Source organism: Mytilus edulis, chromosome 7 (genome assembly GCF_963676685.1).
Source record: "Mytilus edulis chromosome 7, xbMytEdul2.2, whole genome shotgun sequence".
Taxonomy (NCBI): domain Eukaryota; kingdom Metazoa; phylum Mollusca; class Bivalvia; order Mytilida; family Mytilidae; genus Mytilus; species Mytilus edulis.
In genome coordinates this window covers 81,813,995-81,886,083 of record NC_092350.1, presented here as the reverse complement: position 1 = coordinate 81,886,083, position 72,089 = coordinate 81,813,995, and the positions used below count along the sequence as shown (strand labels likewise).

The 72,089-nt window shown below is 32.1% G+C and overlaps 3 protein-coding genes and 1 long non-coding RNA gene across 4 annotated transcripts; 1 reads left to right on the top strand and 3 right to left on the bottom strand.

Moving 5' to 3' along the window:
- Window positions 1–36,102: 36,102 nt before the first annotated feature.
- LOC139529644 (uncharacterized) lies at window positions 36,103–38,082 on the bottom strand. The gene is made up of 2 exons (XM_071325505.1): window positions 37,570–38,082; window positions 36,103–36,567 (listed from the first exon to the last, which is right to left on the bottom strand). The coding sequence occupies exons 1-2, from the start codon at window positions 37,994–37,996 to the stop codon at window positions 36,107–36,109; spliced, it is 888 nt and encodes a 295-aa protein (XP_071181606.1). The 5' UTR covers window positions 37,997–38,082; the 3' UTR covers window positions 36,103–36,106.
- A 983-nt stretch (window positions 38,083–39,065) lies between these two features.
- LOC139482397 (collagen alpha-2(VIII) chain-like) lies at window positions 39,066–43,366 on the bottom strand. The gene is made up of 3 exons (XM_071266299.1): window positions 43,026–43,366; window positions 41,770–41,973; window positions 39,066–39,376 (listed from the first exon to the last, which is right to left on the bottom strand). Exons 1-3 carry the CDS (start codon window positions 43,306–43,308, stop codon window positions 39,111–39,113), a joined length of 753 nt encoding a protein of 250 aa, XP_071122400.1. The 5' UTR covers window positions 43,309–43,366; the 3' UTR covers window positions 39,066–39,110.
- A 1,981-nt stretch (window positions 43,367–45,347) lies between these two features.
- Window positions 45,348–47,094, bottom strand: LOC139482395 (uncharacterized). Its single transcript, XM_071266293.1, has 2 exons — window positions 46,771–47,094; window positions 45,348–46,155 (listed from the first exon to the last, which is right to left on the bottom strand). Exons 1-2 carry the CDS (start codon window positions 47,090–47,092, stop codon window positions 45,692–45,694), a joined length of 786 nt encoding a protein of 261 aa, XP_071122394.1. The 5' UTR covers window positions 47,093–47,094; the 3' UTR covers window positions 45,348–45,691.
- A 14,909-nt stretch (window positions 47,095–62,003) lies between these two features.
- On the top strand, window positions 62,004–69,768 carry LOC139529643 (uncharacterized). Its single transcript, XR_011665849.1, has 2 exons — window positions 62,004–62,087; window positions 68,979–69,768. It is a non-coding gene; the product is annotated as an uncharacterized lncRNA (long non-coding RNA).
- The last annotated feature ends 2,321 nt before the right edge of the window (window positions 69,769–72,089 follow it).

The window sequence follows — 72,089 nt, the reverse complement described above, 5'->3', positions numbered from 1 at the left end:
CCGTATCATTTATATAGAATTGTATTCCTCTCATTGACTTATACCAAATACCAGTTTCTTAGTTAAAATTAATTGGTTTTAAAACTGCTATTCATCAAAATATAAAGTGTCACCCGGGGTGTCAGATTTTGCGTCGCAAGGGGTAGAGGCTTGTCATAAAAAAAAGAATACATTTTCTTATAAATCGATCTCTATCTGATACTTTTTAATTCAAACACACCTACAAAAATAGAAACATAAATGTAACAGAAATGCAACCCAGAAAAACACAGGTTACATCATATTTTTCAAATTTTATTCAATTCCGGTTCGTTTAGAGATATGTATATAGTCAGAGTAAACCTTCAAAGTAGATATGATATGATAGATGTGTAACAGAAAACGGATAGTTCTAGCTGGGCGATTACGAACGAAATAACTGTCTTGAATCATTTGTTCTTGTAAACCTGTTCCGTTGTATATTGTGTACAAGTCGTTGTTTTCTCATTGACAATTGTAGTATCATCGTCTTCAGGATTACTTGAAGTTGTGTTGTCATTCGCTGAAAAAGATGCTGGAGAGTGTTTCATTGGAGAGAGTGTTCTAATTCTTTTAGGAGTAATGGATTTTTGCGGCGTGCACGAGTGCTTTTTAGATGAACCTGCTGATGAACTATGATGCATTTTGGCTGGTGGAGGCTTTGGGCATATCTTATATTGAGGACTATTTTGTGATGTTTTGGTTTATTGAGCCATAGCCTTGACTTTTTTTTACCATGATTGTGACTGAAAAGGAAAAGAAATCGTTTACCAGCTTGAAAACTAAATATTTTAAGCCATTTTTTTTACTATGAATGAAATCAAAAGCACATGTTTTGTAAGACCAAAAGCAGGCAAAAATGAAAAACCCTTATTTTGTCATGGTAAAGTAGATGTGAATGAAATCAAAAGCATATATTTTATTAGACCAAAAACAGGCAAAATGAAAAATCCTTGTTTTGTCATGGTAAAGTAGATGTGTTTGAAATAAAATGTATCATATGAAGACTAATTTACAAGCAAATATGTATTTTTTCATGACAAGCCTCTACCCCTTGCGACGCAAAATCTGACACCCCGAGCGACACTTTATATTTTGATGAATAACAGTTTTAAAACCAATTAATTTTAACTAAGAAACTGGTATTTGGTATAAGTCAATGAGAGGAATACAATTCTATATAAATGATACGGGGGATGGCTGTGTAAAGTAGTTTTTTATACCGAAATTTGCATATAAAGCCTCAAAATCTGCAACACGGAAAACTAGGGCGAGGTGTTTGAGAAAACTGAGCACTGAAAACGACTGCTTCTGCTTTCAGGAAATAGATTATATTGTGGTTCCTTCCGTGCAATACATTATATGGTACTGAGAGTTCTAGAAATAAGAAATTTTGATGCTTGAACTTACCTTCTTACTTTTTCGTCGCTTCAAAATTGCCACCCCATGTCAAACATAGCCGACACCCCGCATGTGGCGTTCTACACGGTGTATATAGTTATTTCATATCTCGAGTTTCATATTTTAGCTGTTTATTACTATGTGTTTATCTATACTAATACTAATACTTGTGCTACTCTTAATGTATGATGTAGTTATCATTATTATAGGATAATCATAACTTTTCAAGCTATTTTTGAATAACAATCATTGAACATATGTTACGTATGTGTTTATTTTAATTCTTACAAATCCTCACTGTCAATGAGTCATTTCTGACTTGTTTATTCTTATGACAGTTGCGAAATATATTTGTAAATATTGCATTATTATCGAAAAATGATATCGGCATACACTTGATATATTTTTAATCTATATATTAGTATTAACACGTATTTTACCTATTTATGTTGGTTGCAAAAACAAAGACATTTTTGTATATCATCGTCATAATTTATCCTATGAAAAATAGATATGGATAAAGATTACTTGAATTTATTTATACATCAGAATGCTTAAATTATAGTTACCACGGTATTTTTAACTAGCATCTTTTTTTTTCCAAAAGTACTTTCACTACTATGTAGGTGTAAACTTGATGTCAATTTTTCCATGATACAGCATTGATTTTGTATCCTAAAACAAGTTAATGTAATATCTGTCATTAAGCTGTAGAAATAGTACTACAGTTTAACCTACTTATTTTTCTAGAGTTCTTTTCTTTTATTACCGTGCAATATGTTGTTGACCTAGTTTTGATAGTTTCCGTTTGTCATGATGTTGTTTATCTCTCTCCTACTGGTATATATACACGGACCGTCTGAGAAAAAAAATCATCAATATATGTTGTATTGGACGTCTATAACAAAATTCTTCTATATATGTTAAAAAGGACGTATTCCGAACTCGGAGAAAATTCTAAACTGAAAATTCCTAAGCAAATGTCAAAGTAAAAAACACAAACACATCAAACGAATGGTTTACAACTCATATTCCTGACTTGGTACTGGCATTTTATTATGTCGAAAATTCGTCTTTTGTAAATTTATACTTAGCCACTTATATCTTGCTTTTACGTTCTAAATAAAGGCAACAGTAGTATACCGCTGTTCAAAAGTCATAAATCGATTGAGAGAAAACAAATCCTAGTTACAAACTAAACACGTCTTTACAACAGCCGTTAAACTAAATTTATCCCTTTGTCGGACGCAATTGTTCTTGTTTTATTTCTATCTTCATCTCATGTTTTTTTTAGCAAGATATCATAATATAATGTACTACGTATTTCACTCTGAAAATATTTATTTCTTTATACATGCCCATATTTGGGAATGATCAAAGACACGAAACAGAGAAAAAGACCAAAGACAGCGAGAAAAAGATAGATGTAAAATAGAAAACAAAATATATTTAGAATATTACAAAAGAACACATTAAATAACAACAGACTATGAATAAGTATGATAGTACCATTACAAGAAAGAGATATGATAAACACATAATTTTTCCATCAGCTTAGTTGAGGTCTAGAGCTGGCATGTCAGTAGTAGAAGCCTTTTGTTGATTTATGTATCTGACATTGTAACTTTTCTTAGTTTCTTGTGTTACCTATTCTGACATCAGACTCGGACTTCTTTTAAACGGAGTTTTACTGTGCGTATTGCTATATGTTTCTTCACTCTACCTTCTCTAGAGGTATTGAGGGGAGTGGGCGGATTGAAATCACACATACATGTTTAACCCTGCCGCCTGTCCCAAATCAGGAGCTTTGGACTTGTTAGTCTTGTATGTTTTTCATTTTTATTTTATTTATTTGTTTTAGGGTTTATTACGACTACCGTTTTTCCTTAGTACTACACAATTTAATTAGGGGCCAACTGATGAACATCTTCGGGTCCGGAATTTTTTCGCTGCGTTGAAGACACATTGGTGGCCTTCGGCTTTGGTCTGATCTTTGGACGTTTTTTTTTCTCGCGCGTCTGGCGTATATACAAAATTTAGTCCTGGTATCTATGAAGAGTTTATCTATGACATATCCCCATTTCCATTCTGAATTTTGTTGAAATATTTAACAATGTTACACACACTTTACCGAAGTCAAATAATAACAATGCAGATTTTATTTTGTGTTAGAATATACGTTGTACAAATTCACTACTTTTTATTCTTTATGTAAGCTTCAGGCGAAATCATTGAAACTCGATACATTAACTAGTTACAAAAAATATGTTTTAAAATATTGAGAATTAACAAAGTGGCCTGATTACAAATTTGTACATGTATGGTCTGTTTGCGTATAATAAGAATAATTTATCAGTGAAAATTATACATAAGTATGTATATCGTGCCTGTTTGAAGTACTGTTTCCTGAATGTAAAGAACCCTTGCATATTACAGACTGTAATGACACTGATCCAGTTATAGTGATACAAATGTATTTTCTCAGTTTGAGGGTAAATAATGTATTAACATAAAAATCTCTACTACTAAGAAGATCATATATTTAATACAAAGTAAGCAAAACGATAAAAAAAAATAAGGCTATGAATATATTTTAATTAAAAGATGAATCAATCTATGTTTTAGGTGCTCTATGTAAAAAATAATCGTTGAATTTTGTGTCTTTGTATTTGCATAAACAAGGTAATATTTTATCATAATTAACCGATAACCTATTTCGGGACAAACATCTATCATGCAAATGATAGTATAAAGAAATGCGTATTTTTTATACTCTTGTAGTCATTTTGTCAGTTTTCAATGCATTAGATAACCTTAGCTGTATTTGGTAAAGATTTTAGGACATTTTGGTCCTCAATGTTTTTCAACTTCGTTCTTTATTTTGCTTTTTCACTTTTTTTATTCGAGCGTCACTGGTGAATCTCTTGTAGACGATACGCGTGTCTGGCGCAAATACAAAATTTCTTTATATAAAAGTACATACTATGATACTTATAACGTAAAAAATATGTACTTTATTGTATATTTATATTTAGCAATTTACATCCTTCCTTTAGGATGTTAAACGGAATTTGCTTTCAACAAACATTGAAAGACCATTCAACTTTTGTTTGTGTCACCAACACTGTTGCTAATTTTAACCACACACTTGCATTGACTAAATTCTTTCTTCAAAAATATATATCAGTACACATTGGTAAAATGTACTCATGAACGTACTTCACACTAAAACATGAGTTAAATGATAGATTCGCATGTCAAAAAACGATCAGCGACATGCAGACTGAAAGAAAAAAAAGTTACAAAGAGAGAGATAAAAAATCCCGCAAGAAGAAAAGAAAGAAAAAGAATAAAAAATAGAACTGGTTGATTACCTAAAAAGAAGAAAGAATTACATCTTGCATTATTGTCTTTTTATTCAGTTTCATAAATGGTCATAATTGTATAAAAATTTCAAGCTATAATCTTGTGTAGTTTTTCTTTCCTTCCTATTAGGAATATATACAAGAATCTGGTGTTGCTGGCTTCGTTGCGTTTACTAGTTGGATATATTTCTGAGCAACACTATCGAACTTTTAACTGTTATATGTAGGTATCTTCCAGCCGTAGGTAGACACTATGGACCATAACTTTCAAAAAAAGGTGCCGTGTTTATATCTTTGTTTAACAGTCATCATTTGGAAAGATGCAATATCAATGGGTTTTATTGTACGTGACAATCTAGGAATTACAGGAATTACAATTTGTATGCGCATGCGACACTGGTACAACCCAATCCAATTATGTACCCTAACCATGTCAGGTTTTCTGAACCACGTATATTTATCTTTTTAAACTACAAGTGCTAGAAGCATTTTAAGTATGTAATTAATTTCCATATTCACTTTTAGATAGACAATTTAGAGTGCAATGATTTATATGCAACTGACAACAACAGTGTTAATACCAATTTTACTTAATTGTTTTTTATACTAGGCCATAAAAGTTAACCCTATTTTGATAACTCTGACTTAATTTATAATTTTAGAAAAAAATTAATCATAATGGGATAATTAATTTTTCAAATTTATTGTAAATAAAGTAATGATAATGTTAAAGCAGGGAATCTTGAGGAAATTTTGCCAATAACACAGTTGAAGCAGACAATGAAACTTTCACATTTAGCTGCATTGTACAGAGCAATATTGATGCCATGTAATGTTTTACAGTGTTTTACGCACGTCATATACATTTCAGAATGTTAATCTTAAAGGAAATACATGTAAAGTTATTAAATGTAACTGTTTATTCTATTTTGATCGCAGTGTTGATAAACAATTTATCGGATTAACATAGTAAAAATAACCACATCTTTTGTTCTGTCTACAGGAACCTTTTGCGAGTTAGTATAATCAGATTTAAATACAAGTTGGTTAAAATTTTAACAGATTGTGTTTAACAGTGAGAAATCCATAAAAATACTGATTGACGTTTTTTTTCCATTATGACTGTTAATGTTTATTTACAACCACTGGGTCGATACCATTGCTGTTGGAGTTTTTATTCCCTGGGGTATCACCAACCCAGTAGTCGACTAGTACTTTTTTTTAACTCATGAATAGATTACCTTAGGTGTATTTGGCCAAACCTTTATGAATTTTTGGTCTTCAATTCTCTTCAACATCGTAATTTTTTTTTCATTCGATCGTCATTGATGAGTCTTGAGTAGACACAACGCGCATTTGGAATATACTCGTTGTCATCTGAAGAGCTGAAATGCTAGAACGGTCAATCAAAGCAAGATGGCGTCCATAAAATATGATTCACACGTTTGATAATGTTTTACTGTCGGTAAAGTGAGTATTTTGTTTTTGCTTAGATTTGAAAAGAGTATCTTAAAGAAGGCAAATTTACACTTCACAAACAAATTGAGATTAACTGGTATCAACAATGAGTAAAACCCATACTGCATTTATAACCTATATAGTTATGATTTTCTGTGTCATTTCATTTGTTTTTGAGAGATGTCTCATTTACAATCATACCACATGTTCTTGTTTTTATATTTTAACATTCAAACTTCTTTAAATAAGTGAAACATAGTTTTCTATTTTTAAATTATGTTTTAAGAAATGAATATAACTTACAAACTTGATGACAGATAATCAATCTATTGTATATTAAGCATTTATTATCGAGGAGAATGATAAATTAGACGACAGGTTTCAATTTTAACTAATTATATCTAAGAAGTTGTATGCATGTTTTTCATAAAAGGAAACAACACATATCTTTAATGAACGACTTTGTTTCTTTTTTCAGAGTTGAGAACTTAGTATTTTTTCAGCGAAAAAAAATCAATAAAAGGGGGTTGCTTGTTTAATCAAGTCAAAATACAGTTTTCAACCTAGATTCTTTCAAACTCACGGTAAGATTGTCTTTCAAACTTACGAGAAGATTGTCTTTCAATCTTACGGGAAGATTGTCTTTCAAACTTACGGGAAGATTGTCTTTCAGCTTACGGGAAGATTGTGCATAATTTTGGATATACAATCATAATAATACTGTAAGATTTTTTTACTCATTTATAACTTTGGTTTGTCCATTTTCCATGACACGAATAAAAAAATATTGTTTTTGTCTATGTGCTTATTTTGTATTATGTTTGCATGTATACAGCATACATTAATTTAATATATCGGGATATTGTTTGAATTATAACAAACATAAGTGTTATTTTCAATTTGATATTTTGAAACAGTGTCAAAAACTGAGAAGTATTTGTTTAACGTTTCCATTATTTACTTGATTTCTTCATCAAATGTCGTTCCATTTATTGTTACGAATTATCGGATTATGCTTAAAACTTATAAAAAAACAGATCAAAATAATTTAACTGAAATCACGTAATGTTTTACATATCTAAAGACGTATTAACTAACAAATACTAAATATAGCAAATTAGTTTGGATTTTTAGCTACGGACATTTTCATGAACTGCAAATCGTACTAAACAAAATAAAATAACAAAAAATATATCCAAGTCCAAGGAGAGTCCACTATCAAATAGCAAAATCAAAAGCTCAATCGCATCAAACAAATGTATAAAATAGGGGATTATACTTTGTGTATTCATTATTGTAGCTTGCTAGCTAAATCTCTCACTTGTATGACAGTCGACTATAATTATGCTATGTTTGATCAAAACATGTACAAAAGACATAGAAAGTAAAATGTAAAAAAAAAGTACAGTCTTGCATAGGGGTCCAGTCTTTTAACTGTGTCACCCAAATTCATAATTGATTTTCCTTCTTAAAAACAACTTCATCTTTCTTTATGCATTTTGTTTGTTATGCATTCAATTAGAAAGAATTATTAAATGGAAAATCAATTTCAAAATTATCAAACGTTAATGTTTGGTGTACTTTACAAAATTGGTAAAAGACCTTTCATGCTATACATTAGGTTATATTTGTTATTCAATATTAAACAAATGATATGTAAATGAGCCAATTTTATGACCGATTGGAAGTGTTTGTTTCGAGTCATTGACATTATTAGTTACGTAATACTTTTCTACTTTAAATTTTAACTCGGTCGAATAATATGTTTTATCAAGAACTTTTACTAATTGATCGGATTTTGATACATTTAACACAAAAGAAATTATTGGCACGTCAAAGGCGCAAAATACATTTTTTTGCGGTTCGTGTTGCTTTTTATTTCTGTTTCCTTAAGGAATGTTAAGTAGACTGTTCTCTAACTTTTTGTGTATGTATTTTCGTCATTGTATAGTCTGTCGATATGTTTCAGTTTCATAAGTAATGTTTGGTAGACTGTTCTCTAACAATTGTATATGTATTTTCGACATTGTGCCTGTCGATATCTCTCAGTTTTCTTAACATTGTTTTGTAGACTGTTCTCTAAATTTTTATGTATGTATTTTCGACGTTGTGTAATCAGTCGATGTCTTTCAAATCTTAGTTATGTTTCGTAGACTGTTTTATAACAATTGTGTTATCTGTTGATATATTTCAGTTTTCTATGAATTTTTTGGTGGCCTGTTTCGTGAATGTATTTTCATCATTGTGTAGTCTGTCGATATCTTTCAATTATCTAAGTAATGTTTTGCAGAGTGTTATCTAACTTTTCTAGTCTCGAAATATGCAGAGAACTATATATATATATATATAACGATGAAAGTGTGTAATCAAAGTAAATTACAAATATATTGTATACTCATAGGAACAATTGGTGTAAATATATAAAGGTTATGAATATCCGTCATCAATGGACACTTACCGTTTATTTTTTTTTCATACTAGAACACACCCGTGATATCGCGGGTCCGTGACTGAATTAAGGTATATAACTATGCGCAAGCCTTATTTTAGTATTAGTATTGTGATCTGATAAAGTCATGCCGATTATAAGATTTCACAGTTTTCTCTACTTTCAAATCTTTCTGTTGAACCCGTCGAACTGGAACTTATCAATTATTGGTAATAATAATTACTTGGAAAACAAAAGGCCCTGCAATGGAGTAGTTTTTAATCAACAGCATTGTCCTATATTAGTTATAAATAAAGTTAAATTCTTTGATTCGCTGTTTTACGTCATACCCGCTAACAAATTGAAAACTGTACCTTTACGCCTAATTTTTAGTCCAGTTTTTAAGTATTCGTATTGTTATCTTAGAAAGTCTTACTGATTAAAATACTACAATAGGTAACAATTTGACAATTTAGTAGTGTCAACCCTGTGATTATGACCCGTGTATATAGCATATATATCCTGAATACACCGTTTGGTGGAGCGCCTGTCAGATGCAGAACGTACAGATAAGGTAATAGGTAACAGGTGAATATACTATTGGTATCGGTATCGGACTCGACCCGGAACTTCTTAATTATTGGCAATATTAATTACGTGGAAAACAAAGGGGCCTGGAGTGGTGTAATTTTTAATCTACACCTTTGTACTATATTAGTTATATATAAAGTTGAATTCTTTGATTTGTCGTTTTAACGTGATGACGGGTGACAAATTGGACCTCGTTATTTTGGTATTATAGATATTTTGAAAGCCTGCTTAAGTCACTGAGGAGGGTGTACTCGACAACTGCATGATAGAAACATATATGTATATAAACGTTTTTTTTTTTTTTTTTTGTATGATGTATTGTAAAATTATTAAATTGATTTATGTATGCCTTCAACCCATATGGATAAAAATGTGCATTTATTCAATAAACTTATTATATATGATGAAAACCTTTACTAGTTGCCGACGCTTAATGTCATACTGTATACTGTATGTATTTTAATGTATACGAACATTTTTGACTGTAAGAATTCTGCGGCTAAAACGACTATCATTACTATTTCTACACACATCATCAAAAACACTTGTTGCTATTTAAAAATGTCTGGTCCCCTTACAACCCAAATCATACAGAACTTTTATATCTTTTCCGTCTTTAGAATATTGACTCCTTTTATGTTGTGTCATACCTTCATCGTTTATAGTTTGAGACTTTGAATATCTAGGACTCGAGCAACAATGAAGATGCTTTTATTGTTAAAACAACATTGCTCTATACATATACTGGTGGACTGTTAGTCTCCGAGGGTATCAACCTCCCAGTTAAGTCTGCACATTTACCCTGGTATGAAAAGACGGATAGTGTTCTGTTTAAATTTTCTGTCATATAATTTCGTAATTATTTTAATTAAGGCATATATCTCCCTCATTGAAAGCATTCCTCCTTGTCTGGGTTGGGCTTTAATTTTGGTGATATTTAATTTTTAGTTATTCCTTTGTACTAGTTTTGGACATTGAAATAGTTTGGCCTCGGACATTTATTTTTGTAATGCGCATATGGGAAAACAAAGGTATACAGTTCATTATATTGAATAACTGTTTCAATATGCAACTGTAAAAAAAATCCACCTGAAATTCAGTGATAGAATTTTCAGAAAATAATTCTGAAACAAAACATAATATTATCGTGCATTTGGTTTCCTATAAAAAAAAAATTGAAAGCTACGAGCTATTTAAACTGTCATGACGTTTGATAAACCAACAGGTTGTACAAATAATGCACAAGATAAATCGCACTGAATTCTAATAAAAATAGCTTTTGAAGTTCATGGTAAAGTTTAACAAATTACCGCCAAGCAAATAATTACAAAATTTTTTATACGTAAACTAACATATTTTATTGCTGACAAAATAAAGTTTTGAGGAATGAATTAAATGTAAAAAGATATATTGTAGACAAGCACTATGTGTGACCGACTATTTTAAAGTTAATGAGGATCAAGTTCACAGTTAAAAATAAATTATTAATTGTTATTTTGTCCAATAACTGGTACACTATTAGTACGAGACACACACTAGTTTTTGCGAGTGTCGTCGTAAAGTAGACTAAGCGTGTCATTTCCTTTCTATTTATTTTTATTTTTTTTATTTATTTTATTTCTTTCAAATTCATCAGATAAACTTTTTTTGGCTAGCAAGAAGCCTTGCTAGACACATTTTTTCTAAGTAATTATCAACCACAACTTAATATTGCTACGTCTTATTCCGGAGTAAGCGATAAAAGCGAATACCAGTTCTAAAGATTGAAATTCTGTTTGACCAGAACAAACAACCCCTTCCTAAACTGTGAAAATACGTTGCCACATGAAATCCAAATCTGTTTGAAACATGATAGACACTTTTCCTAATATTAAAATTCAACATAGGGTTCTATGTAGGAAGACAAATGTCCTTACTAGGGAGCATGCCTTTTTCATGTTCAATGTTTAGTTTATTTAAAACCACTGTGTCGATGTCATTGCTGGTGGAGTTTAATTCCCCGGGGGTATAATCACCGCAGTAATCAGCACGTTTGTCTTGACATGCATTATCATTAATATGGTTATTATTATAAATGAACCGTTTACAAAACTTTGAGTTTTTGAAAAAAACTAAGACTTTTCTACCTCTGACAGTAATAGGTTACCTTGGTTGCATTTGGCAAAACTTTTAGGAATTTTTTGGGTTCCCAATCACTCTTCAACTTCGTACATGATTTAGCCATTGAACTTTCTATGATTCGAGCGTCACAAATGAGTCTTTTTAGACGAAACGCACGTCTGGCGCAAATACATAATTTCAGTTCTGGTATATATATGATGAGTTTATTTACACGTTAGAAACACGTCATATTTGTTCACGAAGTATCATAGATTATACAATAGTACTAGTGTATAAGATAGACATTAGAGAAATCGATTGATTAGAATACTGTAATCATTTAAGTCGATATTCTGTTTATTTTTTTTAAACGCAAAACTGTTTTGATTTACATATTAGTTATCTAATGATATGTTATACCTCGAAATCTGATTACTGTTTTTGGTGTCTTGAAACTCAAACATTTTTTTTCAAAGAATATGACACCATATTTGGACTGGAATCAATGTCGGATTGATTCATACTACGGTTTCTATATTTAGTATTTTAAATTGTTTTTAAATCTATTGTCAGTCAACTCAGTTCGGGGTCATCATCTCAAAACAATGTTGATCTTCATTTAGAAAAACAGGAACCTCAATGGCACCACTGGCAATCACGGATTTAGTAAATAGATATATTGGTCTGGGAATTATATGTCCCTTATAAATGGGACGTGTTGGAGTGGTAGTCTTACTACCCCAAATTAATTTTTTATATAGATTAGACCGTTGGTTTTCCTGTTTGAATTGTTTTACACTAGTAATTTTGGGGCCCTTTATAGCTTGTTGTTTGGTGTTAGCCAATGCTCCGTGTCGAAGGCCGTACATTGACCTATAATGGTTTACTTTTATCAATTGTTATTTGGAAGGAGAGTTGTCTCATTGGCACTCAAACCGCATCTTCCTATATTTGTTCGTTTCTGCCATGAATCAAGATATATCTTTAAAATTGACGAAGAAGGCAGAGAGCAGTGATGTTTCTCGTTTGGTTGCTGTATATACTTGCCAAAAACTAAGCTGCAAGATAAAACACAGACTTAACTACATCCCTCAATAAAAATAACTGGACACGTGTGAGCATTCGAACTTTCAGGGGTAATTTAAATGTGTAATTTTGTTTGGTTACAGTTCATAATGCTTTCAGGCACGGAATAAAGTCAAAACCAAGAATGATTTCGTTATTTATAACTTAACAATTATAATTTTACAATTTTATGTAAAATCGTTAATGAAAATGTGGTACGATTTTTCCCGAACTCAATGGCTCTGTGTCAAACCACCTTGAAATTTATGAGACTAAGTATAAAAATAAAAACGTTATTTTATAGTTTTACTATTGATACCATCACCTTAAAATTTGCATGCCACCGTTGGTGTAATTAAATAATAATCTTCCGCGACACTAAAATGAGTAAATATGTAAATATCACTGCTTTTTATAATTATGTATGTGTCTGATATAATAGAACCTTGAACAGTTAAGTAAGTTAAATAAGTCTGAATAAAGATAACTATTTTATTACATCCGTTGGTATGTTGTTTTATATTATAAGAGTATGCATGTACAGCTCCAGACAACAGAACATGATATTCATTCCTGAGGATGGACTAAAATATATAAAAAGTAGAAAAGAGTTTTTTCTTGAAGTTATTATTACTTTGTTATTAATAAAGGCAACAGTAGTATACCGCTGTTCAAACTCATAAATCCATGGACAAAAAACAAAATCGGGGTAACAAACTAAAACTGAGGGAAGCTTATTAAAATTATGCAGCCCATTACAACTTTATCTTGGTCGATATCACTGATAATGGACTGTAAGTCACCGATGTTGTTATCGGGCAGGTACATAGGGATTTGCTATTGAAATGATTTATAAAAATACAAAAGAGTGACGTAAGATTATACCAGAGGGACATTCAAACTCATAGATTGAAAATGAACTGACAACGCTATGGTTAGAAATAAAAAGACTGACAAATAATAGTACAGAAGACACAACATAAAAAACTAAAGACTAAGCAACACAAACCCCACCAAACACTGGGGTTGATCTCAGGTGCTCCGGCTACAAGTTATTGTAATGGATGACCTAAATCGACACTAAATAACTTTAACGGTCACCATGATAAGTTGGTTAACTGATACGACATGGCAATTTACTATCGACATGTTTCCGCTGCCTTTAATAGAGATATTAATATATTGTCTGGTCAGTAATCTGTAAGAGGGACGAAAGATACCAAAGTAACAGTCAAACTCATAAATCGAAAATTAACTGACATCGCCATGGTTAAGAATGAAAAAGACAAAAAGACAAACAATAGTGCACATGACACAACAAAGAAAACTAAAAATAAGCAACACGAACCCCATCAAAAACTAGCCTAGGGGTGACCTCAGATGCTCCGGAAGGGTCAGCTGATCCTGCGGCTACAAGTTATGAATATGGAAGACTGAAATTGACACTAAATAACTTTAACGGTCACAATGATAAGTTGGTTAACCGATACAATAAGGTGACTCTCTTCTAATATGTTTCCGCTGTTTTAGAGCTTAAGATATCAATAAATCGCCTGATCGGTAATCTTAATGTGTGCTTTTTTTTCTTATTGTGTCATGTTTACAGATTTTATATTGTCATTGCGGGTGATAGATGCACAGCAGGTGACGATAGCGATATCCTTGTCGACGCATTCGGTCTAGCTCCTTATGGAGTTTGTTTGATTCCCTCAGATTGTTTGTTACCTTGATTTGTTTTTTTTTCTAATCGATTAACGAGATTGGAACATCGATAACCTACTGTCTCCTTAATTAATTTGTATTTTTCTTTGTTTATAAGTATACTGTATATCATGTATAATGTTCTAAGCCATTGGCTCATATGGGCGTGAAGTGATTTTCAATAATAATTTTAATTTTGTAGTAATAAAAATAACAGGTTTTAGTAAAACACCACCAAACGTTCAGCGACTCATTGAAAAGGACTTGGGAAACCCTAATAACCTATACAGAAACGCTTATTGGTTGTTCCTTTCTATTTCGTCTGATACCCTTTTTTGAGATGTTCATATGTGTACAAGTTTCAGTTTAGCAAATAAATGCCCGTTTCTGATATTTTTATAACTATCTTCATCTCCATGGTGTTGATTGAAAGGTATTTCAACAACTCAATTAAAACAAAAAGTAAACTAACTAGCTAAAAATGTAAAACAGTAGATTGAACATTTCGACGTAAAAAGTCTTAATAAAGGTTACTACATATGACATTCAGACTTCTTTTTTTGAGATGCATCATTATGTCCGAATGAAGATAACAGTAGTATAAATTTCTCTTTTTCACATGAACTGTTTGGCCTCGTTCTAAAACTGAATAATCCATTGTAATTTAGCGCATCAATAAACAATACTAGTGACTGTTGATAGCATCTGTATTAATAAAACTAGCTTCATACAGTTGACTTAGTCTATTGATAAATTTCTATATTTCTAAATGATATGACCATTGTATAATATTGTAAAAATTTTCATATAAAATGTAGACTTATTTTTATGATTATGATAAGTGCAGTGTCTGATAGAAACAAGACCTTGGAATGTGCTGTAAACCTTTATTAATCTTCCCTTTTATTATGTTTATACACATATTCTTTCATCTGTTATATACAAGTAAGCTTTTACTGATATACATTCTAAAACAAATATAAAAATCGTAATAGGATCTAATAGCAGATGTAAATTTTGTGTTTATTCATTTTTTGTTGTTGACCATTTCCGTGAAAGAACATTGTATTTTTGTGGATTAATTGAATTACCCAACGAACATCTATACAATCATTTGGAAGATCTAACTTCTGTAACACAGTTTCTAGCACCTGATAGAACACCTGTATACTTACATTTCTCATATCTATCCTTGAGCATAATTGACAGCTGTTTTGAGTTTTAACTCTTAACTTACTTTTTTTGTCGGCGACTTTGTTAATTTGTATGTTTATCTTTTATTTCTGTTATTAGTTGTCATTACAAGGAAAATATGAACAATTGTAATACAAGTGGTTGGTTGAGCTACCTACAAACTCGGGTTAACCTACTGTTCAACGGGAAAAGCATGTTCCAAATCAAAAAAGTTGTATTTGTTTTTGACTTTTACCATTAATTGATAGCGTTTGCATCTTTCAGTTTATATTGACGTCCCTTGTTTAAATTTGCCTACGTTTGCTTGTGTTACTGGTTAGTCACGAAACGTGCGTCTGACGTATTAGATTTTAAACCTGGCACCTTTTGTTAGCTATTATTCGTGTGTTTCTCTGTCCTTTATGTTATTCCATTTATTTGTATTATAGTCCTATCATGTAATGTTGTCATTTTAATGTTATATTTAACATTGTCATAAAAACGGAAAAACACAAAACTAGGTTCAACCCACCATTTTTTTTTTTTTTATCAAAATGACTTGTACCAAGTCCGGAAAATTGCCTTTGTTATATTATAGTTCGTTTCTGTGTGTGTTACATTTTAATGTTGTGTTTCTGTTGTGTGGTCTTTCTCCTCTTATATTTGATACATTTCCCTCAGTTTTAGTTTGTAACCCAGATTTGTTTTTTTCTCAATCGATTTATGAATTTCGAACAGCGGTATACCACTATTGCCTTTATGTATAATTTCTTTTTACAACTTAAGACTTGGCATGCAAGGAGGTCTCTAAATAACTATTTCTTTCTTAAAAAAAAGTGTGGCTTCGCCATTTTGGATATGTGGTATTGTAGAAATACAGCTAATTTTTTATGTTGCAATACCCCTCATTTTACATCATACGTAAAATTGCTATAAAAGCAAGAACATCAATTTTTCTAAGACCAACGTATGATTCATGGTTTAATAGGACTCAATTGTCAATAAAGAACGAGATCTCAGAGACATCTCAAATATACATACTTATATGACCACTGATATTGATGAACATCTATGTTACATGTCCATATATCTGAATAAAATTGAGAATGGAAATACGTTACATGTTAAAGAAGCAACAACTCTACGAAACTAATGGAATTTGATGCGACTGTCATACAAATGATAGGTTTAGCTAGCTATAACACATTTTTGTTTAATATACAATTTTCTACCTAAGAAAAAAGGCTTGTATCTACTATACTCAGAACAGTTGTTATCCATTCATCTGATGTGTTTGAGCTTTAGATTTTGCTATTTGATAAGGGACTCTCCTTTTTGAATTTTTCTCGGAGTTAAGTCTTTTGTACTGCATATTTCTTATAGTTTTACAAACCAGATCAACATAATAATGTTCTGTTCTTATTTGTTAATATTTGATTTCCTTGTCGTAATTTCTTTAACAATAAAACACCCTTCCTTTTTCTTCTTCTAGACATGTTCCCGTAACTACGGGATGTAAATCTTGGTTGCAGCGAAATGCACATTATGCGGTCAATCAATCAAACATGCCAAAGGTACTGTGAATTCATTAATATTCGTTGGATACTAATTTTCATGGATGTCGTGGGTACAGGAGAACCACGAATTCTAATATTCAACGAATTACAATTTTTCTAAAGGAATGGGTGCAGACTTTGCCAAAACCAAGAAATAAATATCCACGAATATGCAAATTTTCTTCAAACCACGAAAATTGGTACCCATGAAAATAAGTGAATCCACAGTATGCTATTTCATTAATACAATTTATGACATTGAAAATAATTTAAGACAAGAAAAAAAGCTTGTTAGAAAGAATATCTTCAATGCTTATAAACAAAAAAGCCATGCACAATGATTTGAGATTTACAACACTAACGTGTATACATATGAGTCTCTACAAAAAACAATATATTAATGTAGACGTAGTTCACTTTTCTTATTTGATAAGCAAACCATGGAATTTATTAAACGGTAGAAAAATAGACTGGTAATTTGAAATAGTATTAAGATTCTTTTCAAAAAAGAAAAAAAATGCATGTTCAGATATATTTCACCTATTTTAGCATGACTTCTTTCAATTCAGAGCCTTGAAAATATAAAGAATTATGCAATCATTTTATGTGCATGATACGTTGCTAATATACTTTTATCAAACTATCAAATTGTGTTGTACGTTGTAATTTAAGAAATAAAAACTAAAAATTTATAAAAACTTAGCAAAATAGAACAAGTTAGCAAAAACATACCCATAGAAAAGATTGAAAATTGGAGATCAAACCAATAAAAAAGAAACAAAGTATTACATGAATTGATAAAAGAAAAATACACGAATTGAGGAGAAATATCAAAATACACAATTCGAAGAAAGACAGAGAACGGCAGAAAATACAAAACAAAACAGGGAAAAAAACTACGGTTAAACGAAAAAGGAAACGCACTAAACTAGAAATTTACTCAAGTGCACAAAACATGCTTAAGGCCGCTCAACACAAACTTCGTCATATTATTCTCTTATAAAAAGGTAAGTGACAGCAAGAAAAATGTAGATTTAACATACTCGATCTCTGATCACCGCATACTTATTGAGTGTGAGACTCTCTACTGACCCATATGGCATTTTACTGAAATATACAACTTCCAAATACGGAAAACAGGGACAACATTATTCAATTTTTCGCAAAGCGTTATGTTAAAAATATCATGTAAGGATGTCACTTTTTTTTTAATGAAGTATGTCTTACAACTCGAACAGATTAAAAATTATGATAATTAGGACCTTGAAATAAAACATTTTTGCATGGCAAGACATAAACAAGTCATGTAATTTAAATAACAAGGCACTTATACTTTTTATTCGAGTAAATTAAAGTTCCTTATATGAAGTTGAATTGAAGGTTATTCAGTGTGTATGACAAATGCAAACAAGAATCACGATTCGACCAAAAAATGCAATGGCTGCTATAAGTTCTGCTTAAATCACGACATGTATTCCAAAGACGATAACATATAAAAATCTTTGAATTCCTTATTTTTATTGAAACTCGAAATGCCGCATGCTAGACAAAAAAACAAAGCAGTAAAAACTTTTTCGAAGCTCAACTCAGATAATCATTGTACCGACAATCACGAACCTTCGAGGTAATCTCTTTGCTACTAACCATCAACACCAAATGATAGAAAACAGTTGGTTCCTTTATTAAAGAGGTTGAGGAAAAAGGTAAAATCACAAGAATTCCGAGGAAAATTCAAAACGAAAAGTCCCTTATCAAATGGCAAAATCAAAGCTCAAACACATCAAACGAATGGACAATAAATGTCGTGTTTATGACCTTGTACAGACATTTCCTTATGAATACGGTGGATTTAACCTGGTTTCAAAGAAAGGAGACCAATATCATTATTGTCGAGTTATTTTTATGTTTCATCTCTGTATTTTGTATAACCAAAATTTTTTTTCTCACATAAAGAATATGAACTATTATATTTACTTTTATCAAGTTTGAGCGTATAATCATTACCAAGATAATGGTGGTTGGACCTTTTTTTTCTCCAGAAATGTATGGTTCAAGTAGATTTCTTTACAATTTAAACGGTATTTTTAAAGTCATGAATTCTTTTTTGTTGAATTTGTCGTTTTGAATGTTATCTTTATCTTTTTAATTTTAACATTGTCATGCATACATCTAATAGCTTATAATTCATTTATATATTTGTTAGTTTTTCTTTAAGGTTGCGCGTATAGATCATTGGTACCCTGTCTTGTAGTATTTTATGTATATTCATACAATCATAACACATGATACCAAGACAAATTTGTTCAAATTTCATTATGTTATTTTTTTAAATAGCATCTCATATACACGTCTAAACCTCTGTCAGTCATTGATCACAAAATTGACTATGTTAAGTTATGTTTTAAAAGAATACTTCATCAAATCATGCACTCGAATATTATAAGAGTAAAGATTAATTTTTTTTACATGTGCAAATCATTCAAACTTGCGTTTTTCACATTATACGTTTCAGTAGGTCTTTTTTTTTTTTTTTTTATAAATTTCCTGTTTACAAAACTTTCAATTTTTCGAAAACTAAGGATTTTCTTATCCCAGACATAGATTACCTTAGCCGTATTTGGCACAACTTTTTGGAATTTTGGATGTTCAATGCTCTTCAACTTTGAACTTTGGCTTTATGAATATTTTGATATGAACGCCACTGATGAGTCTTGTGTAGACGAAACGCGCATCTGGCGTTCTAAATCATAATCCTGGTACTTTTGATAACTATTATAAGATATAAACTGGTCTATTTATATTTGAAATTAAACGAATAACAATACAACAAAAAGGTATCGAAGACAACCATTGAAAAAGTTGCAATCATTGTGTGAGCCCTTATCACAACATAATATAAACTTTGAAAAATACTCTGTATCTTAGTGATTGGCAATCAGTCAGAAATAGTTTGACTCAATAGCTATAGATCAACACTAAGTACACACAATAATCGGACATCCCCTCAACGTATCGATGTAACAGTACTTGCAGGTACTAACAGCTGGATACGTATATTAAAACAAAGGTTTTCCACTGGTGACCATGGTATAAAATTTAGTGAAACAGTCATTTAGTCAACTATATGGCACAAGCGTTATTTTGTAATGTATAGTTAATAATACTAATATAAACTATTTAAATCCAATGGTAATGATACGTCATTCAGTTTTGCAAAATTAATCATATATAATCTTAATTTAAATAGATGATTTAAACGTTTTTGGTTCTTATGTAGGCGATAGGCGTTAACATTTGTAATATAAACTTGACTACAGTATAAACGACTTTTATATTCAGACTTATGAGACATAAAACAATATTTTAGGTAAAGGAGCAAAGAAAAGAATAAAAATACATCCGATAATACCCAATAAAAACAAAGCAACTGAAACAAATGATTAAAAACAAATCAAAAGAATCAAACGCAACAACATCAGTTTCTTTCAAAGTTTATATATTTTCTTTTGTTTTTAATGGCATTTTTTTTGGAGTGCGATTTGAGGTTTATTCGTATATAAAATTTACTGTCCTGAAAGAGGGTAAAAAAAAACAGAGTCAAACTCATACATTGAAAATAACCTAACCATGCCATGGCTAAAAAATTAAAAAAGAAAAACAGACAAATGATAGTACAAAAGACACAACATAGAAAACTAAAGACTAAGCAACACGAACCCCGCCAAAAACTGGGGGTGAATATTCACCAAACTTCGCTTTACTCAGTATACAATATAGATATATCTTCTTTTAACTTTGATGTTTCCATATGTTTTAACATAGGCATTCTAATCGAGATTTCAAGCAAAAACAATCAATCCCTGACATAAAGATGGATCAATATATAAGTAAAATTCAAATATAATGAACTGCGAGGAAAACTAAAAAAGGAAGGTCCTTTAAATGTCAGTTGTTTACATACATGATTTTGAATAGATAATAGAGTTTTCTGTCTATCAAGGATTTTCTAAATAGTGCAATTAAATTGTGTAAAAGAAAGATGACTTGTAATGTATCTTTAGGCATCACTGATGAGTCTTATGTAGACGAAACGTGCGTTTGGCGTACTAAATTATAATCCTGGTACCTTTGATTATTTATGGATGAGACCATCCATTATTGGTTAATATTTGATTCTATTTGAAATCATTTTAAATGGAAAAGCAGGGACAAAGTATCCTAATTACAATGACCAAACACCATAAAAGGTGCCAACATGTTTTGCTTTTTTTACAATTTGCAAAAACTTTAATTATTTTATATTATTTGATTCAATTTAAAGCCCATGTTTAAAAAAACTGTTTCTGATTTTAGTTTTCGAACGAATGGCAATTTTTCTATCGATTGGTTATCGTGAGTAAACTGTCCTAAAATTTGGACATTCTTTAAATCGGTCGATGTCCTTGTAGATGTAAATGATTAGTTTGTAAACTTTGTTAGTAAATTTATCAGATTACATTAAGGAGGTGTTCCTTCGATATCTTTATAACAGCGGTTTTGACAATTTAAATTGAAATGCATAATAAATGATTTTTAACACGCAGTTGTTATTGTTCCTTGCCATATTATAATTCTAAAACAACAAAACACATAGCACTCAGACAGATTTCAAAACCATAATAGTTATCCTGTATCATTTATTGAACCTATAGTCTTCCATGTTTGTTATGTTCAAGTCCTATTGTCATTTGATAAAGAAAGACGAAAGGTACTGACGAGATATTTTATTTCTTATCCCAGGCATAGATTACTTGGCACAACTTTTTGGAATTTTGGGTCCTCAATGCTCTTCTACTTTTTTCTTGTTTGGCTTTATAACTATTTTGATTTGAGCGTCACTGATGAGTTTTGTATAGACGAAACGCGCGTCTGGTGTATTATGATTATAATCCTGGTACCTTTGATAGCTATTTACTAATAAAACACAAAAAGTCGAAAACAAACTGACATTGCCATACAATTTCGAAAACGACCAAAATAGTAAAATATACCAAACACACCGTAAAAATTTAAATACTTAACTACATCAAAAGATGAGGATTATCGTTGATACTCCGGAAAAGTAATATATTTTGTATTTATATATAAGAGCATGCTAATAATTAGCATACGACTTATATGGACTATCCTCTATTTATCGAGGTTTTTTATGCAGCGCCTTCTTACGGTTTATCAAAAAGATTGCTACGTCTTTTCGTCGTCATCCATATATTTATACACATCATTGGATCAAGTATCAAACGTTCTGCATTATCTGTTTTCACTTTCAAACCTCACGGAAACATACATTCAACATACCATGAAACATTGTGAAATTGTTTTGTTATATGATGTCGATTCAAATCTGTATACTCAATAAGTTTACGGGACAACACATTGCTACTCAAAACCGAAACTTTGTATTGAGGGGAACACAGTTAACCCGATAACAAGGAACAGAATCAAACGAATATTGTGTTTTATTAAACATCTAGCTTGAATAAGTCTATGAAGATCTTTAGTTCTTACTTCCTTAGCTTCAGTTTTCATTGTTATCAGAAACTACGTTATTGAATGTGGGTGGTTTTTTTTTATATATTTTTTCAAATATATGAGATTGATTATGGAACGTTTTAGATTCAAAATAAAACGAGCCTTTTCTTTTTTCACCAGCTTTTACGTATTTATTGGTAAATTAAATGATTTTATAATTCTTTTTGTCTCATCTCCTTTCACTAGTAGCAGATCTGACTGTACATCTATCAAAGTAACCAAAACTGGGTAAAAAAAAAAAAAGGTTAAAATTTCACCTACATAATTATTTGTTTTACCTACATTGAAATAGATAAAACAGACATGTAACTGATAGACATGTTTTACAAAATCAGCCTTATTAACGCGGTAAAGGTGACTTTTTAAAACTAATTGCATGTTTACTTCTCTTCCAGAGAACCTTAGATCTTCTCAAATTGTTCGTGTTGCTATTTCTATATCATGTTTTGTATACTGTTGTTTTTCTTTAGATCTTTTTAATTTTTACCATGTCGTTGATAAATTTTTCCTCGATTTATAAGCATTAATGTCCTTTGGCATTTTCCGCGTCTTTATCATTTCAAATGGTAACACATTATGGGAATAATTCTTCTTCTTCTTCTTCTTCTTCTTCTTCTTCTTCTTCATTACATTATAATTATTATTTTTATAATTATTATTATTATTATTATTATTATTATTATTATTATAATAATTATTATTATTATTATTATTATTATTATTATTATTATTATTATTATTATTATTATTATTATTATTATTATTATTATTATTATTATTATTATTATTATTATTATTATAATGATTATTTTTATTATTTTTATTATTATTATTATTATTATCATTATTATTATTATTATTATTATTATTATTATTATTATTATTATTATTATTATTATTATTATTATTATTATTATTTTTTTTTTTTTTTTTTTTTACCACAATATAACTTTTTGGGGATTCAATTGACACAAAGTCACCTGAACTAAAAAAAACATAACAAACAAAGTAAGGTATGCATGTTTAAAACTCATTTATTATTTTTTTCATATTGTATTTTTGGATTATCCCCTGGTTTCAAATCAAACTAAAGATTCGATTCGAGAACAAACAAATCAATTGACAATATTTTACAATTGGTCAAAAGGCACACACATAATTATCAATTAAGAATGACGTATCAACTATTCATTCATGTTACAAAATACGATCGAAACAATGTATGATATATTTAAGTATTAATCTCAAGATCTCTCAAATGAACAAAGCTATTTATACTAAAGTTTGCTTTAATTTAATTTTTCGTAAATATTTTGCATGTTGCCAACACGTTATGATCAATTGATTCGAATATAATATATAAAAGAAGAAAATGTGGTATGATTGTCAATGAGTTAACTTTCCACAAGAGACAAAACGACACAGAAATCAACAACTATATGTCACCGAACAGCCTTAAAAAAGAGCAAAGCGCATACCGCATAGTCAGCTATAAAATGCCCCAAATGACAATTGAAAACAATTCAACGAGAAAACTAACGGCCTGATTTATGTACAAAAAATGAACAAAAAACAAATATGTAACAAATCAATAAACGACAACCACTGAATTACAGGCTCCAGACTTGAGACAGGCACACACATATAGAATTCGGCGGGGTTGAATATGTAAGGTGGATCCTCTTTATTTTAGAAATTAAACGCAATGAAATTTGCTTGCTCAATTAGGTTCAGATTTATAACGGTCATATAATCAAAATGAGGAAAACTGATGTATTGTTCATTACTAGTTGACGGTTAAAACTTTTAAATGGGACCACCATCTAGTTGCATAATACTTCGATCATTAACACTGTTGTCTCTCATTTATCCTATGTAAATATTGGTGACAATCCAGTTTTTAAGCTGAACAACATTATGCATGTTCTAGCAAACACTCAAAAGATTTATTTTAATTTATACTGCATGATGGTACATTTCCTTTGTGATGATTGGTACGTAGTTCAACCCTATTCCTTGTACAATTCAGATATTTATTGTTCTTTAATTGTAAAGTCGATTTAAATCTTTTGTTTCTCATACTATATTGAGTCACACGATCTATCTATATATATATGACTTGTATCTAAATGATCTAGATTCAAACAGGTTTAAATATACACCAGTAGGCGGAAAAGGGTTATATTCGTACGAAGTATATCACATAATAGGTGGTTACGTTCATTTCATCTCTTGATAGGTATAGATATAAACTTAAGTCACGTTCACAATCAGACATGAAATAAGAATATTCCAATTGTTGTGGGAGAAAATAGGGACTACACAATTACACGTACAATCACTTGCCATTGCATTGTCATTTTATTTTCGATCTATGAGTTTAACTGTCCCTCTGGTGTCTTAAGCCGCTCTTTAATTGATCATTTGAAGGAAATCTTCTCTATTGATGCCTTGCTGTACATTTTTAATGTATAAGATTTCCTAACTTTAAATCAAAAAAGATATGTTGGCCTCGAGTATCACTTAAAAGACATTTCTTGTCGAAATAAGCATCATGCATCTGGTGCAGCAAAAATGAAATTGCTCAATGAAAATGCTAAAAAAATGATTTGAATAAATCAAATTGCAAGTTATCATTCCGAAGGACCAAGACGATAACTCTACGAAGCATTTACATATTTTTAATACAGCATTCAACACATTGAATTAATAGTTTGAGGAAATTTGAAATGTAAAGCTGTCGCTGTATGAGATTGGAAAATTTATAGATTTGAAAGAAACATTTGTAATGTCAGACGTTTTAATGACACACGTAGAGGTCTTCGAATGAACAAAACATCTATGCGTCTCCTCCTCATCCGGATATGCTAAGCTTTGGATAGTACTGTGATTTTCCGATAGCCTGCTTTGAAATAAAGCTAATACCTGTTTTTTCTCATGTAAGATTTGATTTTTCATCGTGACCCATCTAGCTCAATATGTAGGCATGAAGTAGAATGTATACAAAATGGCATCTGATCACCTGGTTTCAAATACTCTTGGAAATAAGACCTCCAAGGAAATTGTTAGAGCCACAATATATATATCATTTTCAAATTATGAATGCATAACTCGTAACAAACTTACATCCCTCTTTTAAACTCTTGACTAAACCAGATGTTAAGCTATTATTATAAAAGCACACATAAGTATCAATATATTAAAGTTATTTAAGAAAAGATTGGACCTTGACGTTAACAATTTTACAGTACTTGACCTAAAAACCCAAGTCAGTGACAGTTGGGTAACAGATAAGTCTACAGACAAATGTCACTTAAGTAAAAGAATGCAAACATATTCTGAATAGAAAACTTATATGAATCAAAATGCAATTAGTTTTACAGATACAAGAGGGCAAAGTCCAACACTGTACGTAAGAACAAAAGGTAACATGACCTTACGGGTTATCAGATCTTCTTTAACTTTGCTGTTTGGTTCGTTTTATAACGAATAATATGTAGATTACACCAAGAACAAAATCCAAAGTTCAGTACTTAAATAGAATTTATGGATTAACATATTCAATCACACCAAATTCTGTATGCGCCTGTTTTAAGTTAGGAGCCTGTAATTCAGTGATTATTTCATTTCTTGATGTTTTTCATATTTGTCTTTTATTTTGCTTTTAAAACAGAGGCAGGGAGTGAACTTGACTTGAAAATAAATAGTTTGGTGCATTTATTTTGACCATAGTGCAGTGTGTTTTGTTTTCGGCTTTCTTTTTTTGTTTTATTTATTTATTTTCTTTTTTTGTTTTATTTATTTTCTTTTTTTTCTGATCTTATTACATAATTGAATCTTTCAAAATTACGCCAACATAGTTTCGTAAAACTGAAAACGTCGATATCTATTTCCCATCTGTGATTTATTATCCTACCCGATGTTTGCAATTTGACCGAATGTAAATTTACATGACCCTTTATAGGGGTAAATTCAATTAATAAATATACGTCATCAGGGACCGCCCATTTGGGCAAAGGTTTCTGTATAGCACTGAAGTCATGTAATCTTCTGATTGGTAGATAATGTTTGCAACAAATATTTTTTGATAAATGGATCAAAACTAGAGTTGAAAAAATAAAATAATAAATGCTGAATGTAATAAATTTGTTTACTACATGGTTGAAAAGAAATGGGGGTCAGTGAAGGGATTAAGTGCGAATCTACAGTGTTTGTAAACAAGGCCATGTGAATACCCCAAAAATGCCGCATGACCCTATGTTTTTATTGTTCCAAAAGATAGGGCTACATTTGTACTTTCGTGAATGATATATGAAATTTCTAATTTCTGAAGGTAAATCAGGTATAAATTTAATTCAAGACATAGATTAACATTCAAGTCAATAGGAGCTTTTTAATGAATTCACCCTATACATACAAAGCATAAAATGCATACACTATGTACACATCTGGTCTAGCTCCTTTTTGGAATTCCTGCAATTCCATCAGTTTTTGTTTGTACCTTGTTTTGTCGTTTCGTAATCGATTAACGAGATGTAAACATCAGTAAACTAATACTGTCTTATATTTGTACCGTATTTTACAACAAAAAAGAAATGTTCGAATCTTGAAGTACAACCACTATATTTAAAGACTTAAAACATAAACAGAAAGCCAACTATTAGACAAATAATATAACTCTTAAAAGTTATCATTCCGAATATAAAGTACGCAAGACATGCGTCTGATTGTCATGATACAGGTCTGTATAAATCAGTTGGTAGCGGTGAACGTTTGACTTGAAGAATTTTTTCAAAAAACGTTAAATCAGAAATTACAAAAGGATCGGATATTGAAGTAAAATCTGAAAGACAAGCTAAAATAGTTTATCAAGCATTCAAACGAAATATAGTGTACCTTATCGTTAATTGTGATGTATCGACATATCTCAAATATCATTTCTGACGTTTACTATAGCATACGTTTGGTGCCACATATGGAGCAAGATATGCTTACCCGTCTGGAGCACCTGAGATCACCACTAGTTTTTGGTGGGGTTCGTGTTGTTTATTCTTTAGTTTTCTATGTTGTGTCATGTGTACTATTGTTTTTCTGTTTGTCTTTTTCATTTTAGCCATGGCGTTGTCAGTTTGTTTTCGATTTATGAGTTTGACTGTCCCTCTTGTATCTTTCGTCCCCCCTTTTTTAACATATAAACAAATACAAATTATCACGATAACTATATCATAGCAGAATTTAATCAACTTTAAAAAAAGTTCTTCTAATGACACAAGCTTGAAGACATAACTCAATGTTTTTATTGAAATTATGATCATCAAGAATATGTTTGGTTTTTTATCATTACTCCTTCTTCTGTACACTCTTCTATCGACGTGGAAGTAGTAGGTGACACATTTCAATTTTTTTAGAAATCTATTGCATAAAAGTGGCAATCAGAACTAAATAAAATTCTACTGCTAGCATATCGGAAATTGTAAGTCACATATTAGAACTGTTTCAAACCAGTTCGCATTGGAAAAAATGAATAGAAGAAAAGACCCTTTCCATAACTTTTCTTTGCCAACAAAAGTCTCCCTTCAATTAACTAAATCTGAATCGAAATATGTACGTTGTAGGGCCAGTATATGACAACCATGGCAATGGTAGAGAGACATTGGAAGATTAGTCCAACCATGTGAGAGCAACCGAAGTCTTACAGCTCTCAATTGTATTGACACATAAGATTGTCTGGTAGTCCATTCATATCAGACATTGTTCTTACAAAGAATGAATGTTTTAATGTTCAGATTTGGAATTTCGAACTTGGGTAATATCTTTCTACATAAAAATAATTCACTCGTAAATGCCTCCTTATTTTAAGGTCCAATATGTATATATCATTTCTTATATCTATACCAAACCAATCCCAACTAAAAAATTTAATTCCAAACACGTCTTGCAGGATCTTAGTATTGACGACTGAAAGTCTAAACCTCTACGCTCGTTCTAGTTCTTATATGTCAAACACACAAGCCAAAAGAACTGTTTGAATCTAAAGCAGGGATTTATACATGTCATATTGTATTTTTTGCATAAATGAGATAAATAGTATATTTTTTTCTTATCTAGATGCAAAATACAAAAAAACACAGATTAATTTTACAGCTGTTTCCAAGATAATTTAATATATGAGCTGGCTTTGTAGGACATCAATTATTTTAACTAATTTCACTCTAATGGCTTTCTTTTCTGATCAGATTTATGACCAGAACAAATATTATTGATCAAAATTGATAAATGACCTATTGCACTTTATCATATGATTATGTAAACAAAAGTTGATTATCGATTTCAAGGTTTACAATTTTATTTGTGTCTATATTTTCAACACAATAAAACAGTGAATACATTATTGTACTGTGCTAACAGGATATTGTATATCGGTTTAAGTACATACTGAACTATATTTCTGCAGTTCACCGACCTTTATATAACATACTTATGAAAGCCGACAACAATTATTGTGAGAAAGAATCCTCATGTTCCGCGATGTACTTGTTAATGTACTGATACACATTATATACTAGTGTATGAATACAAAATGATATTGGTACAGGCTTTAAAACAAAATAATTGAACAATATTTATTTTGTATAATGTTTAATTATTCTACATTGTTCTATAAATACGCATGATTGTATTATTTTCTGTTTCAAAGTGTGCATTTATTCTTCATATATACTTTCAGGTCAAATGTGAATAAAATAAGCTGCACCACTGATACTCTTAATTGCGCAGACACTATAACATTGGTAATGTTGTTTCTAGTTACTTGTTATAGTACTATGTTTTGTGTTGATAAAAGAACTGAAACAAAACACTAAAATACCCCTTGACAAATTGTGTGCGTCCAATGCGCAATTCTCGATTTACCGATTTACCAGGAACACTTAAAGCCAAATATTTGAAAGCGAAAAAGGATGTTTAGATACCAAACACATGATGATTAAAAAGGGACCTAAAACTATTACCAAAATCAAAACATTAGTTTGGTAAATAAAATCTAAGCTTATAAACGTACCTCGAAAACCTGACAATTTAAGAATTATACGTTATTAATCATGTCAGTACCAAAGAACTGACTACTCAACAGATGATACACACGGGAATAATAGTCTACCAGAAGAGGTATTGACCCAGTTCTGTTAAAATACAAACAACACTTTTATTTATAAATTGTATGCACGAATGTAGAAGAATTTCGACTATATGCTTGAAAATACTGACTTTTTGTGACACTAGTTTGCATTAAAAACAAAATATAAAGTAATTTCAAGAGCACATTATCTTTATTTTGAAGTCTAAGTTCGATAACAAAATGTTCGCTTATCATGCTCATATTAGATAGGCAGTCTGCTTCTGTATTGTTTGGTCCAAGGAATTTATTCGTTTAAAAAGTGAACCGATATAGTTCAAAGTTTTGGACAGACTGTGTTGAATACAAACAGCATATCCAATATATTTTTATAAAGGTAAATGCAATTGACTTTAAATCACGTTTTAATCAATTCATTGCACTTTTATATCGGTTAATGTAAACATGGCAGTTAATTGAAGGTAAACGACCTGAACTTGTCATTTTATTTTTAGACGCAATTATTTTTCAGGTTAAATTACGCAATTGTTTAGTGAAGATACTGGATTAAGCATGATAGGGGAGGAAACTCAAATATTACAGCAAGTCTCGTAGCCTTGATATAATATTTTGTTTAAACTTGTATACTGTTATTTGAGATACAATTTTTTAAGGATCTCGAAGGTCATAAAGGCTACAAAATAACCAATACTGCCTTTCAGACAATTGTGTCCTGAAATAAGAAACTTATCTTCATCTTTAATAGGATCAAAACAAGAAATGTACGACTAAATATCGTCAATACTCTCGAGTCATACCTACATGTAAGTTCATTATTTTACAGATACTTCGATTTTATCCTGAGGGTCACTTACTACGTACTTAGGGGTAGGGATGAGTAACTTGATCAGCCATTTAATTTCAAGCTTTATATGATTAAGGCCAGATTTAAATGATATCATTGCTGAGTATGGGGTTGTATATGTCTAAGTTGATCATCCGTATCACGAAGGTACTGAAGTGACCTAAGTCTTCTTTGATCGGAATTGTTTAATGAGAAGAGTGTTTAAAAATAAAGCAATAACCTTACCACGCAACGGCTATTACGTATTGTTGCGTATTGGTTTTTTTTTCTACATTAGCTTGAGGTATAGGGGAAGGGTTGAGATATCAAAAACATGTTTATCCCCGCCACATCTTGGCGCCTGCTGTCCCGAGTCAGGAGCTCTTGGCCTTTGTTAGGCTTGTGTGATTTTAGTTTCTTGCGTTCATTTCGGTGTTAAGTATGACGTTCGTCATCACTGAACTAGTATACATTTTTGTTTAGAAGCTACATGAATCACGCCTCCAGATGCAGGAGTTTCTCGCTGCATTGAAGATCCGTTGATGTCCTTCGGCTGTTGTCTGATCTTTGGTTTGGTTGTTGTCTCTTTAACATATTCCCTATTTACATTTCAATTTTATGGTTTTGACATCGAGTGTGAAGGATACAATGTTTCCATATATGCATGTTCTTAATTTTCGCCTGTAAATGATTAAATTAAAGGTAAAATAGACAAGAACACATTCACATATATACTATTCGACTAGTACGACAGCGCGAAAATTCAGTTCTGACTAAGTGTAAAATTGAGATTATGTGTTGTCCTGTTATGATTTTTCTTCTAGAATGATTCAAAAAATTTTAATAACAAGTCACGTCAATATACGTGAGACTCGTTGAATTTGAGTATAAGGAGATACAGTCCAATATAGTGTAAACGGAATTATTTTTCGCAAAACGTTATCTAAACATCTTTGTTTGATGTGAGGACGTTTTTCTTTTGACTTAAGGTTACTAAATGATTTCAAAAGTCATTTCCCTCAACCTGGGTTTACCTCCTTAACGTCTTCAAAAAGGAAAACATATACATAGGATAATGCCTGTACCAAGTACGGAATATGCTTATTATTATCTTTCCTTTGAGTTTTTGATTTTGCCATTTTGTAAGGAACATGCCTTTTTGAATTTAGAATTTTGTCTTCAGTATTTCTGTAATTTTACTTTTTTTAGTTTGTAAAACGGAATTTGTTTTTTTACAATCAATTTATGACTTTTGAACCTCGGCATACAACTGCTGCTTTTATTTATTTTACCATAAAATTTAAGTATAGTTTATTGTCTATATACCACTGTTTGTTGTTATGTTTTCGTCTTTTCTTCATTTCTCATTTAAAAAAAAAAACAAGTCTTGTCAACAAGTTAAGACGACAACACCTTCCAATGACGTAATTTTATTCAAATGTTCGATAAATCCAATTTAAAGTTTCCATGCAGAAAAGGATGATCTAGACCAATCACTGCTATACAAATTTCCAACAATGGAACCGGTAGTTTGTGCAGTTCTTAGAAAGCAAGTATCACTTTGGTTCAAATAAACAACGACTATCGATGAAACGGATGGGTATGGAGTATCCGATAAACTGTCTGTGGCAGTAGCTCCAACAATGTTACTGTTTACAACCAACTGAACTGGGTACCCAACGACGGTAAAAGCAAAAACGTACATTCCATTTTCAGGAGCAATGAATGTTCCTGAGTGATTATTGTAGCCATTTCCAGAATTCGAAAGAACAGAATCAAAAATTATAGTATGATGGTGTCCAGGGTCTATTTCCGATTTTGAAAGGTATGCGTGAAATGCGATAATTGGTGGGAAATCCACGTTAGATCCGGACAGCAGTAATCTTCTATCTCACTTGAAATCTGAAAATGAAAAATAAACATATCAAGAATATGGAAGTGACAAGCAGAAGGATTACTAATATGACACTTCAAATTACATCCCAGCTCCATTGTCCTACCAGATCACCCCAGATGGAGTGTCCTTGCTCTGCATGCTTTCCTTAGTTCTGTAACATTTGGCGGGAATGTTAAATCCACAATAAACTTAGAAAATAGTTTTACGGAAAAGACTAACTCATAATATGTATTGAAAAAATCAAGTGCCTATATATACTGGGATTCGAACTGTAGACGTTTAGCATTCAACTCCACAAATCAAACCCCTACACCATGACGACTGCATACAAACTATTAGTAATTTAACATATTGAAAGAAAACAAGATAACTCGCCCCACTGGCAAATCGCCCCATACCAGATCGAACACCTTTCACCAACTCGCCCCACTTTTAAAATAAGCGCTCAACTCTAGAACTACCTATGTGAGGACTATCTCTGATTAGTTGGGTTGATTAGTGAGGTAAGTCGGGACTTAATTCATCGTGGGTTTTCTATTTTTCATAAGTGTGGATTTCGTGTTGGGCCGATAGTCAGTAGGGCGAGTTGGCATCGTTTCATATTTAAACATGTGTTTGGTGGTCGTTTTATATACATTTTTTTCTTATAATCTAGAACAGCTTCGGACTTGGTGTGTCAGTTTAAGATCCGGCCATCGGGGTGAACTTACACTGACACACCGCGTCCTCATGGGATAAATATTACTGAAAGAAATTTCAACCAATTTGAATGTACAACCCATCCTGATTAGCTATGGTACGATAAGATGCATTCTTTTTCTCAATCTGGGGGCTTTGTTAGTAGCTACTTATGAGTCGAAACTGCTTACCATTTTGAAGCTCACCCCTGAATTGTCGCTTTAATCGTTTTGTGCATTTTTTGAAATTATAAAGAAGGTCATTGCCCTTTTTCTTTTATCATGTTGTTTCGTTTATTTTTCGATTTTTCAATTCTTTTTTGTCCTATTTATAACTTTTCCAGTCTTGAGTTCACTAAAGGACTTTTCCCAAGTAACGTTGGTTGACCCACATATATGTATTATGACAAAATAGTTAAGATTCACATGTTTAAGATAGGTGCATGATAAGAACCGTTTTTGATCTGCATGCAGGTAGACAGACAGACAGACAGACACGCAGTATTTTTCTTTCATCGTTTCAAAGTTGATAATCCTTTTAAAGTCTCTTTTGGCTAGGGTGTTTTCTTCCTGTTTCTAAATTTACGGACGCCATCGTGAGTTGATTGACCTTTTTAGAATAACCGTTTCACATACGATATCGGATATGCTCCTTATGTCGTTACCACAATCCCCTTTACTTTTCACGAATTACACTATTTATCCTGATTCAGAGTAATTTCTCGCAATTTGATTGGCTGATATTATCTTAATAAATTTCAGTACAATTTTTTATCACGTCAATTGGAATTATCTCCCTTATTTATTACGTCAATTGGAATTATCTCCCTTATACCATTGACCTAATAAAAAAATAAAATTTCAGTTGCTTTACAGTTCTTATATTTTAAAGTTTTTACAGTTTCAGATTAAATATCTATTATATATTTGGTTGATAATGTCCTAAAAATGAATTTGAATATAATAATATGTAAAATAATAAAATCAGGATAAATTCGTTACACAGTGTTCAATTGTCCTGATACGGAATTTATCGGGTCAATAAAATTCATATCGGGTTTGGTTTCGCCTCACCCGATATGAACTTTATTGACCCGATAAATTTTCGTATTAGGACAATTGCACACTGTGTAACTAATAGTACCAGGTCTGTGATAATATTAGCAACTCGCCACATGTGGATCAGGATCTGCTTACCCTGCCAGAGCACCTGATCATGAGATCACCCGAAGTTGTTGGTAGTGTACGTGCTGCTGAGTCTGTAGTTGTCTATGTTGTATCTTGTGTTCTTTTATTTGTCTATTTGAATTTTACTTTTAGTCATGGCGTTGTCAGTTTTGTTTTCGGGTTTTGGTTTATGAGTATGCCTGTTCCTCTGATTTCTTTCGGCCCTCTTTTACAGTCTGCTAAAAAGATTGTTATTGTTAAACAGAGTAGCAGACATCTCCAAATGCTCAATGATGAATTCAGCATTACAACAGATAATCACATGAACTCTGCAAATTATCAATTATTTATTGAGAATTGATTTATACCCCGGTGTTTCTGATTTTCTAAGATTTATAGAAACGTGGTAACTGCAAATAAAAAATTATTTGTTTTACCTATAGTCAGAAAATTTGATTAGAAAGAGCTAAGTATTCTACAAGCACGAAAGTAGAAACCAACGAAATTAAATGATTTCACAATATAACCTTTCTGCAGTCGGTTTATTTCAACTCCCACTTCATGCTGTGGCGTCTCGACATTCATTTTATCCCGAGACGGTAAGATATGTCGAGACAGCAGTGTTCTAGTGGTATTGGACTCCGTGAAATCAAAAGAAGCCTTACAACTTTGCAATTGATTTTCTAAGCTATCAATTTTTATATTTTGAGTCCTAACGGTGTCTTTCAACACATCAAAATCTTTCTCAAATCCAAGGACCATGATATTCTGTGCTTCTACAAGCTTCTCAAGTCTAGAAATCCTATCATCACTACAAAAAACATAGTCAAAATTGATGCAGCAAATTGTGACTATCATGAAGATGACAACCATTTTTAGTTTCTCGTTAGATCACAATGACACTGATAACCTATAAAACTATGATAAAACATGTGCCTATCTGTAGGCGTTTAACATAATGTCAAAATAAAAGACGACGATGATAACTAAGGGATATTCAAACCTATAAGTCGAAAACAAACTGACAGTGTCATGGTAAAAAAACCTGTCAACGATGAAAAGACAAACAATAATACACAAAACAGAATATAGAAAACTAAATATAAAAAAGAAGATTTGGTATGATTGCCAATGAGACAACTGACCACAAGAGAGAAAAATGACACAGACATTAACAACTATAGGTCACCGTAAAGACTGAGCAACACAAACCATATTTTAAACTGAAATTATCTCCGGTGACCCGACGGAAAATTACACCCTGCTCTACATGTAGCAGCTGTCATGTTGATAATTAAATAATACTATCGATGATGAGTCTAATTAGGTAGCTTACATACACAGTACAGGGTGTTAGCTCCTGCAATTGTATCATACAAAGGTCATTATAATGCAACAACGTTTGTAACGTTCATTTTGATTGGATAACGTCACTTATCTACATGGCATCAATTGATGCTATGGAACGTACGCGCAAGCGCAGGCGGCATATGACAGTTTTTAAATACATGTTTTAACGTTGTTTTCTGTCAGTTTCATTAGAATGGAGATAACAATATTGTATTTTAAGCTCCGACGGCATCAATTGGGGATTTGATGGTCGTAAATACCCGTTTACTGTCTCCGCTAACGCGTCGCCAGTAAACTGAATTTTCTACCATCAAATTCCCAATTGATGCCGTCGGAGCTTAAAATACAATACAGTTATCTCCTAATTACCGAAATATAACCAGATTCTAGATTTTTTTTTCGATAAGAGAGCCAAATAAATCCAATGCTAAATATAAGGTAAAATTTCGAGTCAGTTGTTTCCCGCCATTTCAAAATGATTAAATACCTCAAAAAGGGTCAGCATTCCCAATATGAAAAATTAGCATTTTGTTCCTCAAATTATGTTTTCTGACTTATAGTATCAATTTTAAATGCCAGTGTTTTTTTTTAACTACAACCAATCATTAACTTCAGTTCACCTTAGTTTTATTATAATTTCCAACCAGAAAAGCATGTTCTAGACCAAACACTGCTGTACAGATCCCCAATGTCATAAGCCTGGAATGTTGAAGTTCGAATAAAGCAAGCATCGCCTTTTTTCAAACTAACAACAAGTGTAGTTGATGCAGCTGGGTAATGGGAATCTGAATAACTATCAGCTGCAACAGCACCAATAGCATTACCATTTACCACTAGTTCTGTCGGCATTTGATGTCCCCGCTGTACAACAATGGTATAAGAAAAAACGTAAAGCCCTTCAATTGGGACCAAAAACGTTCCTGTATATTTGTTGTATCCATTTCCGGAATTAGTAAGTTCATTATCGAAAACAATGATATGGTGATGCCCTGGGTCAACCTCACCGTGTGAAAGGTATGCGTAAAATGCGATCTTCTGTAATGCGTCGACAACTGGACTAGAAATTAACATTCGATCTTGCCTTCTTAATGCTGAAATGAAAAAAAGCAATGAAGTCTACTGTTTTAGATGTGAGTTTAATTTTTAAATAGATTAAACTATCAAGCTTCTTATAAATTCGCAATGGATGAACTCGAACATGTCATCAAAATGTAGAGACATAATTTACTAATGTGCCAATCAAATATGCCAAAAAATGGTAGATGAATTCATGTTTACAAATAAAACTATATGTTTATAACTGTATATAAAAGTACCTATAGAAAAGCGGTTCGAACGCATGAACTTTACAACGTGTTATTTGAATTTGTACAGCACTTAGTCGATACCTAAGTAGTTTATACTTCGGGGCTGACATGATCTATTAAACACCCGTCTAAAATTGTCAGTTAATAAATATTGAAATTTTTATAGAAACTAAGATTTCACCTCCCTCAGATACAATTCAGCTCAGAAGGATTTTTGGTAAATTGCTCTTCAAATGTGTTGGTTCGTACACATATTCAAATATTCGTTTACCGATGAAGGTGAATCCAGAAAAGCGCTTCGGACACATGACATTTATAGCGTGTTTTTACATTTTTTACAGCATTAGGTCGATCCCGCTGCTGTAGGATTATCAACTCCCAAGGGAATCACCATTCTTGAAGTTAACACTTCGGTAATGATATGATTTATAACAAACCTTTTTAATATTTCCGTTGACATTTTTGAAATGGTTAGAAATTAAGGGTTTAACTCCCTTTCGCATGGTTCGTCTTAAAAAAATAAAGGTGTTCTTTTTTGGTTACAAAGGTCTTCAATTGATCGTTTTTATATATTTTGCTTTCAACAATTCGGCTTTAAGTGTTCCGTCTGAAGGTCACCCTGAAAAGCACTTCGAACGGACATTGAAATTCATATGTTGCTTTTATCTTAAACAAAGCAATATATATATGTTATACTGTATAACTTGGTAACTTTGTTGTAGTTTCAAAAATTATTTAACTTATTAACTGCAGGATCCTTTTCAAAAATACCAATATCTGCCTTACCTGTTTCCTGATTTATTTCATTGTGGAATGTTTTGCCTAAGGTCGGTGTAGTTGTGGAATAACACGGATCACAAGTGGTATTTAAACGTAATGAGGAAATTCGTAATTGAGTTTCCAAATACTGAGTTTTCAACTGTTGTCTCCTTATTTCTTTCTTCATATTTCGCATTTCGGCACGATGTGTTTTAACATTCTCATTTAAAAACTTTAAATCTAAATTCTCTTTTTCCAATATCCTCATGTTGTTCTTCAAAACACCAATCTCGGCAACTTCATTCCTCAACGACAAAATCGCGGCATTTTGTGATTCCACCAATTTCTCCAGCCGGGAAATTCTGTTGTCATTAGCAAACTCTGCAGAAGATCTTATTGTACAAATAGAAAATAGCAGAAAAATTGCCGTTAACATTCCTACAATGGAAGCCATTTAAATTCAAAACCTTTTTTTCTTAGAACTGTGAACGTTTTGAATGCTTACACTATTAAAATTAAGGTATCAAAATCAAAATATACTTAAACGGTGTCACAAGTTAAAGTGACTATCTCTTGTGAGTGCTTATCTTCAATCACACCGTAGTGCACATTTAATTCAAGGTATATGGCTTGATAAGAGCCTGGATAAGTGTCCAATTTTATGCAAACATTTCATGGTTTGTACGATATCTGTATGTCTGTGCTCGATCAGGATGTTTTATAAGTAGCTGCTAGTTGAACCGAAACTGTTTACCATTGCTATGTTGATCCGTGTCTTATCGTCATGCTCGTTCTCCTAACTCTTTAAATTATAAATTAGAGTTTTACAAAAGAATTAATTTTTCGAAAAACTAAGGACTTTCTTATCCCAGGCATTTATATTACCTTAGCCTTATTTGGTACAACTTTTTGGAACTTTGGGTTCTTAATGCTCTTCAACTTTGTACTTCTTTGGCTTTGTAACTATTTTGATCAAAGCGTCACTGATAAGTCTTATGTAAACGAAACGTTCGTCTGGTTTATTAAATTATAACCCTGATACCTTTGATAACTATTGCTACCTTTTATTTTAGCAATGTCTTTCTAAGATATTTTAAATAGCAATTGTTATATCGCAAAGTTAAAAAAATTTCCCCTTTAGGACGTATATTATATTTTGTCTTTAGAACAGAGGATGACCTCCTGATATACATGTATATGTACAATGTGGCAGTTGTATTTATAAGCACTTATTTTGAATGGGCGCCTTGATGAAGTCTTTTTTTAGGTATGCATGCAAAAGCAATTGTACTTCTAACTTTTCGTTTTTTTTTTATTTTCTTGTTTTTTTTTACCAACATGTCAACTGATGCTCTAAGTTTTACTGAACTGATAGCGAGTAGTCATATATATTTTGTTTTGACATGTTTTATTCTAATGACGCTGTTTGAATTACTTTGTTTTAGTAGTTATGATCTAATCGTCTTTACTTTGTTTTATCTTCTTCAAAATGACATACCCTATCAACTATTAAAACAGACATCTTCTTTTAATATTGCCTTTTTATTCAAAAGTTATATTAATCCAAATCAAAGCTTCCATGCAGAAAATGATGATCTAGACCAATCACTGCTATACAAATTACCAACATTCCAACCGGTAGTTGTTGTCGTCCTTAGAAAGCATGCATCATTTTGGTTAAGATGAATAACCACTACGGTTGAAGATGATGGGTACAAAGTACTCGATAAACTATCACCAGCAGTAGCTCCAACAATGTTACTGTTTACAACCAGCTGAACTGGCATTCGGGTACCTTGGTACCCAACAACAGTAAAAGCAAAAACATACATTACTATGGTGGCCGGTTAAGGCCATTTCGCGTTTTCGCGTTTTCGCGTTTTCGCCCATCATATTATATAGGGCGAAAACGCGAAAACGCGAAATCGCGAAGTCGAAAACGCGAAAACGCGAAGTCGAAAACGCGAAAACGCGAAAACGCGAAGTCGAAAACGCGAAAACGCGAAGTCGAAAACGCGAAAACGCGAAATATTTTTTCTTTCCGATTTCGCGTTTTCGACTTCGCGTTTTCGCGTTTTCGACTTCGCCTTTTCGCGTTTTCGCGTTTTCGACTTCGCGATTTCGCGTTTTCGCCTTTTCGCGTTTTCGCCTTTTCGCGTTTTCGCGATTTCGCGTTTTCGCGATTTCGCGTTTTCGCGATTTCGCGTTTTCGCGATTTCGCGTTTTCGCGTTTTCGCGTTTTCGCGATTTCGCGTTTTCGCGTTTTCGCCTTTTCGCCTTTTCGCGATTTCGTGTTTTATATACCAATACATATTCTTAGTATTTGACTTTATTTCATAATCTATTTTGTTCAATTCAATATTTTATCATAAATATTTGTTGTTTTTTAAGGTGTTTCGGTTAAGGTTTAACTACCAAGGCTTTTCCTCATCAGGTATCCCAAGCCTCTAACTAATAAAATAATCAGTTTCAAAGTAAAGTTCAAAGCATCCATACGCACAGAATTTAAAAATTCTGCATACCGGGATACAAGTGAACAAACACTTCAACAGAGTTTACATATACAATGTATAATTTTTGAAATAGATTTAAACAAAATACAAATCAATTCATCTCTCAAATAGAGTAGAATTAATAAAATACATTTCATCTCTCAAATAGAGTTGAAGTTCATATATATTCATTTCATCTCTCAATTAGAGTTGAAATAATTATACAAACAAACAAAATAGTTTTGTCACAAAACAAATTTATACAAATAAATTACTATGAGTAATAGAAAACGATCTCTCAGAAAAAGGGATAAGAAAAAACGATTAATAAAATACAAAAGTAAACTCCGTATACATAATAATAACAAAGGCCATCTTAAACGCACAAAACACTTTCATGAAAATGTAAAAAAAGCTTTAAACTATATAGAAGTGTTTTCACGTGAGAATCTCACAAACTATGAAATATTAGTTCTTGCAAAGGGATTAAAATTTATTCCCAGTCCTGATGTAAAATACATTAAACAATTACGAACTAGGTAGAAAAATGCATAAAAGATACACTAAAAGAAATTGAAACTTTTAAAACAAAACTTCTCCAAAGGGGATACTCGGAAAAAGATATCAACCCCATTATAACAAATGCACTTCATAAGGAAAGAAAAGATTGTCTAAGGTACAAGCTTAAAAACAAAAGAGCAATGCCTCCATTTGTTTTAGCCACCAAATTTAATCCTTCCTTCAATGGACTAAATAAAGCAATTAAAAAACATTGGCACCTAATTGAACAAAATGATAGCACAAAAACCATGTTTCCAAAACCTCCGATCATAGCATATAAAAGACACAAAAACTTGAAGGATCTACTTACATCCTCCAAGTTATAGGATAAACCAAGTTATAGGATAAATCACAACATAAAAGACAATGGTTATATCAAATCATAAACTGATTTAATTTAGAATACAATACATCAATACAAAGTTACCAGGTGTCGTATCCCGGTATGCAGAATTTTTAAATTCTATGCGTATGGATGCTTTGAACTTTACTTTGAAACTGATTATTTTATTAGTTAGAGGCTTGGGATACCTGATGAGGAAAAGCCTTGGTAGTTAAACCTTAACCGAAACACCTTAAAAAACAACAAATATTTATGATAAAATATTGAATTGAACAAAATAGATTATGAAATAAAGTCAAATACTAAGAATATGTATTGGTATATAAAACACGAAATCGCGAAAAGGCGAAAACGCGAAATCGCGAAAACGCGAAAACGCGAAAACACGAAATCGCGAAAACGCGAAAACGCGAAAACGCGAAATCGCGAAAACGCGAAAACGCGAAAACGCGAAATCGCGAAAACGCGAAATCGCGAAAACGCGAAAACGCGAAAACGCGAAATCGCGAAAACGCGAAAAGGCGAAAACGCGAAAAGGCGAAAACGCGAAATCGCGAAGTCGAAAACGCGAAAACGCGAAAACGCGAAGTCGAAAACGCGAAAACGCGAAGTCGAAAACGCGAAATCGGAAAGAAAAAATATTTCGCGTTTTCGCGTTTTCGACTTCGCGTTTTCGCGTTTTCGACTTCGCGTTTTCGCGTTTTCGCGTTTTCGACTTCGCGTTTTCGCGTTTTCGACTTCGCGATTTCGCGTTTTCGCGTTTTCGCCCTATATAATATGATGGGCGAAAACGCGAAAACGCGAAAACGCGAAATGGCCTTAACCGGCCACCATACATTCCCCCTAACGGAGCAGTGAATGCTCCGGTGTTATTGCTATAGCCGTTCCCGGAATTTGCAAGAACAGAATCAAAGATTATGGTATGATGGTGTCCCGGGTCGATCTCTGTTTTGGAAAGGTATGCGTGAAATGCGATAATTGGTAATGAATCACCGTTAGTCCCGGACACCAGTAATCTTCTATTTCGGTCTAAATCTGAAAATAAAAATATATATATATATATATACTGTATAGAAGTTACATTTGTACGTATTGTGAAATATTATTATGAATTTCACAAAAATGCAAGAAATAAGAATAGTCTAAGTCTAACCTCATACTTCTTGTTCCAAAACTAAAGGCTGGGTCATTTCCTTTCGAATTTTCGTATTCCTACCTTTTAGTTTGAATGCTATTGTTTGAAATTTTCGAAAATTACTTTTCTAAACCAACATTTGACTTTTTACTTTTGGTTCTGATTGCACGCAAGCAGACAGTTTTTTCTCTTGTTGACATATTTAGGATATCTGCATGCTAGTTAAATATGAATGCCAAAAAATTAAAACAATATTTTCAAAATGATATGCATAGGACTGGAGGAATTTTCCATGAGTGAATTACAGTTTTGAAAATACAAAATATATATTCATTATTGGTTAAAGAAGTATTAAAAGAGTTTTTGTTATATTGGATTGAGATATATTGGTTATGCAAATGAAATACCTTAGCGGTTTAAATACTGGGATTTCGTTTAATTCATCTGCTATCATTTCATCGAAGGACGAACTCATCATTATAATTTATACATGTTGAGATTCGTTTATACTCGGAAGTTACTAATTTTCTTGGATTGTGTGGAATGTCGATAATAAATAATATATTAATTTTGTCGACAAAATACAGGTATTCAGTAAATCTTATAAAAAGTAAAATCACAAAAATACTTAGCTTATAGGAAAATCAATTCGGAAAGTCCATAATCACATGGCAAAAGCAAATAACAAAACACATCAAAAACGAATGGACAAGAACTGTCATATTCCTGACTTGGTACAGGCACTTTCAAATGTAAAAAATGGTGGATTAAACCTGGTTTTATAGCGCTAACCCTCTCACTTTGACGACAGGCTCATCAAGAAACAGCTGATACCCAGTATAAAATAAGAAGATATAGTAGCAAACCAATGAGACAACTGCCCAAAAGAGACCAATTGAGATAGAGAATACGACAGTCGAAACTAACGCAAATAAATGAAATCACAATATACCTTTCAGCAGTCTGTTGTTTGACACATCCACTTTATCTTTTTCCGCTTCCTGATTGTTGTCGTTAGGAGAAGTTAAGGTTTGATGAGACAGCAACGAACTAGTGTTATTGGAACGCTGGATATCAATACATGCCTTACAGCTGAGTAGTTTGTTTTCCAACCTGTCAATTTTGATATTCTGTGCTTCAACAAGTTTCTCAAGTCTAGAAATCCTATCATCACTACAAGAAACAGAGTCAAAGTTAATGCAGCAAATTGTGAACAATACAAAAATGACTACCATGTTTAGTTTCTCGTTAGATCACAAGAACACTTATAACCTATAAAATGATGATAAGACATATGCTTATCTGTAAGCGTTTATCATAATGTCAAAATAAAAGACGACGAAGATACTAAAGGGATATTCAAACTTATTAGTCGAAAACAAACTGACAATTTCATTGCAAAGAACCTGTCAACTATGAGTCTAATTATGTAAATCACACACGATGTACACAGTACAGGAAGGTAGCACCAAGAATTGTAACATAATGGACCACCAATTCATGTTGGCATCCTTCAAATGTTCTATGGGATAATAAGTCAACGCTGGCAAATGTTCGAATACACGTTAGTTTATATTATAACAAAATTAAAAAAAAGAACCATTTGAATGTATTTAAAATACGGACTGAGCAACAAAAAATGTTACAGATACGGTAACAAAATCAATAAAGAAAAAAGAGAGAGAGACAACAAGTTTTGCGATTAAAAAGCAATGCATTAACACATAAAAGAAACATAACATGCATGCGCTTTTTTCAGGATTTCTTGAATATCTTTGCTTAATTGTTTCAGGTGTTGACATCCATGTTTATTCAACATCAGACTATACGGTATGGGTTTTGTTGATCGCCGAACGATGACCTGTAATTATCTACATCTTGTTTATTTGGTCTAAAATAGATAGTTGTAAACGTGTTTACAATCCTTTAAAATTCATTTATGAACAGTAAATCACTTTTTCGTAATTTTTTTATAAAATTAAAATGGCTGTACCAAGTCAGGAATAGGACAGCTGTTTTCGATTGTTCCGTTTGTTGCTAAAGTATCACGTGTAATTTTGACTTCAAATTTACAAATTGTCCTTTTATGTCGGTATCTTTTATATACCTTTTTACTGATGAAGTGTAAATGAGTTCATGTAAGCGATTTGTCTAATGCAGGGTTAGTGTGATTGGTGTTTTTTTTTTAATCTTGTACAACTTAAGGGTCGGTTGAAAACAAAACTTTACGACAAAAGAGATGTTTTTATCTTCCCAATTGTGAACTTTCCATTGCTATGTAGCAACATTCAACAGCAGCGCCTGTATACGGAGTATTTCCTATTATGAGTTCCTTGGTAAAGAATCGTTGCTCAAAATAAAGCTATTAAATCAAGAGTTCCAAATGGTGAGGTTGAAATCATTCCTTCATTAATTATACATTCGTCATTACGAGTTGGTTGACCGTTATGGAATAACTGTTTCACATATGATATCGGAAATGTCGTAATTACAATACCCTTCCCTTCCCTTTTCACGAATGTGACCTACCGAATTAGACTATAAAACGGACTTGTATAATAACATAAGCAATACGACGGATGACACATGTGGAACAGGATTTGCTTACCCTTCCGGAGCACCTGAGGATCACCCATAGTTTTGGGTGGGGTTCGTCTTGCTTAGTCTTTAGTTTTCTATGTTGTGTCTTTTGTACTATTATTTGTCTGTTTGTCTTTTATTTTTAGCCATGGCGATGTCAGTTTATTTTCAATCTATGAGTTTGACTGTCCCTGTGGTATCTTTTGTCCCTCTTTTGTATTGTCTTCATTTTGGAATTATGTAATTTTTGCTCCTTATATGGTTACTTATCTCTCCCTAACCAATTATCCCCATACTTCAGAATTGGCATAAACATTTGCATATTTTTTTTACATAGCTACGGTAATCATTTGAAATTGAGAATTGTGTCTCCTTCTATCATAACTCTGATTCCAAGTCAGTGTTTGGCTATACTCATGGTTCCATTCAGTTTTATACGCGTTTTACTGAATGTATTAACTGAATACCAACTTATTTTAATAACTGTACATTAAAGATTGATACTTTCAGTTTTGAGTACGAAACAAATTGAACAAATGAAATGGTGTATAAGCGTTTGTGCAAAGATGTTCAACTTTCGTTATTTATTTTGTTAATTTCCGATTTTTTTTTTTTCATACTTGGAAATTTCCTTGAACAATTATTTATTGCTTGTCTCTGAAATCGAATGTAGTTTAAAAGGAGCAGACAATACTTATGATAACAATTCATTCGAATAAAGAAAGACAAAACAATATGTACAGAAAGGCGTTTCCTATAAAGAATGCCACGTGGGGAGCAGGACCTGCGCATTCCTTCAGAGCTCATGAGATCACATTCAGCTTTTGATGCGGTTCGTGTTACTTAGTCTTTAGTTTTCTATTTTGTCACTTGTGTTCAATTATTTGTCTATTTGTCTTTTCCTTTGTTAGCCATGGCGTTGTCAGTTTATATTTTCGATCCATGAGTTTGGCTGTCATTCTGGTACATTTTGCTCCTATTCTATAAAGAATGAAAACAAATCAGCTTCAAATACGACTAATTATCATATTTTCACTTTTATAGTTTCCAGCCAGAAAACGACGATCTAGACCAATCAACATGGCTATACAAACTTCCAACAATCCAGTCGGTATTTGGTGGCGTTCTTAGAAAACATGTATCACATTGGTTCAAATAAATTATGACAACGCTTGAAGCTGTTGATGTCGGAGTATCTGATAGACTATCAGCAGTAGTGGCTCCAATAATATTAGTGTTTACTACCAACTGAACTGGCATTCTGCTGCCTGCGACCCCAGCGACGGTAAAAGCAAAAACATACAGTCCCTTTTCTGGAGCAATAAATGCCCCAGTATGATTATTGTAGCCATTTCCAGAATTTGTAAGGATAGAATCAAAGATTATGGTATGATGGTGTCCAGGATCGGCCTCTGTTTTGGAAAGGTATGCGTGAAATGCTATAATTGGTGAGGAATCTCCGTTAGAACCGGACAGCAGTAATCTACTATTTCTGTTTAAATCTGAAAATAAATATCTATATTGTATGGAAGTTTTACGTATTGAGAAATCTTATTATAAATGATATTAACATAAATGCAAGAAACACGAATAGACTGACTCTAACCTCATGCTACTTTCCTTCATAACTAAATATAAAAAAGAAGATGTGGTATGATTTCCGATGAGACAACTATCCACAAAAGACCAAAATGACACAGATATTAAAGGCTGTCTCGTTTCCTTTCGAGTTTTCATGTATTTGGTTTTGATGTTATATTTGTAATTCTCATCGGATTTTGTATATTGCTTAGTCTGTTTCTGTGTATATTACATTTTAATGTTGTGTCGTTGTTCCCCTCTTATATTTAATGCGTTCCCTCAGTTTTAGTTTTTTACCCCAATTTTGTTTTTTGACCATAGATTTACGAGTTTTGAACAGCGATATACTACTGTTGCCTTTATTCCTACCTATTCTTTTGGAAGGATGTTGTTTGAAATTTTCGAATTGTACTTTTCTAATAACCCAGTTTGAAAATGTTACCCTTTTTACTTTTTGTAGTTGTTGACATTTTCAGGATATCTGTATGTGATATTGATATGAATGCCAACGTAAAAAAATGAAATCACAATATTACCTTTATGCAGTATGTTGTTTGGAACCCTCACTACATCTAATGGTGTGACCTGATTGTTTTCATTCCCAGATGTTACGGTTTGTCGAGACAGCGGTGCACCAGTATCGTTGGAACCGTTGAAACCACAAGACTTACAGCTTTTCAATTGATTTTCCAAGCTGTCAATTTTGATATTTTGAGTATGAAATGCTTTCTTTAAATCAAGAATCATGATATTCTGTGCTTCAACAACTTTCTCGAGCCTAGAAATCCTATCATCACTACAAAAAACAAAGTCAAAGTTCATGCAGCAAATTGTGAACAAAACAAAGACGTCTACCATGTTTAGTTTCTCGTTCGATCACAAGAACACTGATAACCTATACAATGATGATAAGAAATATGCATTAACTTAATGTCAGTACAAAAGAGAGGCGAAAATGATATGCATAATCATAAGTAGAAAACGAACAAAAATTGCCTTTGCAAAAAAAAGGGGGGGGGGGAACAAACAACAATACTGCAAACACAATTTGAAAAACAAAAGAATATATAGATTACAATACAATACAATATTTTTTATTGTCAATCAAGGTCAATAGAGAAAACAAACACAAAAGAAAAATTCAAACCGCAGATATGTATATATATATTTAATTTTATTTGTTTGAAAATAAATTAAAGTTTATATTATTGCAAAGTATATTAAAGTTGAATACACTAAAAATAAACTGGATGAGACAAAAAAAAAAAAAAACAAAAACTGATACAGACAAGGAAACTATTAATCCACAATTACATGACACTAACAAAACGTACTGGATGAAGTTTCATAAGAAAACCATACAACGCCCTGTATTAAAAATCAATTATTTTTAAATTGATCCTTGGTCAAGGTGGCATTGACTCAAATTACAAGACAAAGCACACACATCCTGATAAAGACACAGCATTGCGTGACTTTATATAAATATTAGTATTTGACATCAAAGCTTGTGATGCTATAATGTTTCCATCATTATGATGTATCTATAATACTAAAATTACGAGGTCCAATTTGTCAGCCGTCATCACGTAAAAACGACGAATCACAGAATTCAACTTTATATATAACTAATATAGTACAAAGGTGTAGATTAAAAATTACACCACTCCAGGCACTTTTGTTTTCCACGTAATTAATATTGCCAATAATTAAGAAGTTCCGGGTCGAGTCCGCTACCGATACCAATAGTATATTCACCTGTTACCTATTACCTTATCTGTACGTTCCACATCTGACAGGCGCACCACCAAACGTTGTATTCAGGATTAATATGCTATATACACGGGTCATAACCACAGGGTTGACACTACTAAATTGTCAAATTGTTACCTATTGTAGTATTTTAATCTGTAAGACTTTCTAAGATAACAATACGAATACTAAAAATCTGGACTAAAAATAAGGCGTATAGGTACAGTTTTCAATTTGGTAGTGGGCATGACGTAAAACAGCGAAGCAAAGAATTCAACTTTATTTATAACTTATATAAGGCCAATGCTGTTGATTAAAAATACTCCATTCCAGGACCTTTAGTTTTCCAAATAATTAATATTATTGTTTCAGTTCGACGGGTTCAAACAGAAAGACTTGAAAGCAGAGAAAAACTGTGTATCTTATAATCGGCATGACTTTATTAGATGACAATACTAATACTAAAATAAGGCTTGCGCATAGTTATATACTTTAATTCAGTCACGTACCCGTGATATCACGGGTGTGTTCTAGTGAAAACTATAATCGGCTGCATTATCACGGAATGACATTTTCATGTTGATTGCATATATCTTGCACGACTAAAAACCAAACCTTACCAGATTTTAAATTTATTCTTAACACCCGACAAGGATTTGACTACATTCCAAATATGATTCGAATTAAGGGACTTGAAATAATATTTTCGGACATGCACTTCTAAACAACATCCGTTATCATAAACGTATTACATGTCTAGAGACAGCTAGTCGTAGATATACTTCCAGTGTTGTGTTTTTCTTACCTATTCAAGGTGATCATGTTATGTACCATTTCAATCATTTTTTTTAAATACATCCTTCATTGTTTGAAAATAACACTTCAAATAGAAGATGTGGTATACTGGGTAAGTGGTCAAAGTACGGTCTTAAACACGAAGTTTTGGCTCAAAACAAACAGCAAGCTATAAAGGGCCTCAGAAAATACTTATGTAAAACCATTCAAACAGGAAAACCAACGGGCTTATATATATAAAAAAAACACCACAGAAATGAGAAACACTTATGAACAAATGACAACTACTGAACATCAGGTTCCTGACGTAGGACATTTGCAATTAAATGCAGCGGGTTTTAATGTTTTAATACCAACTTTCATCCTTTATACATGAAACAATAATGTGACATCACAACATAGAAATTCACATTATAAAAAAACTGATAAGGGGTATTTTAGTATGTGACATCAGCAGTTTTCACTTTATTAAAGTTTGGTATGATGAAACAAACAAATTATTCTTCGACTAGAAAATTTTCATTTTTCAGTTCGTCTTCATCGTCAATAATGACGTATGTTGATCACGTGTGTTTCGTGACCCACTGAACTAGTATATTTACCGGGTTTGTTATAACATGAGCAACACGACGGGTGCCACATGTCGGGAAGGATCTGCTTACCCTTCCGGAGCACCTGAGATAACCCAAAGGTTTTAGTGGGGTATGTGTTGCTTGGTCTTTATTTTTCTGTGTTAAGTTTTGTGTACTTATGTGCGTGTATGTGTCATTTTTTTGTGTAGCCATGGTGTTGTCAGTTTATTTTTGATCTATGAGTTCCAAAATCACTCTGGTATCTTTCTCTGATCACGTTTGTTACGTAAAACACTTGCTGGTTGACATGTAAGCCAGAATGCATTCCCTGAATATACATATACATTGTTCAAGAATTTGTTGATGAAAAATTAGCTATACAATGTTATCGGCGTGCATATTTCTAATTCATCACTTTTTTGTAGAGAATGATACTTTTCATTAAGCACGTTTTATATAACTTCTACAATGATTGTCAGGTTGACGGTTATCCATAACAAAATAACAATTAAGTGTAAATACAATCTAGATATTTTGTGCAGTGCTTTTGTGTAGATTGTTTTCTGTGGTGAAGTTATTCATTCATTCATACGGGATATGGAATTGGGGATCCTTTAATTTTCTCACATATTCTAATTTTTGGGGCCACTTATCTATATTCTTTGCATCTAAGCACTCCAAAATTATTTATTTATTGTATTCTTGTTAACTATTTTCTATATGTTGATCCTTTTTTTTTTGCTAATAATTCTATAATCTTTAATCACTCACCAGAACCAAGGGTTGTGTGGTTTTTTTCTGTGCCTTGATTGCCTCCTTACCTTTTTCAAGTTTTTGTCAGCTTTAAGAAAGTGCCGCGTAGTTTTTTTTTAGGGACATTGATTTGATATCAAAATATCGCACAAATCTTCACAAGGAGTAAAAAACAATGTACATGTATCGCTTTGTTCAAGGAATCTATTTAAAGGTCATACAGGTACTACAGGATATTAAACAAACATACCCACGGGTCAAACAGATTATCTTGTGTTCTGAATATAATGCAAGTACTTAGGTTGACTGTGTAAGTAGGTTCTAAGTCAGTGTAAAAAAGTGATGAAAATTCTAAAAAGACATTCATTTATCACTATGACCCAGATAATACTACTGTTCGACCTATCTGTATATGAGTCATTTACAAAAATGTTCTATCAAATATTTATTGTTTCAGTGTTGCGTCTGAATATTTCTAACAGCTTATATTTTTATATTAGACCTGCCATTAAGCGAAATGGACATAAAATCAATGTCTTAGTGAACTAGTTTATTTCTTAATGAAAATAAATTCTCCCAATAACGCCCACTGAATGACGTTCTAAACCAGTATTTCTGAGATGAATAAAATAGAGCCAGGTCAATGCCAAAAGATTAGAGACTGTGATTGTCAATCTTCGCTTTGATTGATACACATTATTGTTAATTAAAACATTTACATTGATTATTTCTTTATGACCTAACATTAATTGGCAATCCTTGAGCTACTTGTATTCTATCGGAAGGAACGGAATCGGCCGAGATGTGATTTTAATTTATATTTATTGATTGATTGGTGTTAATCAACACTTTCGACACTTGTGCTGTTTATCTTTAAACCATTAGATATATATATAAAAAAAGGAGGTGGTATAATTGCCAACGAGACAATTATCCACAAAAAGACAAAATGAAACAGAAATAAACAACTATAGGTCACCGTATGGCCTTCAACAATGAGCAGGGCAAGTATCGCAAAGTCATCTAAAGCCTTCAACAATCAGCAAAGTCCATACCGCATAGTCAGCCATAAAAGCCCCAAAATGAAAATCTAAAACAATTTAAACGAGAAAACTAACGTTCACTAACGTTCTCATTTATGTACAAAACATGAACGAAAAACAAATATGTAACACATTGACAACCCCTGAATAACAGGCTCCTGATTTGGGACAGGCACATACATTCAAAATGTGTTGTCCGTTTTACATTGCCCTTTCAGTATAAAATTGCTACCTGTATTTATTTATTTTTAACCCACGTGCGATTTTATAATTATTCGTCTTCTATTTACACATTATATTTCATTTATCATGTTAATCGTGTTTAAATTATTATACTGAGTTCACACGTAATTCGAATTCGATACGCATTAACTAATGCGAATTAGTTTAATTCGCAATCGAAACAATTTACGTCCTAACGTCAATTTCAATTCGAATTGTAATGCGCGTCAAATTCGCTTTACTGTCCTCACGACGTTAACTCTGAATTCGAATTAACAAAAACGTATTGCTACTGCGAATTGGTTAATTCGAATTAGCCAATTAGAATTAAAAAAGAAGAGTGTGTGAACGAGATTACCGAATTCGATTCGCATTCGATTCGAATTAAATTCGAATTAAATGTACGTGTGAACGAGGCATTAGAGTCTATGACATATTTCATGATCACAAATTTTATATTTCATTTTAAATTGCTTTGCATAATAATCATTGTCTTCACATGTCACATGTTAATGTGACGGAGTTTTTTTTTAGATAAAGCATATTGTATGGTATTGTATTGTCTTTGTATGGCACCATTCATAAAATTTCAAAGTCGTATTACATGTATTGGGAACTAAAGTACATTAAATTTAATATTAAGTCGAACAGTATATTTAGAAACAATAAACCAATTAATCCTTCTAATAAATGTTTATGATTAGTGTATATAAATACTAAGCATTTGGTGTCAAAAATAGACTTTGGACATTGAACTCCTTCCACGGTTTGGTCATGATGTATTATATATATGTTCTCGTATATTACAAAATCAGAAATGAAATGTATTGTTTAATATTTATGTATCATGGTTTAACGGTTAGAAAAGCATCGTCCACTAAGGTTCAAAGTCCACGTCGTATTTAAAGTATATCGCCTTCTTAATCAATTTAAAAACCCGTTTAAATATTATATATTAAGTAACAGGTTATTTATTTCTTTAATATATCATTATGCGTAGGTCATTTGATTTCAAAATATCTTCGGACTTTGAACTTATTTTCAATAGTTGCAGCGTGTTCAGTATATTTCCTTATTTCTATTTCCATACGCTTATTATGTTATGACGAAACAAACAAAAAACAATTTTGGTAATAGCAAAACCAAAGACAAAAGAAAACAAAAATATCCGTATAGTAAATTCATAGATATAAGACTAGAGGATGTGGTATGAGTGCCAATGAGCAAATTGCAAATCGAGATTAAAAGGGTAATGTCACAATGGCCATTGCAGTTGTTGGCCACCTGTGTATTTATTCAATGTCGAGACATCACCAAATACGACGCGAACGTATCGCCAAATTTTCCATGCAATTGACAAGAAAAGCCGACACTATTGTGAGAACCGATACTAATGTGAAAAGGACTGCGGCCGGCGAATCGTTTGTGTGGATCCTGTATATGTAGGTGTACTCCGTCAACCGAGGGGAGTTCAAAAGGAAAACTGTACGTCGGATTTTTTTTTTATCCCTGCAGAGTACCTAAGTTGACCCCTTTTTTTGGTGCAGTTTACGGGTTGCTTATGCTTTTTGTGTAGTGTATTGTGGACTGTTGTTTGTCTTATTGTCGTTTTTCTATTGGTCTCAGTCATGTTTGTTTTTTTTCGATCTTTGGTTTTTTGTTGCTGCTTGGATTATCTATCGCTTTTTTTGTATTTTTAACTACTACATGACCTTGTAGAATCAGTACAGTGTGGTAATTTATTCCTTTTATTTATTTATTTACAAGTATTATCGTTTATATAAATATACAAAGTTGATTTCCGTTGCTTTATTAACGTCTCCTCGGGGACGTTATTAAGAGTTGAACGATGTACAGCAGTGCCCTGAATGTTTCTTACTACCTGATTGGAAGATATTACGAGACGTGAATAATCAAAGTTCGTTGATTGTTTAAGACAATCCAAACCTAGTAAATGTATTTCAATCCCGTAGAGTATCGGATTTGTCCTCTCTATTTTAGCAATTAGATTTTGTCTTCTGAACTTTTGTCAATATTCGAACTATTCTTGGCCAAGCCAGAAAGTTTTTGTAACGAGTTTATGCTCGATTGGTCAGCCATTATGTTAAAGTTACATTGGCGACAACGTGACAAAATTATCCATCACAATCAAAACACATCGAGAATAGATAAAATCCAAAATTATGTATCAATTTAAAGATTGTATTCCTTAAATTACGAAAATCATAATATCCATTTAATAACTCAAAAATGAAATTTTGAATCATCACCAAAAATTATACAGATCTTTATATTCATATAACTTAGAAGTGTGTAAAGTTTTAACCAATAATCATAAATCATTTTTGAGATACGGCGCGAAATATGAAAACCCCTTCCCCCCTTTTTACAAAATACTTAATAACTCAAAAATGAATTTTGAATCATCACAAAAAAGTATACAGATCTTTATATTCATATAACTAAGAAGTGTGTAAAGTTTTAACCAATAATCATAAATCGTTTTTTAGATACGGCGCGAAATATGAAAACTCCCTCCCCCTTTTTTACAAAATACTTAATAACTCAAAGATGAAATTTTGAATCATCACCAAAAAGTATACAGATCTTAATATTCATATAACTAAAAAGTGTGTAAAGTTTTAACCAATAATCAAAAACCGTTTTTGACATACGGTGCGACATGTGAAAAAAAAACACACCCCTGGTTTTGTTACAAAGTGCCGTAACTCAAAAGTTTTAATCTTATTTTCACCAAAAAGTAAACAGATCATTTGACTATCATAAGAAACAACTGTTTTAAGTTTCATGAAATTTGAATAAGTCGTTCTCAAGTTACGGTGCGACATGTTTACGCCGGACAGACAGACGGACAAACGGACAGACGGACAGACAGACAGACAGACAGACAGACAGACAGACAGACAGACAGACAGACAGACAGACAGACAGACAGACAGACAGACAGACAGACAGACAGACAGACAGACAGACAGACAGACAGACAGACAGGCAGACTGACAGACAGACAAACAGACAGACAGACGGACGGACGCCGGACATTTATATACCATAATACGTCCCGTCAAAATTTTGACGGGTGTATAAAAACTCATGTAGGATCATCCCAGATACATTGTGTTTAAATATGCGAGACATCTTATGAGAAAAAGCTTTGTTTGTGTTTATCCTATTGTTTTATTTTAAACTGTGTCTAGATAGTGGTATTATATAACCATCCTGAATTTGGAGTGGCTACATATTCAAAATTTGTATCAGGCTATTCAAAGTTTAGGTCAAGGTGAACTTATACAAAGTAGGTGCATAAACTAAAATTGTAATGTGTTTCTAGAAATTTTCCACATGCTCCTTGACTCCCATGCTTTGGTTGAAATTATTTAAAAGAATCTTTGTTTCAAATATGATTTTATCTTTTTATTTATTTATTTTGCTCATGGAAAAGGTATAGTTTATTTCTGCATGCAACGTATAGGAATTTGGTCAACTCATTTGAATTGTATTCAACACGATTAATGTAACAATATAAACTTCTCTTCTTTTTTTATATTTATAAAATAAATTATGCGCTCGAGTTATATATAATTAAGCGCACACAATTGTCTTTCAATGCGCACTAAATATGCACACAATTGTCTTTCAAAGCGCACAATATATGTGTTTTTCTGCATCAGTTTCTTTCAGAGCCCTGTACTTATGGAACGGGATTTTGCACAAAGCACACATGAATAATAAATGCGTTACAAAATTATTGTACATTGCATTTGTTTATTGAATTTAATTAACAATAAAATAATAATATGACCTCGTACAAATTAATGACAAATTCTATGCAGGCGACTGAACTTAGAGATATATTTCAGTCTAACCGAGTTTTCAAGTATCTTTGATGCACATCTTATATCGGTTAACGTTCACAAATTGTACTGCCAAGTTATTTTTAAGGCAGATTCCTCAATTGCAGATTATGCAAGATAAACGTACTCTTCTTTTTTTGCAATTAGGTTTGTTCCAGAGGAATGCAAGAAGAGAGACAACTCAATTTTGTTTTAGTTAGCTCGCTGTAAATTTAAAACACTAACATGGCATAGAGATGTGGTTCGATCGCCAATGAGACAATTAACAACAAGTGCAAATGATAACCGGTTAATTGATACACATGTAAGCAACCATTAAAGGTCACGTGATGCCTTCAACTAAAAGCAAAAGCAAAACATATGCTTCACAGTCACTTGTAACCATGGTAACTGAAACATAATAACAATGAAGGAATTACATTTTCCAAAATAAATCAACAATATACAAATTAAAAATATTTATTTTCACATGCCTAAAGGAAAAATCGTGTATAAATCAGGAAGACATTTAGAAGTATGCATGGTCATGCCTGCCAATTGAAAAATAATAAATTAAGTCTGTGCTGTATGTATAGTTCGCCACCGCATCTGGATGGAATCTGACGTTAGAGTCGATACCTCATTTAGGATTAGTGCACCAAACTTGGGGGAGGGTTAGACCATTTTCGGGCACCGGGATCGGCCGATTTTAACAACGGGAAATCGGAATTGCCTTGTTTAAAGATCGGGAATTCGGGATAGAAAAACATTGGGATACGGGAAAGCCACGTTTTAAGCCACGGGAAATTGGGATTATTATGTTGAAATATAACGGGATTGACAAACAACTGTACCTTAGACAGATAAAAGTGCCATTTTTATTATACTTCAATCAGAATCGCATCTAGAAACAGAGTAGATCGAGATCAGAGTACATGTAAACCCCAAGGGTGACTGAGTTGACTTGGTCTTCTCCCGACCGTCAGTAATACGCTTGCTGAAGTTGGGCGTCGGTTTGGCTGTGCGGGATGGATCAAAATCACAGTCACGTTGGACAGAATGGGGACCTTAAATCGGAAGCCTCGTGTAAAGAGAGTGCCACGCTAAGATCCCTTAATTGCAACAACTCTTTGAGGCAAAATTTCTGTCCCTATCCAATATCTACCCTCATTTTCCAGTGGCAGTCCAAATGATAATACATATTCGGATTGGTTACGCTGAAAGACTTTGAACATCAATCATATCCGAGACGTTTAAATCGTAAGCATTGAAACTTGATTTTTAACAACATATGTCCGGGATTTCGGGATTTTCTGATATTAAAACCGGGAAATCGGGATGAGACCCCCTCTAGCCCCCCCCCCCCCCCCACTTCAATCTTAGCACGTTAAATAATAATTGGAGCAACTCTCTGAGGGCTGGTGGATGGCACTGCGCTTTATGCATCTAGCGTCCCTTTTTTCAGTGGTATTTCAAACTTCAAGCCCTTCATTCCGATTGTTCGACCGTGTACAAAATACCTATTGCATTAAAGTGATTTTTTTTTAACTTTTTCTTGTTCTGAATTTGTCGTAAATATTGGCCACTGGCCACTGGACATTTTACAAACACAAATCAACCATTCCTTCACCATTACTGAGGTCCCTCGTGGGAGTGTCCAAGTAATTACATATTCACAATTTTTTTGCCATTTAATAACACATAATCATTAATTACTTTTTTTAACAAGATACTCAAATGATCAAAAATACGATCCTAGATTATCAAATAATAAAATAAGCATGAAATATTAGGTCTGGTAAAAGAATAATCACTATACAAGTGGCCAAGTTATCACATAATAAAATAAAACCGACATGGAGACTACAGCTCCTGTCGTCTCGTAGAAGGTAACTACTATGAATGCGAGAAGCCGTTTTTCTATTTTTCTATCAAGGTTTTGTTTTGAAAACCTACTTTATGAGGTACATTGTATGTCATCTCAAAAAATATGAATTGAAATCTTTAAGGGTTCGTGTTGCTCAGTCTTTAGTTTTCATTGTTGTCTTCTGTGTACTATTGTTTGTCCGTTTGTCTTTTTCTTTTTAAGCCATGGCGTTGTCAGTTTATTTTCGACGTATGCGTATGAATGTTACTCTGATATCTTTCGTCTTACTTTTAGAGGCGTCCATTTATAAATACCATACAACGCAGATCAAATTTATTCGTTCATTGTTTAATCATACGTTTTTTGATTGAGTTAAGTCTGCCAATTGATATTTTATCGTATGTTTTTCTTTGTTGTGATGTTATGCTATTGTTTCAGAAAAAGGGAGAAGGTTTGGATCCATTAAAACGTTTAATCCCGCTGCAAATGTTTGCACCTGTCCTAAGTCAGGAATCTGATGTACAGTAGTTGTCGTTTGTTTATGTAATATATACGTGTTTCTCGTTTTGTTTATATAGATTAGACCGTTGGTTTTCCCGTTTGAATGGTTTTACACTAGTAATTTTGGGGCCCTTTATAGCTTGTTGTTCGGTGTGAGCTAAGGCTCCGTGTTGAAGGCCGTACTTTAACCTATAATGGTTTACTTTTTAAATTGTTATTTGTATGGAGAGTTGTCTCATTGGCACTCACACCACATCTTCCTATATCTATAAAAATGCTCAAGAGAAAATTTCATTCCGTTGTACATGTTTTAAGCATGTACTTATATGAGAGAAGAAGAGAAGAATGGTCAATATGTGTGTTTCTTAATTTATCTTCCTTTTCAAGATTTATGTTTGTTAAGACGTGAACTAAACAAGAAATATTATCAAGGTCACTACTTTGTCCGGCAAAAAAAATATAATTCACCAGTTGATCAATAAACATGGTCAGTGAGTGAACTCTGTTTGACCTCAATGAAGGGTTTACCGTTGTTTAGTATTAAGATGAAGGAACCCTAGAATGAACGAATTTTTCCTTTTTATTTTTTGGACAAAAAAAATGATTTAGTGAACTCTGGGTTCTATTTTTGTTTAAGTAACCCATGTCGATGCAACAAAGGTACACGTGGTAGAGAGACGATGTTGTTCCCTGTTCATTTGCTCACGTTTCAAATAATCTCATCATGTGCCATACATCATCTAATAAAAATTGGTCACAAACAAATGCAAGCTTAGGGCAATCATGATTTTTATGTAAACAATTGCTTCAGAATGCTAATAAAAATAAGAACCACAACGTATAATAATAATAAGATCTTTTATTAATAATAATAATAATAATAATAATATAATAACTATTTGATATTCGGAGGTGAAGACCTCAGGGGATGTTCCCAATGAATATTATGGCTTTGTATACGGCATTATCAGTCTCCTTTTTTATCCCAATAATGCTGATATTTTAACATAATTCTTATATCATTTGCATATCTATAAATACTTGAATTGGATTGGTCAAGTAGACTTTTTCTATTGGTTTACACTTCGATAAACCATGTTTCCGAAACTACTTTTGTAATCTATTCATGCGCGATACACATTTTGGCAGGGATACTGAGATTTTCAGCAAGTTGAGATTTTAAAACAATTGCATAACAGTTGTTTCTATTCTAATGCATATATAACCAAAAAAAAAGAAATAAAATAAATGCACTTAAGCTTCGAAAATGTATAAAAATATAATTTAAATAAATTTCCGGGAAATTTCACGAATGATTTTGCGAATTTACGTCATGGCAAAACACGACGTCATACGATTGAAAACTTTCAGACGGAAGATTATTTCGTTACTTGTGCGCTTCCAATTCGCATAGTATCTAATTAAAATGAATTTTTTGAGGTAGGTGCTAGTTCATTTTAGATTCTGTTGCATTTATCGAACATTTGAGTTTATTTTAGAAAGTCAAGATGGCGGCGTACTCCTTAGTTACAACATGCCGTTGTGCTTTTGATGGTACATATAGTAGCCATCAAAGTAATAATGTAAATTAATAATCGCGTATGTTTGGATGAAGAATTATAAGGATTAAACACATTTTTTCTAGAGGTTATTGATGTGTAAACCGGGTCTCTAACTCACAAACTTGACATAAAAGTCCTTCGGACTTTTATTCAGTTTGTGAGTTAACCGCCCCGGTTTACACATCAATAACCTCTAGAAAAAATGTGTTTAATCCTATAATAACTATAATTAAAAGACAGTCTTTGTCTACAATAAGGGTGAGACATGGGGTGAGACCTTGTGAGTGTCTGGGTGAGGGATATCGTTCATTTATCTATTATTTTAGGCAATTTTCTCTCTTCATATTTTTTTGTCCATTATTCTATATTTTCTATTATCTATATCTAAGCACCCTATTTAATATCAATCATTGGACTGTCAATTGATACATACAATAAAATACTTTATAATTACTGCAGGAAAAGCAAATCACTAGTTCTAGCTTTATAGTGAAACGGTATAAAAGATGCTGAAACAAAAGTATATATAACAGCGTCATAAATACATGTAAGAGAAAAACACTTAATTTGGCAGAACCTTTAACAATCTGTTTGGAATTTCATTGTAGGAAACCTTTAAGAATGCTACGAACTACAAAGCAGTATTGGCAATCATATCATATCTCTATACCTTTTCTCCCATTATTCTTAATCTACTAGTAAATGTTTTCAAGAAGAAAAAAAAGAGAATGGTTTAATGTTTTTTTAATGCAGATCTTATTAATTTTTACAATAAAAAAGATAACTGCAACTATGTTTTGAGCAAAAAAAAAATCACGTGAAAAATATCGAGTGGGTCCTGCAATATGGGTCGGCCGGGATGATTGCCGGAAAATTGGACTGTCACTGTAAAATGAGGAAATATTGGATAGGAACAGAAATCTAGCTTTGCAACAGGTCATCTACGAACCCCTCAAAGAGTTGTTGGAACTTGTATAGAGCGTGACACTCTCTCTACATCGGATTTAATGTTCGCCATTCGGACCTGACATGTATGCGTATTTATACATCCCGCACAACCAAACGGGCGCCCCAATTTTGCAAATGTTTTAAACCCGGTCTGAAGAGGATCTTTTCTATTCCTCAGTGATCCTTGGAGCAGGGGTAGAGTTTTTGTCTTTTTAATTCCATCAAGAAAAATAACAGGCAATTGTTTCTTAAAATATATATGCCTTAACATAAGTACATGTGGGTAATATTAGGGTTTATATATGATATATGACTTTTTCAGGGACAAGTGCTTGTGAAAAAGTCAGAAATCACGTTAGGTATATTCTTATATCATGTACCTTAAGGTGTTTTTGCGATACGTAAAAATAAATAAAGGTTTAGACAAAATATGAGGAGTAAATATTGTACGTTCGTTTTAGTGTTGCATTTTTTGGTTAATAGTGTTATCAAATCATTTTTGGCGGTAAAGACGAATACAGATCAGGGCCGTAGCGTAATGGAGGCAAATGAGGCAAATGCCTCACTTTTGAAACGACGACCAAAATTTAGAAGTGTAATTTTTTTTTAATTATGTATTTTACATTATCAATATGCGAGTTTCGAGTTTCAAATTATCTACCGGCACACTACATATACAGTGTGTCCAATCTGCAGCAGCGATTGCAGCTTTTACCATAGCGGTGACGGTAAAAAAAATAAGTGTTCCGAATACAAATCATAATTAAAAAATTGAAACAAATCTTAAAACGTGTTCTTTAAAGAGAAAAAAAAAGATGAAAAGGGTAACTCATGAGTATAAACACCCCCTATAAGTATGCTGGTTTATTACTTTCCTTGGTTTATTTTTGAATCAATAACGCTATAGTTATCAATGTTTACACTATCAACTCACTGAACAACAAATGCTAATCGATAAAATAATTCATTGACCAAAAATTAACTCGAATAATAACAGTGCCCCCTTACGGTCATTGTCCTCCAGAGGTTAATGGAGTGATCGAAGTAATCGTAATATAACGACTGGATTATTCGGGTTAACCAAAAATATAATAATTATTTATAATTAATTTAAACAAAATCAATAAGCGCCTTTTCTACGGAAGTCTTTAATTTATAAGGCAATTCATGATTTTTTATTTATCTTTAATAAAAGTATGAAATATATTTTTGGTATTGTTTGAAAATATTTTTTTCGTGTTTCTTTTTCTGATTATGATCAGCATTGTCTGGTTGTATGCTAGCGTGTTCCATTGATTCTAGTGCGGTAGGTCGTGGGTTCGAACCCCGGTAGGTCAAACCAATGACTTGAAAATTGGTAGAATAACGTGTCCAGGTAGGTTGACATGTCTTCCAGAGGAATGTTTACAGATAACTTGTGATCACTTGTGACATTAGAACGTCAAAAATCCGGTTAAGTAACAATGTTGGTCTAGTCTTCTCTGTACCTATTCTTATGGTTAATGATTATGTATGATAAATATATCCTAATTAATGCTTATAACATGTTCTCGTCTTTTAGAAGCTTATAACTTGCTGTTGGACATAAATATATATATACATAAGAACGTGTGTTTTCGATAGTACAGGTCAGAGAAGAATCGGAAAGTTTTGGTTGACCAACATGCAGAGATTATTAACTTTAATATTGAAACTTGTTTTGTTACTTAATAGGCTAGCTGATAAAAAAAAATCGAATTTCTGTTATATTTTTTTTTTTTTTTTATTATAAATAGCAATGCTGAAATAAGCTTCTCCCGTTTCAGGCACCCAAATCCCTAAAAAACAGGCTAAAAAAATTTTCACTTCGCTCCGCTCGGCGATTTGCCTCACTTGGAATAGACATGCGCTACGGCCTTGCAGATTCACCATTATACACCAGCACAATTTTTATTTAAATATCTGCTTTATCGTGGAGTATAAGCTGTAACTCATAGACTTGAAGGTAAATGTATTCTTAATCTGATTTGCTAAACTTTTTAACGATATATTTACTTTATAATATATGATATTACAATATGTTTGTAAATAAATTTTATTAGTCAGACATTTGACCTAGATTTGATAGTTTTCGGAAAACCGCAAATACGCTGATGTAATTGTAAACATCAGTTATATCCAGAAATATTTAAAATAGAATACATATAAAAAAATTTAATAAAAGCCGCGTTAGTCAATCTCAGTAACCCGGCCAACAAAAATAACAGTTTACATAAAAAGTCATTTTATGTTATCTTATCTTATCTACATTCATATTCATGAAAAAAGTGTGGAGGGGGGGGGGGGGGGGATATTTAAAAAAAAATGCTACTGTTACAATATACAAGCATGACAAGCGTGACAGTAAAAAAGTTTGTATTCTGTGTAAGAAAAAAGAAAACGAAACTCAAAGGTGAAAATGATTCAAAAGGAATAATTGACATAAATGTCTAGTTTATTTTTAGCACCATTCGTTACTAAAAATTAAAATAAAATGTGTACGTGGCATGTGTAGTATACGTCTTCAAAAGAGAAACATTACAACACACACTATACATCCATTTATATCGAGGTCATAATACATGTATGAGGGTGTTGATAGAGTTTACAGTGTAGAGAATAATGACATATGTTAATGGTATTAAAACATAAATATACAGAATTTATAGAGAAAAACGAACCAAACAAATAAAGAATAGAGAATATTAAGGTGTTAAAATATAAAAATAGAGAATGGCTAAACATAAAAAGACAAACAGACAAAAAGACACGTGGTATATATAATTTGTAATATGAAAATACAATGATTGACAGCATGAAGAACTTATGCCCAATGTTTGTTAGATCATATACATTTAAAGTCTGCACATATTTGAAACAAGTTGTTTTCTTTAAAAAAAAAAGAAATGCAATCGTAAACCCAGATGCTAGTTTGGCATTAAATATTAGTTAATTGTTTAATAAAGATGTATATTGTTTTATATTATTTTTGTGGTATAAGAATTAGAAACTGGCATTGATTGTTTACTTTCAATGTAACTACAGTTCAATGGGGGTTGAAATATTCTCGCTAAAGGAATCATTGCCCGCGTCCAAGGATTTTTTCTCCTCTCTCACGAAAGACAACATGCTAATTAGTCACCCACTGGATGTTACACTCATTCTTACGTGCGTTTTTTTTTTTTTTTTTTTTTTTTTAGATAAGAGTTAGTTTTTAGGCTAAAGTTCAAATGCAGATGTGAAGAAATTAAATCAATTTATGATTATTTGAGTTTAAGAAATGCAATACGTGAACCTGTAAAATAGCTGTTGTTCATGGTTATTTGAACAATGGTTTGATATTTCATGGTTATTTGAACAATGGTTTGATATTGATCATTATTAATATTCTAATACCTGCTCTGCAAGGTTTTTGTTATGCTTAGGGTAGTAAGCATTGGTAAGTTGTGTGCATTTTGTTCTTAAAAGTTTTAGATGACAAACCTCTTTTGTTAAAAAAAAATAGTAACCTTTAACTCGCTTTGAAGATAAGTTTTCCTAATTTCCCTTTTTATTCTGATATTTTCTCAAATTTCAAATTGTGGGTCATGAAAACGTTAATTGTTAATAGTATATCACTATATATATATAATTTGAATTGCACTATATGCTCTTAACCTTGATGACCGAAACCAATTCATTAATAAAGTTATTTATAGCCTAGACAAAACAGCTTACACCTTGACCTTGTACTTATAAATAAACAACAAAAATTGAAAACAACAAAAAAACTTACATGATCGAACCTAAAATTACCACTGAATACCCATCACCTAAATATTATTTAGTTTGTTTAAAGGCCACATTAATGAACTGTTGAAAGGTGTTCCTTTTTTATTGACTACACTGTGTCTAACACTTGATGGAGAGTTGTCTCATTGGTATTCCTACCACATTTAAAAAGACATTTCCTCTGACATTTGACAAATTCAATAGAATAAAATTAAATATTAAATTGAACTGAAGTTGCCTTGTAAGTTTCTGATATTGACCTATGCATGCTATCCTTTTTCTCTCTTGCTGGATAGTTTTGTACTGGTGATTTGGGGGCACTGTGTATCCTTCTGATCAGTGAGATGGCTCAAAATATATATATTAGATTACATATAGATTGCCTAACAATGTAATTTTAACACACTATTTAGTATGTAAATATAAGAATGTTTAACATATTTACAAAATGATGAAAATAAACGCAATATTTCGCTAGACCAACTAGCTTTATCAAGCGTGCATCTATCCAGGTGAAATCGGATGTAGATGATAAGAAACTTTTACAGCTGAACGTATATCATGTATATGTTGCACTTAGCTGCCTTGAAAATAAGAAAATTTTGCAGCTCAATGTCTATGTTGAACTTGAATTTAGCTGCCTTGAAAATAAGAAAATTTTGCAGCTCAATGTATATGTTGCACTTGGATTTAGCTGCCTTGAAAATACATAATACATCCTTGGTCTATCCATGGAAGTAATATTGAAAGGAATGACATCGTCGTCACTTCAAAGGTTTCATCTGAATTACCGCCCATCTTTCGATAACACGTTAATTGGTTCCATATCTGGCATGGAAGTTGATTCTCCGCATGTGATCGATCAAATCAATGACACTTATCGGTCATTTTCGTGTTCACGGAGAATTACGAAGACACAAGTTTTTGGCGTATATACATGTACGTGCGAAGTAACCCGAATAGTCCATTCGTTACTTTCCGTTGATGTACGTACGCTGCCGAATAGAGTTCAATTTTTATTTTAGTCCAGTTCATCCTATTTTTTGATATTTAGATATTACTTCCATGGTATATCCTAGGTGTAAAATTTTAATAAAGTGCAAGAAAGACTTCCTTTTAATTTCAGTATGAAAAAAATGAAATAGCCGGCTTCAATGTGCTTTGTACATCATGTACATCATCCCCGGACATCCTCCCTAGACTCCGAATCTTTAATGAAATGCTAGTAATACTACTTATATAGATTTTAATTTTGACATATTTCGTTTCCGAATATAAATCGCCTTGTTTGCATGAAATCTTATCTCATAAATTAACACAATTGGTTTCAACGTTTGACTCTAATTAAAATAACTACGCATATATGTAAGATAAACATTAGCACTTGTAAGGAAGCATTTAAATGCTCATTAGAAACGCTCGCATCATATTTAACATATCTCTATAGCAACTGAAGATGCTAAAATTAAATGCTTATTCAACAGGTCAATTGATTTAAACTTTTGCGCATGTATACGAAAGGTTGCAATAGAAAGAACAGATGTACTATTCCGAATAACATCCGGTGTTCCGAAAGACTACGGACATCGTCCAATATATACTGCGGAAACGGTTTACGAAATAAATAAATAAATATCTAGGAAGGCGTAGATTATCCCCCTTATTCGTACAGTATACCACAGTCACAACGTGCATTCACGCATAAAGAAAAATAAGCAGTGAAAGGCGTGATATAGAAGATATTTCCAATTAAACGTTGATTCAGGTTATTAGTGAGAAAAAAAACCATAAACCTTTTCATTTCATTGAGCAGAGGACGAAACAAAAGTCTGTCATTATCAATGTGCATTTTGACGCGGCAGCTGTCCATTTGACTAATGTTAGGACTTTATACAAACGATATTCTTTTTGGAACTCGTATATTCTCAAATTGGAGTAAAGCAAGGGGATGTTTTAAGTCCAAACCTTTTCAGGATTTTTATAAATGATTTACCGGATGCATTTAAGGAAAGCCCAAATGCTGTTGATATAAACGGTCGCAGGATTGACTGCCTCATGTATGCAGATGTCAGATATTGTTATGTTTTCTAGTTCCAAGGCAGGTCTTCAAAAACGACTTGATGATTTATCAAAATTTTGTACTAAATGGTGTTTAGAGGTCAATCTTTCTAAAACCAAAGTTATTATATTTAACAAACCTGGTAAACTTTTAAAAGAACATTTTTATGTCGAAAAAGATACAATAGAATGTGTTAACAATTATAAGTACTTAGGTTTAAAAATTTTATCTAGTGGAATTTTTAAGCAAGGAAAGGAAGAATTATACAAAAAATCACTAAAAGCTGTATTCAAATTGCAAAGATCTTTATCATCTTCCAATCCAAGTATTTCTACTCTATTACATATATATGACCATACAATAAAACCCATTTTAATGTATTGGCAGTGAAATTACAGGTATATTTAAAACTAGCTCTGCAGAATGCCAGAAAGAAAGTGAATATTTATTACAGCACATTTATATGAATGATTTTTTGGGATACGATTGCTTTCAAGCAATCTGTAGACTTATACCAGTGACTCAGGGCATTGCCCTCACGTCAGTTGTTTTATTCTAAACATTAAGGAACATCTCAGATTCTTATGATTGTCTTGCTTTAAAAGGTCAAAACAAACAAAGGGATTGAACTGAAACAACTTTACTATAATGTTCTTTTCATAATCTTCATGTTTGAAATTTCTCTTGACTTATATGCGTGTTTTTAACAACACGGAAAATCAGAATTAAGCAGTATTTATATTTAGTGTTTTTATAAATTAAGAAACACGTCAGAGGGAATTCCCCAGTTTTGATAAAAATGCGGGAGTTCTCTGAATTTCGATAAATCTATTTCTGTCATATAAGAACTGAAGTGGAGTTTCTCTTATATATCACCGTTATGAAACTGGTATTTGATATTGTACTTCCATAAAGAATTAGAGAACCATCTTGGTCGTTTAATTAACATTTAATATACTTTCTTGCTCCAGGGTTTGTTTAGGTAATTATGCGCATGCGTATAGTTTTCCTGGCTTCAATGGGGGTTAGATTGAATGGTTGCTCTGGATTCTCACCTCAATTGATTGATTTAAAACTCATGGTATCGTTTCTATGTTTGTCTGTTACTGCGGGTTATTGTTGTTTCATAGTTTTAAATCATATGCATCATTTAAATTAAAATAAATGTAGTCCACATCGCAACACCCCTTACGGCGAAATGGAGTCTTCCATATTATCGTTTCCAGTTGTCTCCCTTCCGGAAGTATTTTCCGTAAATTCTGAATACAAAACATGTCGAGAAAAATTAACTCGTTCTGTCGATAAACGCCGTGTTATATTAAATACGATCGCAATTTAATCCGAGAAATGTGTACGGAAAGGAGTCATGACCTCTGACCCAAAGGAAATTAAATATTTTTAAAAGAGTTAGGAATGGGGTTACTCCTAGAATTATCGTAGGTAAATAGGTTATAAGATACGAAGTGAAATACCTTCTCTCACTCTGAGTCTCTGCTGTGACTGCTGTGGAAAGTAATCTTGGAATTGATTGTACAAAAATAAAACACAATGAGTACATTGTTCATACACTTTTATCCGGGATTGGATATTTTGTAACTTCAGATTACGTACATTTTACATGTGCAGTTGAATTAGTTTTGAAAATAATATTATCCAGCTACATGTATACATGTGTCAATGAAAACAAATGCAATCGTATCCCTCAGCAATCTGCTCTTTGATTAGATAAATCCAATTTAAGATATATGAAGTATATATTAGGTGTAAACAAAAAGTCTTCTAACCTAGCTGTGCTAGGAGAGCTTGGTAGATTCCCTTTATATTTTTCAGTTGTATTATCAATGCTAAAATATTGGTATAGAATAAAGAATATGAAAGATGGTTTACTGTATGTTACCTATATGTGTAACAAAAACATGTTTAATAATAATATTGAATGCTGGTATTTATCCATACATTTCATTTTTAAAAAGCTGAATATTCGTTATTTGGAGGTGAAGCTCAACTTTTTTATCAAGTCAGTTAAGCAAAAACTTTGTAATAGTTTTGTAAAATTTTGGAACACAAACAGAACAGATACACAGAGTAGTAAATTAGATACTTATTTCAAACTTAAAACTTTTTTTCAAAAGAAATGTATCTATCTTTAAACAATTTTCAATTGAGAAGTGCCATATGTAAAATTAAAATCAGTGCAGATGATCTCAAAATAGAAAAAAGACAGGTATAAAACATTATATATAGGAAGAGACCAAAGGTTTTGTAAGAAGTGTACTCTAAATCTGGTTGAAGATGAACAACATTTTATAACTAGTTGTCCAGCATACAAAAATGATAGGGAGATATTTTTTAAGGAGATAAACTGTAGTTGTCCTAATTTTATACATCTTTCAAATGAGGCAAAATTGGTTTGGTTATTTACTAATGAAAATTTGTCTGTACTTAAATATTTAGGGAGCTATATTTTTACATGTCTAGATGTTAGAAGAAATGTTAATTAATGTATGTAATAACAATGATAATTGTAATGATTTTATGGTTCTGATCCTGCCTGGAATTAAACGTATATGATTTTATAGAATGAAGATAATAACATCTGTCTGAACTTTTTTTAATGTTTCATTTTAGTTTATAAAAATGTTTTTCTGTTACAAATCATGATGTATTGTTTTATGTGTACATGTTATCATGGTTATGCTGCCCACCAAGGGCCCTTGATTGGAATAATAAATATTCTTTTTCTATTCTTATATACATTTGAATATGCTGTATGTTTTTTTTACTGTAAAAAATATATCATGACTGGACAGTGTTTTGAAATAGCAGTCACTGTTGATCATTATAATTTTTTACTTTAAAAAAAATATACCAAAAAACCAATTCTGGTCATAGCGATACAGAAAAACAACAAAAAATAATCAAATACATTGTAAAATGAACGTCAATTGCTCAGTGTTTGAACGTCTGGTCTTAGTTCAATGAGCACATATTTCTTTTGATACTAATAATAATGTTTCATTATTCTAGATGGCCAGCAGTATAAAACAATCACCATATAACCTGGAGCGACAATATTCGGAAGATTTTAGTTTAGAATCATTTCCATCATCTCCATCTATATCCGAAATTGTTTTAAGAATCATCGCTAAGACTAGAATGAACAACGGTCACTGTTACTTGGGGCTAAATGAGGAGACCGGGAAGATTTACAGGCCTATAACAACAACACAGCCCGGAACTTGCTGTTGGCATTCAAGCAGAAATTTCAGTTTACAAAAATCATACCGTTTTCGTGTAACTTTTAATCCCGATCACCCTATTGGGTACTCCTTCACTCCGCTTCCTCACAGATTTGAAGACATGGTTGTTGAGTCATTTGTTTCTGAGGAGGATACCGGGCAATTTGATCCACGATGTCTATCGAATGAAGCAAAGCGGGATGTCGATGAAATATTTTATGGAATTGAGGAAAAAAGATATCTGAAGGAAAATACAGACTCCCGTTCAACGGGAATATTGAAATGCAGGTCTGAAAATGTTTCCATATATCTAAATGAATGGGAAAAGAGAAAATGCAGCATACAGATGGATTCCGGAAGTTACGAATTTCCCGTTACAGGGATTTACATGGAGGACATTCCGGACGAAAGCAAAGATCTTTTTTTAGTCCTTGGGCTAGCTCGCCCCTACGCCAAAGATGGCGAATACGTTCCTGCTCGATGTTACATTTTGGCCGTTGGTTTATTCATTCTGTAATTACAGACACATATAAGGTGTTCAAATCTTATGTCATCGAATTAAAAGAGTTGCTATATTGTTTAAAGTGTATATGGCAATAAATATTTGAATATTGAATTATAGAAGTACACATTTGCTTGATATGCTCACAATATCGTGTTTTCTGAAGCCAAGTTATATTTATGTAATTTCTAATCAACCTTTAAACTTAAGTTATTGCTAGAGAGGCTATTTTCATGAATTTCCCTTATGAGACTGAATTGTTTGCCGCAAACTTGCAGCACACTTGCTGCAAGCTTGCGGCAAACAAAAAGTTTGCAGAAACACATAAAACAGTGTTTGCTGATGTTTGCCGCTAGCTGCAAACTTCTGGCAAACATTGCTGCAAGCTTGCGGCAAGTTGCAGAAACATCAATGTTTGCCATAAGATTGCCAGAAAGTTTAAAATAATAAAGAATGTTTGCCGAAAGATTGCAGAAAACTTTGACCATGCAATATGTTTGCCGCAAGATTGCAGAAAACTTTGACCATGCTATATGTTTGCCAGAACATTGCAGGAATTACACAATATTGACTGGGCATGCCTACTTGGCACTTCCTGGATGCTAACAATTTGAAATTGTGGCTAGGTCATGTTGGTTGTGTTTTGAAATGCATTTCACATATAAGAGATTAAGGAGGCATTTTGGTTCAGTAATATATGGGATAATCAGTATGTAATTGTGTAAGTACAAATGATTCATAGAACTGCATGTTTTAATAAAATAATTAATGTTATCATCATACATAATTAAGTAAGTAACTATATATATGTTACAGTAAATAGGTGAAATTAGGAATTACATGTAATTACTAAAATTTAGGAATTACAGGTAATCCCTGATGCACTTAGTTAATACAAGTAATTCCTGAAACGGCCCAGTTATTACCAGTAATTACTAATTTTAAAATGAATTTTTACACCTATTTACTGACTGCTAAAACAATGTTGTATTATAGTCAGGTGATCAAAAGTTATGGTAAAACTAACTAAAAGATCAGTTAGTACTGTACAGTAAATTTTGAATGGTTGATTTCTATAAAAAAAATATCTTGAATAAATATGGACTTTCAAATATTTGGTTAAATCTGAGTAACTTTAGTTTTAATTCAAAATGGTTCAAGTTGAGCATTGTACAGATAATTTTTGACCAATTTCAGCAGATATGGAAATCCGAAATGGACAATTCTCCTAAAGCTTTATGTTTTAATTTTAAAGAAAACTTTGAATTTTAAGAATATTTAGACTTACTACTTTATACAGATAAGATAACGTTATGTAGGTTAAGAACTGGAATGAACTGTTATGTGCATTAGCTTCGAGATATAAAAAAAAAAATAATATTTTGTTTGTTGTTAAATCATTAATAAACATGATATAGTGAAATTATAATTCATTGTTAGCAGCCAATCTGGTTATATTTTGTCAAAATAGAAACAAGGTTGATGAGTTGTGCACTTGCGAGTGAATATTTGGACCTCATTGAATACGTATTTATGTGACCTTCAACTCAACCTCTAGCTGGAGATGGGTTATCGATGTATTAAGCTATTACAGTTGTAAGGGTTTTGCAGAACAAATAGCCTACTTTTGCTGTTAATCGCAGGCTCAACAAAAATGAGGAAAACATGTTAAAATTTTCCTCTAGATACTATCTTTTGACTAGTACTGTTAGAAGCTTCTGTCAAAATTGGGTAAAAATCCAGGATGGTTTATAAAACCTAATGTTTTAAAAACTTTAACTGCATAGCGTATGACATGTTAACTGGGGAAAAAACTCTAGTCCATTTATAAGTTATATGCGAAGAAAAGGATTCTTTTTACAAACTTTACTTTTGGATATTAACTTATGATCATACAAATTTTGCTTCTGTCCATGTTTGGTAGAAATCCAGGATATTTGTAGAAAGTTATTCTGAAGTTTTGAACCACAGTGCAGGATGGAGATTTTAGTTAAACCAAATTATGAAAATCAATTTTAGATAGATATCATTGTCTTGCATGCATATATTTACAGAGTTTCAAAACCTATAAAACAACCATTTTCCAGTTTCATTCACAAACACTAAAGAGTATGCACTTTTGATGTGCCTCATATTCCTACATCCTTATGTAAGCTCTCTTAAAATCCCTATCCCTTTACTTTCTTATTTGGTATCTTGAATTATGTTTTTAATTTTAAAACAAAAACATCAAGTTAGTAAATAGCTGTAAAAATGACAAAAAAAAATCAGTGATTACCAGTAATCACTGAAACAACTAGTAAATACATGTAATTACTAAATTGGCTAGTAATTACAGGTATTTACTGAAACGTTTAGTAATTACGTGTAATTCCTAATTTCACCTATTTACTGTAA

What these genes read in the sequence shown, in the direction of transcription:
- LOC139482397 (XM_071266299.1), bottom strand. Translation starts at nt 43,308, where the DNA reads ATGGTAGTCATTTTTGTATTGTTCACAATTTGCTGCATTAACTTTGAC. An exon ending in AAACAACAGACTGCTGAAAG is followed by an intron (nt 41,974 to 43,025) that starts GTATATTGTGAT and finishes TTTTATTTTCAG; the next exon opens with ATTTAGACCGAAATAGAAGA. An exon ending in TCCGTTAGGGGGAATGTATG is followed by an intron (nt 39,377 to 41,769) that starts GTGGCCGGTTAA and finishes CGGCCACCATAG; the next exon opens with TAATGTATGTTTTTGCTTTT.
- LOC139529644 (XM_071325505.1), bottom strand. Translation starts at nt 37,996, where the DNA reads ATGGCTTCCATTGTAGGAATGTTAACGGCAATTTTTCTGCTATTTTCT. An exon ending in TGAAATAAATCAGGAAACAG is followed by an intron (nt 36,568 to 37,569) that starts GTAAGGCAGATA and finishes TTTTCATTTCAG; the next exon opens with CATTAAGAAGGCAAGATCGA.
- LOC139482395 (XM_071266293.1), bottom strand. Translation starts at nt 47,092, where the DNA reads ATGGTAGACGTCTTTGTTTTGTTCACAATTTGCTGCATGAACTTTGAC. An exon ending in AAACAACATACTGCATAAAG is followed by an intron (nt 46,156 to 46,770) that starts GTAATATTGTGA and finishes ATTTATTTTCAG; the next exon opens with ATTTAAACAGAAATAGTAGA.